The sequence below is a fragment of the Eulemur rufifrons genome, chromosome 1, assembly GCF_041146395.1.
Source record: "Eulemur rufifrons isolate Redbay chromosome 1, OSU_ERuf_1, whole genome shotgun sequence".
Lineage (NCBI taxonomy): Eukaryota > Metazoa > Chordata > Mammalia > Primates > Lemuridae > Eulemur > Eulemur rufifrons.
The window spans coordinates 103,356,930-103,428,348 of record NC_090983.1 but is presented as its reverse complement, the minus strand read 5'-3'; the positions used below and the strand labels follow the sequence as shown (position 1 = coordinate 103,428,348).

At 45.7% G+C, this 71,419-nt stretch overlaps 1 protein-coding gene and 1 pseudogene across 1 annotated transcript; both read left to right on the top strand.

The window, feature by feature from the left end:
• The first annotated feature begins 19,497 nt into the window (after positions 1 to 19,497).
• LOC138380672 (uncharacterized) lies at positions 19,498 to 53,014 on the top strand (annotated as a pseudogene).
• LOC138387596 (putative neuroblastoma breakpoint family member 5) lies at positions 50,938 to 61,638 on the top strand. The gene is made up of 10 exons (XM_069474705.1): positions 50,938 to 51,103; positions 52,938 to 53,040; positions 53,968 to 54,182; positions 55,096 to 55,147; positions 56,244 to 56,401; positions 57,316 to 57,367; positions 58,196 to 58,374; positions 58,789 to 59,028; positions 59,991 to 60,159; positions 61,546 to 61,638. The coding sequence occupies exons 1-10, from the start codon at positions 50,938 to 50,940 to the stop codon at positions 61,568 to 61,570; spliced, it is 1,359 nt and encodes a 452-aa protein (XP_069330806.1). The 3' UTR covers positions 61,571 to 61,638.
• The last annotated feature ends 9,781 nt before the right edge of the window (positions 61,639 to 71,419 follow it).

Below are 71,419 nucleotides of genomic sequence, written 5' to 3'. Positions count from 1 at the left end.
TCCATGACCTAAATCCATAGAGTTTAATAGTCATCTATCTTTAAACCTTCCCATCTTACTGGCTCCACCCCTTCAGCCAGCAAGTATGTTCAAGTTTTTTCCCACCGTCCCACAACATACACAAGTTGTTTTTCTGTTTCTCTTCACTTTCTCATCATTTAAACTTCCTCGGTCTCACCACAACTCAGCGTCTCTACCTCATCTCTTCTCTTGTATGCATTGTGATTTGAAATCATCCCCACTGCTCCACTGAGCTGCTCTGGGGGAATTCACTAGGATTTGTAGTCTCCTCGGGGATTGGCCCGTCTCTCCTTGAAATGTTCCGTCCCCTTGCCTTGACGCTGCTCCTCCTTTGAACTATTCCAAAATGACAAGTTGGAAATGGTGATGGAAATGAAGCCAAAACTAACACAGGACTCATTGCAGGTTCTTTGGAGAAGCAAGTGGGAGAAGGCCTTAAAAAGCACAGTTTATGTTTTATTCTTTCCCTGTTGTCATTATGAATAGGGAAAGAAGTAGGAAAGATTTTTAGAATGTAATGGGAATACTGTTAATATATAAAAAAAGAACATTCCAAGATAAAAATAATGTCGTATTATAACCTATCAAGTTATACAATTGCCACATTTTTGAGGACAAAACATGGTATTTTTTAAATGGAGGATATTTATAACTATAGAAATATGACATTGAACGCATACATACTTTTTTTTTGTTGAATACCCTTTTGTTTTTTTGTTTCCTTGGCTGAGTCTTCCTGTCTGCCCTCTAAATATTGGTATGTTTTCTAGGGCTCTGACCTCAGACTTCCCACTTTTTTCTTACTGCTCCTCTCTGAAAGATCTTAGTTTATCCAGGGTCAGTTGCTACTTATTTGTACATGACCCATACAGCTCCATTTTTTTCTTCTGCCTGTTTACTGAGCTCCAGAATTGTCCCTTTATTTCACTACTTGAGATCTACAATGGTTCATTCCACTGATAATTAAAATAAATTCTCCAATTTGGTAAATAACTGTATGAAATAATTAGTTTTTAGAATATTAGGTTATTCATTCAATGGTGAATTTCTTACAAGTAGTAATCCTTTTTTGTTGCTGTTCTTCCAGACGCATCAGAATTGTTTTTGAATGAACTGTTGAGTGAACATACAGATCAGGTGTCGCATTTTAGACAGAGGAATTACACCACTCTGTGTAGACTTTCCTGACTCCCAGCCCTCTCCAGGTAGAACTGGCTCCTCCTTTATTTATCCCACATTTCTATCATAAAGCCTACAATAGTGCTTGTTTATTCACATATCTGATGTCTGTGGAGATATATATGTGTGTGTGTGTATATATATATATATATATATATATTAAACTGTATTTAATACAACTGAGCGTCCTTATTGTACATTTCATTGGCTGGCACATAAGAGAAGCTTAATAAGTTTTGATGAATCAGTAAATCAATCAGTGTCCTTTTTTAATGTCAGATCTTTGGGCTGCATGAGTCCTTTCACTGTCAGATTGTAAGCAAACAGGAGAATTCTGTTTTAACTCTTAATGTAGTGTGGCTGTCAGATTTCTGCCTTAATCATCTGAATGGTTGTTATATTATTGAACAGGACAGGGAATATAAGAGGAAGAGCGGATTAGAGAAAGTTACAGAGATAGAAAATTAATTTGGGGACATTGTAATCTTTAGCAGCTTGTACAACATCCATGTGGAGAAACATAGAGGTAGGAAGGCAAGAAAGAAACACATATTTGCATGAAATGTACGCACAGTGAACAGGAAGTAAATAACTATGTATTATGTTTTTGAAGTAAGTGGGATTCATGTTTGTGGGATGATGAATAGTATGTGATATTCTTAAGTGCTTTTAACATGGCAAAGTGCTTTCATACCTGTTCTAAACAGTGGCTTGGTGTGAAGAACTGGTATGTTTCTAAAAGGCTTTGCTGAGAATCCCAAGATTATACATACTTTTACATTGCCACTTTAGGCATAAGCATATTTTGGGTTAATTTTTGACCAGTATTAATGAAATGTGGAGAATTTTCAACTGTCTCAAAAAAAGAGCAAAAAAAAAAAAAAAACACAAAACTTCACTCATAATTCCTGCTAGAATGGATTCTTTTTGGTATACCTTTTCAGTATTAGTATTTAAGTACTTTTATACAAAATTCATGCTATGTAAAAAGGGTTAAAAAAGAGAGGTGGAAGTAAATTAAGGAATAGGAAACAAGTCTTAAGAGTCAGTTTGGATTATAGACTTTAAGGAAAAATTAATGCATCTTCATTCTGCTTATAAGTTTATCTATGGAAGAACAAAATGTTTACACTCTATGTTATTTTACTAAGGATAAAACAAAACAGTTGTTATTGAATATAAAAGCATTCATTTGCTATAATAACAAAAACCTCAAAGTTGGCTAAACATGGAATTAAAGGATTTTTAAACATTTGTTAATTGAAAGAAAACAAACTAGAATGGAGTGAGAACTACTTGGAATTTAGTTTAAGTACAGTGTGGGGGGGTATTTAAATATTTTAGGAAGAACCACTGTGGCCTATACTGTTTTGATTCTTTTTTTTTTTAATTTATTTCATCTTATTATAGGGGATACAGAATTTGAGGTTACATACGTTGCCCATGTACCGCCTGTCTCCCCAAGTCAAAGCTCCAGGCGTGTCCGTTCCCCAGACAGTGCGCATTGCACCTATCATGTAGGTATATATCCCTCCCCTCCCCACCCCCGCTTCTCGAGTCAGCACCTTCAAGCGTGACCATTCCCCAAACGGTGCGCAATGCACTCATTGTGTAGGCATACACCCATCCCCTCCCCCACCCCCCACCTCAGTCTGATATCCAATTGGTATCGTTCCCAGATGTGTATTTAGGTGATGATCAGGGAAACCAATTTTCTGGTGAGTACATGTGATGCTTGTTTTTCCATTCTTGGGATACTTCACTTAATATAATGGACTCCAACTCTCTCCAGGAGGACCATAGAGATGTTGTATCTTCATTATTTCTTATAGCTGAGTAATATTCCATGGTATACATATACCACAGCTTACTGTTCCAATCATGTATTGATGGGCATTTGGGTTGTTTCCACATCTTTGCTATTGTGAATTGTGCTGCTATAAACATTCGGGTACATGTGTCTTTGTTATAGAATGACCTTTTTTCCTTTGGGTATATGCCCAATAATGGGATTGCTGGATCAAATGGCAGGTCTACTTGAATCTGTTTAAGGTATCTCCATAATGCTTTCCACAGGGGTTGCACTAGTTTGCAGTCCGACCAGCAGTGTATGAGTGTTCCTGTCTCTCCACATCCACGCCAACATGTGTTGTTTTGGGTTTTTTTGATAAAGGCCATTCTCACTGGGGTTAAGTGATATCTCATTGTGGTTTTGATTTGCATTTCCCTGATGATTAGGGATGTTGAGCACTTTTTCATATGTTTGTTAGCCATTCTTATATGTTCTTTTGAGAAATTTCTATTCATGTCATTTGCCCACTTTTGGATAGGGTTGTTTGATTTTTTCTTGCTGATTTTCCTGAGTTCTAAATAGATTCTTGTTATCAGTCCTTTATCTCATGTGTAGTATGCAAATATTTTTTCCCATTCTGTAGGTGGTCTGTTTATTCTCTGGACTGTTTCTTTGGCTGTGCAAAAGCTTTTTAATTTAATCATGTCCCATTCATTTATTTTTATTGTTGCTGTGATTGCCTTAGGGGTCTTCTTCATAAATTCTTTGCCTAGGCCAATGTCTGTAAGAGTCTTTCCTACATTTTCTTCTAGAATTCTAATCGTTTCACACCTAAGGTTTAAGTCTGTTGTCCACCGTGATTTGATTTTTGTGAGAGGTGAAAGCTGTGGGTCCTGTTTCAGTCTTCTACATGTGGCTAACCAATTCTCCCAACACCATTTATTGAATAGGGATTCTTGTCCCCAGAGTATGTTCTTTCCTGCTTTGTCAAAAATTAGGTGTCTATATAAGGATGGTTCTATATTTGGATTTTCTGTTGTGTTCCACTGGTCTGTGTCCCTGCACTTGTGCCAGTACCAGGCTGTTTTAAGAACCACAGCCTTGTAGTATAGTTTGAAGTCTGGCAAATTAATACCTCCCATTTTGTTTTTATTGCTTAAAATTGCTTTTGCTATACAGGGTCTTCTCTGATTCCATACAAAGTGTATAATTATTTTCTCTACGTCTGTGAAGAATGATGTTGGTAATTTAATAGGGATTGCATTGAATCTGTAAATCACTTTGGGTAGTATAGACATTTTAACAATGTTGATTCTTCCGATCCACGAGCATGGTATAGTTTTCCATCTATTTGCAAGTTCTGCTATTTCTTTTCTCAGTGTTTCATAGTTTTCCTTATAGAGGTCCTTTACCTCTTTAGTTAGGTATATACCTAGATATTTTATTTTCTTTGTTGCTATTTTGAAGGGTATTGAGTCTTTAATTTGGTTTTCCGATTGACTGTTATTGGCATATATAAATGCCTCTGATTTGTGTATATTAATTTTGTAGCCTGAGACTTTGCTATATTCGTTAATCAATTCCAGGAGTCTCATGGTTGAATCCTGGGGGTTTTCAAGATATAACATCATATCATCAGCAAAAAGTGAGAGTTTGATCTCTTTCTTCCCTATTTGGATTCCCTTGATTCTGCTCTCTTGCCTGATAGCTCTCGCAAGGACTTCCAATACTATGTTGAAAAGTAATGGGGACAGTGGGCAGCCCTGTCTGGTTCCAGTTCTAAGTGGGAGTGCTTTCAGTTTTTCCCCATTCAGAATGATGTTGGCTGTGGGTTTGTCATATATGGCTCGTATCATTTTTAGGTAGGTTCCATCTATGCCTATTTTGTTAAGCGTTCTTATCCTAAAAGGGTGTTTAATTTTATCAAATGCTTTTTCTGCATCTATTGAGAGTATCATATGGCTTTTGTTTTTGCTTCTATTTATGTGGTGAATTACATTTATAGATTTACGTATGTTGAACCACCCCTGCATCTCTGGAATGAAGCCCACTTGGTCGTGGTGGATTATTTTTTTGATAAGCACTTGGATTTGATTTGCTACTATGTTATTGAGAATTTTTGCATCTATATTCTTGAGAGAAATTGGTCTGTAGTTCTATATTTTTGTTGCGTCCTTTCCTGGTTTTGGTATCAATGTTATACTGGCTTGGTAGAACGTGTTGGGGAGAATTCCATCCTTCTCAATATTGGAGAATAGTTTGTGTAGGATGGGCACCAGTTCTTCTTTGTATGTATGGTAAAATTCGGGTGTGAACCCATCTGGACCAGGGCTTTTCTTTTTGGGAAGGTTTTTTATTGCTGTTTCGATTTCAGTTCTTGATATTGGTCTGTTCAGGTACTCTATTTCCTGCTGGTTGAGCCTGGGAAGACTATGTGTTTCTAAAAATTTGTCCATTTCCTCCGCATTCTCCAGTTTGTGTGTATAAAGATTTTTGTAGAATTCATAGATGATATCTTGTATCTCTGTGGCATCGGTTATGATTTCTCCTTTCATGTTCCTAATGGAGGTTATTAGAGATTTTAGTTTTGTGCTCTTGGTTAGTCTAGCCAGGGGTGTGTCTATTTTGTTTATTTTTTCAAAGAACCAGCTTTTTGTTTTATTAATATCCCTTATAGTTTCTTTGTTGTCCTTTTCATTTAATTCTGATTTGATCTTAGTAATTTCTCGCCTTCTGCTGGGTTTGGGGTCATTCTGTTCTTCTTTCTCCAGCTCTTTGAGTCTATTCATTAGGTTGTCTATTTGCAAGTTTTCTGTCTTTTTAATATAGGCCATTTATGGATATGAATTTTCCTCTCAGGACTGCTTTAGCTCTGTCCCATAGATTTTGATAAGTTGTATCTCCATTGTCATTTAATTCAAAGAAACTTTTGATTTCCGTCTTGATTTCTTCCTTTATAGAATAATTGTTCATTAGAAAGTTGTTTAGCTTCCATGACTTTGAGTAGGAATGAGGGTTTCTGTTTGGGTTCATTGTTACTTTTATTCCGCTGTGATCTGAGAAGATGCATGGTATAATTTCTATTTTTTTGAATTTTTTAAGACACGCTTTATGTCCTAGGATATGGTCAATCTTAGAGAATGTCCCGTGAGCTGATGAGAAGAATGTATATTCTGTGGACTTTGGGTAGAATGTCCTGTAGATGTCAGCCATGCCCATTTGTTTTAGCATTTTATTTAAGTCCATTATGTCTTTGTTTATTTTCTGTTTAGAGGATCTGTCCTGTACTGTCAGTGGGGTGTTAAAGTCTCCAGCTATTATAGTATTGTTATCTATCATTTGGTTCAGATCAAGTAGGGTTTGCTTTATAAATCTGGGTGCACCTAGGTTGGGTGCATGCATATTGAGTATAGTCATGTCTTCTTGTTGAATTGTGCCTTTAACCAGTATGTAGTAACCATCTTTGTCTTTTATTACTTTTGTTGGTTTGAAAGCTAAGTTATTGGAAATTAAGACTGCCACACCAGCTTTCTTTTGGCTACTGTTTGCTTGAAATATCGATTTCCATCCTTTTATTTTCAGTCTAAATGCATCTTTGCAGGTTAGGTGAGTTTCTTGAAGACAGCAGATACTTGGTTTGTGTTTTTTTATCCATTGGGCCAGTCTATGTCTCTTGAGTGGGGAATTCAAGCCATTGACATTTATTGAGCAAACTGATAAGTGGGACAGTTTTCTGTTCAGCTTGTTGGGTAGAACTTCATTGCTATGTTTTCTCTCTTGAGCCATTGTGGTATCTGGGATTTGATCTTCAGCTCTTGAGTAGTTTTACATTCATGGGTCTTTCTTGTGCTGATCCGTGTGTAACTCTCTTTTGAGTACTTCTTGGAGGGCTGGTCTTGTCTTGGTGAATTCCCTCAACCTTTGTTTATCTGAGAATGTCTTAATTTCTCCTTTGTATAGAAAACTTAGCTTAGCTGGGTACAAGATTTTAGGCTGGGCATTATTCTGTTTCAGAAGAGTGAAAATGGGGCCCCAACCTCTTCTTGCTTGTAAGGTTTCAGCTGAGAAATCTGGCGTAATTCTGATGGGCTTTCCTTTTGTATGTTACTTGTTTCTTTCTCCTTACAGCTTGAAGAAGGGACTCTTTAGTGGATATTTTGGTCAGCCTGATGACTATGTGGCGTGGTGTTTTCCTATTTGCTATGAATATCCCAGGGATCCTTTGAGCTTCTTGAATCTGTATGTCTAGAGTTTTATCAAGGCCTGGAAAATTTTCCTCAATTATGTCTTCAAATAGCTTGTCCAACCCTTGCTTATTATCTTATTCACCCTCAGGAATGCCAATAACTCTCAAGTTAGGTTTCTTCACATAATCTCACATTTCTTGAAGACTCTGATCATTTCTCTTATTTCTTTGATCTGTCTCTGTGACTGACTTATTTAGTTGGAAAGAGTTATCTTCAATCTCTGAGATTCTTTCCTCTATTTGATCTACCCTGCTCTTGAGACTTTCCACAGTGTTTTGTAGCTCTCTGAGTGAATTCTTCATTTCTAGGAGTTCAGTTTGATTTTTCTTCAATATTTCAATTTCTTTAGTGAATTTTTCCTCCAAATCCTTTATTTATTTTTTTTGTGGTTTCTTTTTGTTGGTTATCCATTGTTTCTTGTATATTATTCAGCTTGTTTATAATCCATAATTGAAATTCTTCCTGTAACATGTTGGTATTTTGAGTCTGGTTTGTGTCAAATGGTTGAGAGCTGGTATTTCTCTTTGGGGGTGAGATTTCCGTTTGATTCTTTGTGCTCCCCATGTTTTTTCGCTGGGCCCTTCCCATCTAGATTTATCATTGGATCTTTTCTTACAGATTTAGTCTGGCTAACAGCACTCTTTGTACTCTGTTCTTAGGCTGTGAAGCAGTCTAGGTATGTTGCTTCATTTGTCAAGAGGGGGAGACTGTTGTGTATTGTTTAGAGTTTTTTCTATTTCAGTTGGGGGCTGCTTCTGTTGGGTCCAACCTTAGAAGATTGGAGTGATCCAAGACCGCTTTGGCGAGTTAGGGCACTGTGTTGTGGTCTTTCAGTAGGAAGGCAGGGTCCACACTAGTAGCAGACCGAAATTCTCCTTGTTTGTTTGTTTGTTTGTTTCCCTTTGGTTCTTCCTCTATAGGGGTGGTTTCTGTCTCTTTCCGCAGGAAAGATACTAGCTATGGGGAGTGGACGGTGCCCTCGCTCGCTCAGCGCCCCAGCTGCTGCAGCTCCCACGGGCAAAAGTCTGCCCTGGTCCAATGTCCCCAGGGACCAGGCTCCACACTCTCACGTCTGGAGAAGTACTCAGTGTTTACACAAGGGTGAGGCCCCTATAGAAGGTCCGCAGACCAGGGGAGGGAGCCGCCCACGGAGCCTGTTGGCACCCTATGGCTCTGCAGTGACTTGACTGTGGGCCCCAAGATGGCGATTGCATGCCCGCAGATCTCTGACACTGGGGGTGACTGCTCAGGTTCCAGTAGGTACCAGAGCCAGGGGCCTGGCAACTTCCGAAGCCCACTATGGCTCCCCAGCTAGAAGGCAAAAAGAGAGAAGAAAGAAAGAAAGAAAGGAAAAAAAAAAAAAAAAAGGGCAGGTCAGGGCAGGGCAAGGCAAAAAAGAAAAAAATAATAAAAATAAATAAATAAATAAAATAAAATAAAAATAAAAATAAAATCTGTAGTTCAGCGATCCATTGTTTTTTTACACCTTAGCTCAGCTCCGCCCCTCCATGCCGAGCGCGGCCCTGGCTGAGATTCCCCTAGGGTCCAAGCTGTTTTCCCAGTAGTGCCTCTTGCCCACCGAGTTTATGTATATCCCGCGCTCTTGGCGTGGGTTCAGAGAATAGCGGAGGGCGCCGTGCAGAGAGCCGCTTGGCACCTTGTGGCTCCCCAGCGGTTTCACTTTGGATTTCAAGATGGCGCCCATGCGCCCGCAGAACTCCGGGGCTGGAGGGGATTAACGTTCCAGGTTCGGCAACCACCGGAGCCGGGGGCCTGGCGGGCAAAGATGCCCGCTGAGGCTGTCCGGCTAGTGAACCGCCAAAAAAAAAAACAGAAAGATACACAGAAATAAAATATATAGTTCGGCGACCCTATGTTTTTTTTTTACGCCTTAGTGCAGCTCTGCCCCTCCCTGCCGAGCGCGGCCCGGCTAAAATTCCCCCAGGGTCCAAGCTGTTTTCTCGGTAATGTCTCTTGCCCACCGTGTTTATGTATATCCCCCGCTCTTGGCGTGGGTACAGAGAATAGCGGAGGGCGCCACGCAGAGAGCCGCTCAGCACCTTGTGGCTCCCGAGCGGTTTCGCTTTGGATTTCAAGATGGCACCCATGCGCCCGCAGAGCTCCTGGGCTGGAGGGGATTGGCGTTTTGCCTTCGGCAGACACCAGAGCCGGGGGTCTGTTGGGCAAAGACGCTCACCAGGGGCCACTGGCTGGAAAACCACCGAAAAAAGAAGCAAGGAGATACAAAGAAATCCGTTGTTCGGGGACCCTTTGCAGTTTTCCGCCTTGGCACAGTTCCGTCCCTCCTTGCTAAGCGCGGTCTCAGCTGAGACTCCCCAGGGTCTAAGCTGTTTTCCCGAAAAAGCCTCCTGTCTGCAAAGCCCCACGTCTCCCTCGGTGATTCTGCACCGGCTTGAGGCAGGTCTCTAAACAAGTGGGTGTGGAGGTCAGTGGGGAGAACAAGCCGCTTTCCTAGGAGGCTGCCCCTGCCCCACTTGATGGTGGGGCGGGTGTAGCCGACCCGTGCTCCGCTGTCTATTGTCCTCCCGCACTCTCCAGAATTTCGTAATCTTATTTCCCGTTCACCTCAGACTTTTCTCACTCTGTTTGTCCCACGTTGATTCTCTGTGGATTCACACCACTGTTCTTGTGGGGGAGCGGTCCCCTAGCGTTGTGGTAGGTCCGGATCCATGCCTTCCTCTCCAGGAGCACGAATCCAGGCAGTCACCACCACTCCGCCATCATGCCTCCTCCATGAGTTCTTGATTCAAAACTCCCTCTTAAATGAATCCTGGTTTATGCACTTTGTAGGCTAAATAAATTAGGTTCTAAACTTTCATTCAAATCCATGGAACTTGGATATAAACTGAAAAGATCACAGCTATGGGGAGAAGACCTATACCGCAAAGGCCTTTCTGCATAGATTATGAACATCGTAACTCAATCATTTTTTCAAAACTATGGTTATAATTGGACTCAATGGGGGTCTGTTTCTTTGATCAGATCACAGTAACTGTGACTTTACACTGGAAAATGTCACTACTGTGAAGGTCTATCACCTGTAGAGCTGGTCTTTCCTCTGATGCTGTGTTCATTTCTCATTAGCATTATTCAAAGTTTAGTTGTTAATTAGGTTGACACTTCAATTACAATTATCATCTATATGAGTAGTCAGGACTACTTGCATAAAGAAAGAACAATACTCCTTCCCAGGCATGTATATATATGGAGAAATGACATTATCTTGCTCCCTGCTAGTTTCATAAGGATAAGAATATGGTGGAGGGAGCAATTCAGCCAGAATTTGTCTCATCACTTTTCCTCCCCTTAAAAAAATAACTATTACACAATTTCACATGTTTGCATTTTAAGCATTGATGAGGAATATATGAGAATCAATATTTTTAAGTGTACAGACTGTAGTTTTCTATTTTGTGTGAAAGGAATTGATGAAATGAATTTGTAGGAACATTTTATATCTCCCTCCCCTTAAAAAAATAAGAGTTTGCATCAGGAGGATAATCTCACTTAAAAATCTAAGTAAGGGCTATTCATAAATAATATGCATTCTCTAAAATTGCTGTCCCCAATCCCCGGACCCTGCCCCGTGCTGGTCGGCCTCCTGTGAGGAGCCAGGCTGCAGAGCGAGGTGCACGTGCCCCCGACTACCGCCCCCTCCTGCCCCCCGAAAAATTGTCTCCCCTGACACTTAGGAGCTGGGTGGGGGACACAGCAGGAGGTGAGCAGGTGAGCCCCAGGCGATCCCGCCATCAAAGCGTCCTCCATATTTATTCACAGCTGCTCCCCGTTGCCTGCAATCACCGCCTGAGCACCCCCCCTCCCTGCCCCCCCGTGCCCTCCTCTGCCCCATCCCTGGAAAAATTGTCTTGCGTGAAACCGGTCTCTGGTGCCAGGAAGGCTGGGAACTGCTGCTCTAAGACATAGCACTTGAAATTAAAAGATAGAAAATGTATAAAAAATTATAACATTTAAGTGTCTTTTAAATTATGCAAATCCCTGGATAAGTTTTTCTTTGATTTAAAAACAGGAGTGTTTTAATCTGATTACTGGTGCATGAGGCAATGACATTGAACCCAAAGCCAGCATGTGGTAGTAGAAAAAACAGGACAGAACTGCGTTTAAATCACAGCTTTGTCAGTTTTTAGCTACATAGTAAGGGCAAATTAATTCACATCTTTGTGCCCTGTATTTTCATTCATAAATGGGAATAGGAATGCTTTCATTAAAAGACTGCTGTGAAAATTAAATGAGACAATGTATAACATTTGCATACAATTCTCCACTCATGATCTGATCCCAATCACTGTATCTCGTCTCCCCTTTTTTATCTAATAATGACAAACACTATTCAACATATGACTGGAAAATTACATATGCAAATGAGGCTTCCAAAAATAAAATTAAACAATAAGTGATCCTGAAGGACCTGTAAGAAATAACCTTACATAGCAAAAATGAACAACACCCAGCCAGCTTTATCTCAAAACAAGTAAACACATGTAATCACTAAAAGTCTGCAGAAAAGTGGCTCACAAGCAGTTTACTGTAAAATAATTAAAGCTTATTTATGTCAAGAGGCCTTGGGAGGAAAAAGAGAGCATAAACCAATTTGCATTAGCACTTTACCATCCTCTCCTGCTTTCTTTTCAATTAACAGACCAGGAGGTGCTCTCTGCAGTTAAAAAGATAAGCTATCAGGGAGGAGGATGAATTTTTGGCTGACCTGCAGACACTGTGGTTTGTCTGCTGATTGGGTTCCTACCTGGTACCTGGCTGTACCAATTTCTGAGGTGTTAATTTAACTGTTCCTCTCTGTCATGCAGGTCTGGGCCTTGAAAAATAAACTGAAGAAGCAGTGTACAGCTGCAGGTGATGGAGTAGCTAGGGCCTTTCTTAGGGCACAGGCTGCTTTGTTTGGATCCTACAGAGATGCATTTAGATACAAACCTGTAAGCTTCCTATTTCATCACTATTTTAATTTTCTTTTTTTATGGTTCTTTGGAATAAGGCAGAAAAAAGAGACATCATTTTAATATCACACCTTAAAAAAAGTATCATGATGGTCTTTTAAAATCCAAAATAATATGCTTTAAAACACATTTCATATCCAATTCCTCAACTTGTTTTTAGTTTTTCGTAACCTTCAGTTAATATTTCCCACATTCCTTTATGTATCATATTAATGTTCCAAAAATGGAATATTTATCTCTTAACTAATGAATGAATTGTGTTAATGTATTTTAAAACTTTCCTGATCTTGTTAAGATAATTAAGAAATTCACTGGACAATTGGATTTATTAGATGAGTGAATTTTGAAATGACAAGTACAAAATAAAAAAATTACACTGTGAAGATTTAAAAATATTTGGAAGTTCTCTTCCCAATTCATAACAAAGTAGGCTTATCTATTTATAATAGTATATCCTTAGCCCATTTTCTCATTTTTTTTTTTGTTTATTAAACTAAAAATGGTTACTGTGTACATTTATAGCCCAGTTTTTAGGTGGTCCAAAGAGACATAAGTCAAAATATATTTGTCTCTCTCTCTCTGAATTGTTGGTTAAAGTATGTCAGGCTGATTTCCTAAAATTATTACACTATTCTTCCATGACCAGGTGAATAAGTTGTAAGAGATAAAAACATTGAATTAGTAACAAGAACCGCCATCTAATAGGAATTCAGTTACTAAGCCCTGTAACCCTGACCCACTTCCTTTGTCTCTCTAGACTTTGATCTTCTTATTTGTAAAATAAGGTGTAAGAATTCTTATACCTTCCCTGTCATTTAGGGTTGATGTGCAAACCTTACTGTAAATTATGAAGCATTAGACAAATGCGAACGGGTTATATGCTTTCTAAACTGACTTCTGAATCAGTGATTCCCTCCCACTGGTTCTTATGCCTCTGAAGGGTTATTGAGTTATTGGAAGGAATCCCTAAATGCTTGGGCAGATCAGCTGCTGTTTCTAGATAAGTACATGTATCTAGTTTACATGCTAATCTTTTTGAACTATGTGTGTATTTTTAAAGCATTATAGAATTCATAGTATTGTACATAGTATACACATCTCATATGGGAGAGTCTTGAAAAATTGTTTATAGTGATAAGGGTCTCTTTCTATAAATGACTGGAAACCAATCATCCACACTACAGTAGGGCATGTTCATATTCAAATTATTCAGCATTAATTAAAACATAAAAATGAGTTCGAAAAACAAAATTAGTGATTAATTTTAGTTAAGTCAGATTTTTAAAATAAGAATTGATTTCAAGTTTACAGTACAGGAGGGAAAGTTAAAAATATCATTTTGCTTGAATTTTGACATATTTAAATACTTATTCATCTATATAAACTAATTTTTTTCTTTTCATTTTCCTTTAAACATTTGTGAAAGACTTCAGATTTGAAGAAAGGCGCGAATTAAAGAGAGGATTTTCTTAAATAATTTGAAATTATCAGTGTTAGATACTGGGTGAAATTATTAAAATATCTCATCTTTCACATTAATTACTATAGATTTTATAGTTTAATTTTCTCCCCGTTTGAGCTTCATTGAACAGATTGAGGCAGAAAATTTCAATGACTTTAATTTAAAAAAAAAAAAAAAATCTTGAAAGCCGGATTCCTAGTATCTATGAAAAATTTTCTCATAGAGTATCTTTCCTGTTTATTGATCATACAATATTATAAATTTATTTGCTTATTTGTACACATTTTTTCTTTTTATATTTGATGTCTTCTCCTTTTCTACTGCTAGTTCTAGGATAATATTTTCTTTTTATGTGCCTTTATATTTCTTCTGACTGAATCTTTGAAAGCTTCCTTTTTAAAGTATACTGAACGCATTGAGATGATTTTTTTCTATGCATTTATTTTCAGGAAAAATAGTTTTTAAGGAAGGAAAATGATTTATTTCTTATTGTATATAAAATACGGTTTTTTCATCTGTGATCTTTACAAATTACCCCCCCCCCGTATCATAGTTTATTAAAAGTATATTTATTTATTTTATTTTAGAACTATTTTTGGTCATTTGTATAACAGGCCTATGTCTTTGGTATGTTTTTTGATTGATGTAAAAAAAAGGACTAAGTGTAGAAGTTGCAATTATTTCATGGTTTTGTCTTTTTTCAAAAATCTACTTCAGTAGTATTTTCTAGTTATAGTATAATTAGAACCCTTTCTAATTAAAATTGCTAAATAATTTTAATGTGTGGCATATGAGTGTTTGTATGAGTGTGCTGTGTGGTGTGTGTAATGTGTGGTGTATGAGTGTGCGTATGAGTGTGGTGTGTGGTGTGTGCAATGTGTGGTGTATGTGTCATGACTATGGTGTGTGTTGTGTGTAATGTGTGGTGTAATGTGTGGTGTATGAGTGTGTGATGAGTGTGATGTGTGCTGTGTGTGGTGTGTGGTGTGTGTAATGTGTAGTGTATGAGTGTGTGTATGAGTGTGGTGTGTGTAATCTGTGGTACATGAGTGTGTTTATGAGTGTGATGTGTGTAATGTGTGGTATATGAGTGTGTGTATCAGCGTGGAGTGTGTTGTGTGTAATGTGTGGTATATCACTGGGTGTGTATGAGTGTGGTGTGTGGTGTATGTGGTGTATAAGTGTGTGTATAAATGTGGTGTGTGTAATGTGTGGTGTATGAGGATGTGTGATGAGTGTGGTGTGTATAATATGTGGTATATTAGTTTGTGTATGAGCGGGGTGTATGTGGTGTATGAGTGTTTATAAGTGTGGTGTGTGCAATGTCTGCTGTATAGGGTGAGTAATGAGTGTGGTGGGTGCTGTGTGTGGTGTATGAGTGTGTGTATGAGTCTGCTGTGTGGTGTGTGTAATGTGTGGTGTATGAGTGTGTGTGATTAGTGTGTGTGGTGTGTTTAATGTATGGTATATGAGTGTTTGTATGAGTGTGATGTGTGTAATGTGTGGTATATGGGTGTGTGTAATGAGTGTGATGTGTGGTGTGTGTAATGTGTGGTGTATGAGTGTGGTGTGTGTAATGTGTGGTGCATGAGTCTGTGTGTATAAGTGGTGTGTGGTGTGTGTCATGTGTTATATGAGTGTGTGTGATGGGTGTGGAGTGTGGTGTGTGTAATGTGTGCTCTATGAGTGTGCGTGATGAGTGTGGTGTATGGTGTGTGTAATGTGTCCTGTATGAGTCTGTGTATGAGTGTGCTGTGTGTGATGTGTCATCTATAAGTCTGTGTATGAGTGCTGTGGTGTGTGAAATGTGTGGTGTATGAGTGTGTGTGATGAGTGTGGTGTGTAGTGTTTGTAATGTGTATCAGTGTGTGTGATTCTGTGGTGTGTGGTGTGTGTACTGTGTGGTATATGAGTGTGTGTATGACTGTGGTGTGTGGTATGTGTAATGTGTTGTGTATTTGTGTATGTATGATTATGGTGTGTGGTGTGTGTAATGTGTGGATGAGTGTGTATGGGTGTGGTGTGTGTAATGTCTGGTGTATGAGTGTGTGAGTGTGGTGTGTGTAATGTGTAGTAACAGTGTGTGTGATCAGTGTTCTGCGTGGTGTCTGTAATGTGTGATATATGAGTGTGTATGATTAGTATGGTGTGTGATGTTTGTAATCTGTGGTATATGAGTGTGTGTATGAGTGTGATGTGTGTAATCTTTGGAGTATAAGTGTGTGATGCCTGGTGTCTGTGGTGTGTGGTGTATGTGTGTGTGGTGTGTGGTGTAATTTGTGGTACATGAGTGTGTGTATGAGTGGGATGTGTGTAATGTGCAGTATATGAGTGTTTGTATGAGTGTGGTGTGTGGTGTGTGTAATGTGTGGTATATGAGTGTGTGTGATGACTGTAGTGTGTGTAATGTGTGTTGCATGAGTGGTTGTTTGCGTGTGGTGTGAGGTGTGTGTAATGTGTGGTGCACGTGTGTGTATAAGTGGTGTGTGTAATGTGTGATGTATGAGTGTGTGTGTATGCGTGTGGTCTATGATGTGTGTAATGTGTGCTGTGTGAGGGTGTGTTATGAGTGTGGTGTATGGTGTTTGTAATGTGTGGTGTATGAGTGTGTGTGATGAGTGTGGTGTGTGGTATGTGTAATGTGTCTTGTTTAAGTGAGTATACAAGTCTGGTGTGTGGTGTGTGTAATGTGTCATATATGAGTGTGTGTATGAGTGTGGTTGTGGTGTGTGTAATGTGTGGTGTATGAGTGTGTGTGTGATGAATGTGCTGCGTGGTGTGTGTAATGCGTTGTGCATCAGTGTGTGTGATTTGTATGGTGTGTGGTGTGTGTAATGAGTGGCACATGAGTGTATGTATAAGTGTGATGTGTGTAATGTGTGCTATATGGGTGTGTGTGATGAGCGTGGTGCGTGGTGTGTGTAATGTGTGGTGTATGAGTGTGTGTATGACTGTGGTGTGTGGTATATGAGTGTGTGTGTATGAGTGTGGTGTGTGGTGTGTCTAATGTGTGCTGCATGAGTGTGTGTGTACAAGTGGTATGTGGTGTGTGTCGTGTGGTATATGAGTGTGTGTGATGTGTGGAGTGTGGTGTGTGTAATGTGTGCTCTATGAGTGTGTGTGATGAGTGTGGTGTGTGGTGTGTGTAATGTGTCCTGTATGCATCTGTGTGTGGGTGTGGTGTGTGTAATGTGTCATATATGAGTCTGTGTATGTGTGTTGTGTGTGTAATGTGTCGTGTATGAGTGTGTGTGATGAGTGTGGTGTGTGGTGTCTCTAATGTGTGGTTTATGAGTGTGGTGTGTGGTGTGTGGAATGTGTGGTATATGAGTGTGTGTATCAGTGTGATTTGTGTAATTTGTTGTATATGAGTGTGAGTATTAGTATGGTATGTGGTATGTGTAATGTGTGGTATGAGTGTGTTTGATGAATGTGCTGTGTGGTGTGTGTAATGTGTGGTGCATCAGTGTGTGTGATTAGTATGGTGTGTGATGTGTGCAATGTGTGGTATATGAGTGTATGAGTGTGATGCGTGGTGTGTGTGATGTGTGGTGTATGAGTATGAGTGTGGTGTGTGGTGTATGAGTGTGTGTATGACTGTGGTATGTGGTATGTCCAATGTGTGGTGCATGAGTGTGTGTGTACAAGTGGTGTGTGTCACGTGTGGTATATGAGTGTGTATGATGAGTGTGGAGTGTGTTGTGTGTAATGTGTGCTCTATGAATGTGTGTGATGAGTGTGGTGTGTGGTGTGTGTAAAGTGCTGTGTATGAGTGTGCGTGATGAGTGTGGTGTGTGGTGTGTGTAATGTGTCCTGTATGAGTCTGTGTATGAGTGTGGTGTGTGGTGTGTGTGATGTGTCATATATGAGTCTGTGCATGAGTGTTGTGGTGTGTGTAATGTGTAGTGTAAGACTGTGTGTGATGAGTGTGTTGTGTGGTGTGTGAAATGTGTGGTGTATGCTTGAGTGTGATGAGTGTGGTGTGTGATATGTGTAATGTGTCCAATATGTCTGTGTGTATGAGTGTGGTGTGTGGTGTGTGTAATGTGTGGTATACGACAAGTGTGTATATGAGTGTGGTACATGGTGTGTGTAATGTGTGGTATATGAGTGTGTGTGATGAGTGTGGTGTGGTGTGTGTAATGTGTGTTGTATGAGGGTGTGTGATGAATGTGGTGTGTGGTGTGTTTACTTTGTAGTATATGAGTGTATGAGTTTGGTATGTGGTGTGGGTAATGTGTGGTTTATGAGTGTGTGTGATGAGTGCGGTGTTGGTGTGTGTAATGTGTGGGGGATGAGGGTTTGTGATGAGTGTGGTGTGTGGAGTGTGTAATTTGTGGTATATGAGTGTGTGTATGAGTGTGGTGTGTGGTTTATGTAATGTATCACATATGAGTTGTGTGTAAGTGTGGTGTGTGGTGTTTGGAATGTGCGGTCTATGAGTGTGTGTGATTAGTGTGGTGTGTGTTGTGTGTGATGTATGAGTGTGTATATGAGTGTAGTGTGTGGTGTATGTGGTGTATGAGTGTGTGTATAAGCGTTGCGTGTGTAATGTCGGGTATATGAAGGTATGTGATCAGCGTGGTGTATGTGGTGTATGAGTGTGTGTGTAAGTGTGCTGTGTGTAATGTGTGGTCTGTGAGGGTGTGTGATGAGTGTGGTGTGTGTAATGTGTGGTGTATAAGTGTGTGGTGAGTGTGGTATGTGGTGTGTGTAATGCGTGGTATGACTGTGTATGAGTGTGTGTATGAGTGTGGTGTGTTCAATGTCTGGTGTATAAGTGTGTGATGTGTGTGGTGTGTTTAATGTGTGTTTTATGAGAGTGTGTGATGAATGTGGTGTGTGATGTGTGTAATCTGTGGTATATGGGTGTGTGTGATAAGTGTGGTGTGTGTAATTTCTGGTTTATGAGTGTGTGTGATGAGTGTGGTGTGTGGTGTGTGTAATGTGTGGTGTATGCAGGTATGTATGTTTATGGTGTGTGGTGTGTGTAATGTGTGGTGTATGAGTGTGTGTATGACTGTGGTGTGTGGTATGTGTAATGTGTGGTGTATGCAGGTATGTATGTTTATGGTGTGTGGTGTGTGTAATGTGTGGTGTATGACGATGTGTATTAGTGTGGTGTGTGGTGTTTGTAATGTGTGCTCTGTGTGTGTATGAGTGTGGTGTGTGATGTGTGTAATCTGTGGTACATGAGTATGAGTGTGATGTGTGTAATGTGTGGTGTATGAGAGTGTGATGTGTGGTGTCTGGTGTGTGGTGTATGTGTATGAGTGTGGTGTTTGGTTTGTGTAATCTGTGGTACATGAGTGTGTATGGGAAGGATGTGTGTAATGTGCGGTATATGAGTGTGCGTATGAGTCTGGTTTGTGGTGTGTGTAATGTGTGGTGTATGAGTGTGGTGTGAAGTGTGTGTAATGTGTGGTGCATGTGTGTGTATAAGTGGTGTGTGGTTTGTATAATGTGTGTTATATGAGTGTGTGTGTTGAGTGTGATGTGTGGTGTGTGTAGTGTGTGGTGTATGTGTGTGATGAATGTGATGAGTGTTTTGTGTGGTATGTGTAATGTGTGGTATATGAGTGTGTGCGATCAGTGTGGTGTGTGGTGTGTGTAATGTGTCCTGTTTGAGTGTGTGTATGAGTGTGGTGTGTGTAACGTGTCGTATTTGAGCAGGTGTATGAGTGTGGTTGTGGTGTGTGTAATGTGTGGTGTATGAGTGTGTGATGTGTGTGGTGTCTGCAATGTGTGGTGTATGGTGTGTGTAATGTATCACGTATGAATTGTGTATGAGTGTGGTGTGTGGTGTGTGTAATGTGTATGATGAATGTTCTGTGTGGTGTGTGTAATGTGTGAGGTATGAGTGTGGTGTGGCGTGTATGTGATGTGTGTGTGTATAAGTGTTGTGTGTGTAATGTCGGGTATATGAGGGTGTGTGATGAGTGCGGTGTATGTGATGTATGAGTGTGTGTATGAGTGTGGTGTGTGTAATGTCTGGTGTATGAGTGTGTGATGAGTGTGGTGTGTGGTGTGAGTAATGTGTGGTGTGAGTGTGTATGTGTGTGTATGAGTGTGGTGTGTGTAATGTCTGGTGTATGAGTGTGTATGAGTGTGATGTGTGGTGTGTCTAATGTGTGTTGTATGAGAGTGTGACCTGCCGCCCGCCCTCCTCACTGGGCCCTGGATATCCTGGCTTGGCCAGCCGCGCCCTGTAGCTCTCTGCTGCGCACCCCCGCCCCGGCTTCCCGTGCGCATGCGCGGCCACCAGGGCACCGTCTCCGCCTCCCAGCCCGCCGGACACGAGGCGGAGGACCCTGCGCCTGCGCAGAGCTGGAGTCTGGCCGGGCCGCAGCCCCGTTGGCCGGCGGTTGCGCTGGGGACCGGCTGGATCCCTCCTTCCTCTGGTCCCCAGCCCCACGCCTTTCCACACGGAGACTTGGCTCACGGTGCCGGGCCGAGCTGCAGCCGGTGCCCGGCGAGAGGCGGCCGCTCCAAAGATGTCACAGGTGGCCATGTCCGAAACCTAGAGTAGGGGCCCAGCGGGCGGCAGTCGCGAGGGTGTCGGGGACGAGGGCCGGGGTGGGGGGTCGCGGGGTCCCGGGACTGGACCCGGAGTCCACTTTTGCAAGTTTCCTCCTGCTTTTTGTCCACGCTTCCCTTCTTGGCGTTTTTCTTTTCTGAGTTTAATTTAAGTAGCTCAAGGTGGGGAAGCCAGAGTGATGCTCAGTTTCAGCTGTGGTATTTTCCCTCCCAGGCGATGTGAAGGGCTTAGGGCGAGGCCTGTATTTCAGTGTGTTCCGCAAATATTCGGGCTTGACCTTTACTGGTTTGGAATTCCTTTCTTTGCACTGGGATTACAATAAGGAGTTATTGACAGTCTAATGCGTGTCTTCCTCGGAGGCCACTTGCTTCCTTTATTTCTCTTTCAGGGGTGTTTAGCCTTAACTAGGTTGCATTGTGGCTCCTTATAACATTGTCTTGTGTCGTTGGAAGACCTTAAACACCTTGAAAGCAGAGTCCGGTCTGTTTAATCTTTGTTTCCCTGAGTAGTGTTTCCCTTACAGCACTCAGACCTGGAGGGGCTGAACAAATATTTTTTGAATAAATGAAAGCTTTTCCACCCAATTCATATACGGTGTTGCTTTTTTTTTTTTTTTTTACCTGCGTGGTAAAAATAAACAACTTGTACTTTGTTATTTGTTATCAGGGTTGAGTAGATGTTTGCGTACCAGCCGTAATCACTCTTTGGAATCTGATTTGGAGTTTTATAGACCCAGAGAGAGGCTCAAGTTCAAAAATATATAGCTCCAGCCAAATCAGTCTTGTCTCCATCTGTCCTGGCATGCAGCTTCCTTCCCTTCAACAAACACAGTGGCATGGCATTAGGAGAGCAGGCACCGTGCTTACTGCAGGAACACAACAGCTGTGTCTCTGGTCTCCAGTGGGGAATACAGGATTAACCCAATTATGACACGAATGCATAAAGACCAGGCAAGAGTTCTGAAGGAATGTGGTCCGTGAAAGTATGTAGAAAGAAAGTTGATTGGGTGCTTAGGGAGGCACTAACAAGGCAGCATGCGAACAGCTCAGGCCTGTGGAAAAGGCAGTTCAAGAAAGGAGTGTGGTCGAGCACAGGCCGGGGAGAGAGGTGAGAGGGAGGCAGGGAGGAGAGGGCCTTCAGGAGGGTTTCAGTGTGTCTCCTGAGAAAAATGGGAGCTCTTGGAAGGGTTGGCCCGTGTTCGGCGACTCCTGTGACTGGTACTGCCCTGTTCTTGGTGACCCTGGGCATGTCTGTTCCTAGAAGGCTTAGGAAACCCTCCAGTAAGTCACTAGCTTTGTCAGGACAAGTGTTGCAAATGCTCCTGTGAAATGCTAATGCTCTGGTTCCATTTCTGTCAACTTGATGTTGGAATGTATTGATTATCTTTTTTCTTTCATTTTGAGATCTTCCTAGTTCTTGGTATGATAAGGAATTTTCAACTGAAACCTGGACGTTTTTGTATCACATTATAAGACTTGGATCTTTTTTAGCTCTTTCAATTGGCTTCCTTTCTTGGGTACTACCTCATCACCAGCAGGTGGGGGTAGAAGTCCAGATTCCTCCCTCGGCCTCCACTGACACATGAGAGGGATTCTTGTTACTGCTGGGTGGGGATGAAAATGTCTAGTGCCCCTTCCCCCTGATCTCCCCTGACACAGCAGCAGGGGCAGGAGAAGAGCTCATTACCCGTCAGCAGAAAGCCCCAGCGCCCTACTTGGTCTTCTCTGACACCACCTCTGTGGGGGTGTTGGTGTGCCTTGGTAAAGCCTTGCCAGGGTGGAAGTTTAGGCTGCCCATTTGGCCTTTACTGGTGTGGGCCATGGTTTTTGCTGTGGTGCTTGGGTAGAGGAGAGTGGTTATTGTGTAAGAGTTTGCTTTCTTGTTCAGCTGCCCCTTAACTGGTCCTGTAGCTTCCAGAGAGAGCAGGCTTTTGTTGGGACTTTTTTCATCTGTACCCATTGGCATTTCTCAGTTACCAGCTTGTTCTCCTTCAAGTCTGAGATATATAAGGCAAAAGGAAAACCCAGGGAACTCAGCACCATAGCATCCCTCAGGCTGAGAAGTCCCCGGCCCGTCTGCCTTTTTCTCTCTCCCGTGCAGCGTCGTCTTTTTATGTATATGTGCAATCCGCCACGTCTCTTATGCTTTCTTTCACATATTCTGTCTTCAACTCTCTATAATATATAAACACACACACATATATAGTGTCTAGGGTTTCTAGTTGTACTTAATGAGCGAAACAGGGAAAAGTACTTCTCCATCGTCCTGGAAGCAGAGTCCACCTTGGCTTTAAGGGTAGTTTTTGTACATCAAATGCTACATTAGGTTGTTTTCGTGTCCCCCATCCCCCAGCCTGTGCATATAGGACCCCATTGCTTCTGACCTTTGGAGTCTAGACACCGAGTTTCTTTGTGGGGAATTTTTCCTTTCTTTTTAATTGCTTTTACAGCCTTTGTCTTTGGTCTGCAGTTTCACAATTACGTATTTATGTATGGATTCTTATTTATTCACATGGTTCAAAGTTATTTTTTATTCTAATAATCCTTTAATTTTCATTCTATAAAATTCTCAGCCATTAATTCTTTTAATGTTGTCTCTCTACCCACATTCTCCTATTTTTTTTTTTTAATTCCAAAATGCGTTTTAGACCCTTTCCTTCAATCCTCCCCATCTCTTAAGTTCTCTTTCATATGTTCTATCTTCAACTCTCTATACTGCTGCCTGGTAATTTCCTCCAGTTTCTATTCTAATTCACTAATTCTCTCCTCAGTCTTGCCCACTTTGCTTTCTAACCTATCCATTGAGTAATTTTAATTCCTATAATTTTTATTTCTAGATATTCTAGATTCTATTAATAGAAATCTATTAATTCTTTCAAGACATCCTATTCTTTCTCTTTAGGATTCACTTCCTTTTTTATGGTATTGATCATATTGAAGATACTTTATCAGGTTGTTCTTTTTTGTGTGTTTTGCTTTGTTTTGAGACAAGGTCTCTGTCACCCAGGCTGAAGTGTGGTGCCACTATCGTAGCTCACTGCAGCCCCAAATGCCTGGTCTCGAGCAGTCCTCCTGCCTCAGCCTCCCCAGTAGCTGGGTCTACAGGTGCGAGTCTACAGGTGTGCACCACCATGCCTAGCTAATTTTTTTTTTTATTTTTTGTAGAACAAGGTCTTGCTATGTTGCCCAGGCTGGTCTCAAACTCCTGGCCTCAAGCGACCCTCCTGCCTCAGCCTCCCAAATTGCTGGCATTACAGGTGTGAACCAGCACACCCAGCCTATCGATTTGTTCTTTTATTGAAACCTTGAAGGACTAAAGTACAGTCTGGCTGATTCACTCCTGGTGGCTTGTTTCCTTGAGTGTTTTGTGATCTTACGTTTATTTTTGAAGCAGCTGTGCGTGGGGGGATTGTGTGTGTGCTGGGTGAGGATGTGTCCTTCCAGAGTGATCTGCGTTTGCGTCTTCTGGGCATCTCAGTGATGCTCCTTTCTAGAGCCGCCTTTATTTTTGCTAATTTCCTAACTTGGGGGTTCGTTGTCCACATGGTTATTTAAATTTGAATCCCAAGCCTACTTGCGGTGCCAGCCCATAATTAATTTTCAAAGGGGAATGTTTATCCCATTCTGCTGAGAGAGCAGGCAGAGTCAGGGAAGATTCCGTGCCTGCCTGAGCTAGTGAGTGTGCTTTTGTTTTTCATCTTACCCTTTCACTTGGGCCTAGCCCTGATTCCGTGCTCTCTCTGTCACGTGGACACCAGCTCTTGTCCCAGACACTAAAGCCAATCCCAGACTAGCAGCCCCCACCCAAGGCCCTCATTGCTTTTTTCAGTTTCTTCTCTGTTCTAAGCATCTGAAGATTTCCTAAAAGCTCAGCTATGCATTTTTAAAGTATGATATGCTTTATCTAGCATTTTTATGTATTAATATTTGATCCCAAAGGGTTTTCAAACAAAAAGATTTAATATTTACTCTAAATAGTTATCTTTTTGTTTGCTTATTAGTTTTTATTTTTAAATATTATGGAATATAATAAGCAGTTGCACATATTTATGGGATACATGTGATGTTTTGATACAAACATATAATGTGTAACATTTGAGCTACAACTGCAGTCCCCATCCCCTGGGCCATGGACTGGCGCTGGAATGTGGCCTGTCACTAACCAGGCTACACAGCAGGAGGTGATGGGCCGGAGGGTGAGCGAGCAAAGCTCCCTCTGTATTTGCAGCAGCAAACCATCACTCCCCAGTGCCCGCATCACCGCCTGAGCTCCGCCTCCTGTCAGATCACTGGGACGTTAGAGTCTTCCAGGAGCACAAACTCTACTGTAAACTGCGCGTGCGAGGGATCTGGGTTGCATACTCCTTGTGAGAATCTGATGCCTGGTGATCTGAGGTGGAGCTGAGGCGGCGATGCTGGCACTGGGGAGTGGCTGCGAATACAGATTATCATTAGCAGAGAGAGGTTGCATTGTGGTGAGTTGTGTAATTGTTATATATTACAGTGTAATACTAATAGAAATATAGTACACAATGAATGTAATGCTCTTGAATCATCTGAAACCATACCCACCCCATTCATGGAAAAATTGTTTTCCATGAAACTGGTCCTTGCTAACAAAAAGGTTGGGGACCACTGAGCTACAAGATTCAGAATATGAAATATTTGTTGGAGTCATGACATATTTGTAAATATGGAAATTATATATCTTTTGTCCAGCAAGGTACGGTTCAATAGATATATTACCCTTTGGCTAGTTGAGACTATGATGCAATCTGGATAGTAATAATAATAGAGTATATTTAAGCAAAATTACCGTAGCAGAAAATGATGATTTTTTTTTTTTTTTATGAGACAGATTCTTCCTCTGTCACCCAGGCTAGAGTGCTGTAGCATCAGCCTAACCCACAGCAACTTCAAACTCCTGGGCTTAAGCAATCTCCTGCCTCAGCCTCCCAGGTAGCTGGGACTACAGGCTTGCACCATGACACTTGGCTTATTTTTTCTATTTTTAGTAGAGGTGGGGTCTCACTCTTGCTCAGGCTGGTCTCCAACTCCTGAGCTCAAGTGATCCTCCCACCTCAGCCTCCCAAAGTGCTAGGATTACAGGCATGAGCCACCACACCTGGCCTGGAACAAATTTTTCTTAAAGTCCATGCTTAGCTATATGAATAGTTTAAGTTCCAGGGTTACACGGATTTGTGAAATTCGTTTTTCTATGTGCCTATGTACAGAAACATTTGAATCTTTAAACTGTGTTATACATTGTTCTTTTTCTGTCTTAAGACTTACTATTGCCTACATATTACCAGCTTCTTTACCTGGTTTTCTTCTTCTCTTTACAACTTATACAATGTATTGGGCTTTATTTCTTAAATAGAAGAGGATATTGAACAAGACTCAGAAATTCCAATATTCGGGCTGGGTGCGGTGGCTCATGCCTGTAATCCTAGCACTCTGGGAGGCCGAGGCGGGAGGATCGCTTGAGGTGAGGAGTTCGAGACCAGCCTGAGCAAGAGTGAGACCCCATCTCTACTAAAAATAGAAAGAAATTATCTGGACAGCTAAAAATACATATAGAGAAAAAAATTAGCCAGGCATAGTGGCACATGCCTGTAGTCCCAGCTACTCAGGAGGCTGAGGCAGAAGGATCGCTTAAGCCCAGGAGTTTGAGGTTGCTGTGAGCTAGGCTGACACCACGGCACTCTAGCCTGGGCAACAGAGCGAGACTCTGTCTCAAAAAAAAAAGAAATTCCAATATTCTTGTCAGCCTGGCGAGCTTGACCATTTTCCCTTCAATTTCTTGGGTTGTAAAAGTATTCAATGAAAATGATTAAGCCTGGCATGCATTATTTATTTGTTTATTTTTATTATGGCAAAATATAGGTAACATAAAATATACATTTTATGTGTACAGTTCATTGCCATTAAGTACATTCACATCGTTGTACAGACGTCACCACCATCCACCTCTAGAGCTTTTTCATCTGCCAAACTGCTGCTCATCCCCATTAGGCAACAGTTTTCCACTCTCCCTCCTCCTGCTCCTGGCAACCACAATTCTTCTTCGTGTCTCTATGAATTTGACTCTCATTTAAGTATTTGTCCTTTTGTGACTGGCTTATTTCACTTAGCACAGTGTCTTCAGGGTTCATCCATGTTGTAGCATGTGTCAGAATTTCTTTCCTGTTTAAGGCTGAATAATACTCTGTGGTGTGCATGTACCACATTTTGTTTATCCGTTCATCCCTCGGTGGACCTTCTGCCTGTTGTGAATAATGCTGCTATGAATACCGGTGTGGCATGCAGTGAGAAACATAAAACTATTGACATTTTTAACTGCCGACATAATCCTAATAGTGCTATTCTTTGAGGTCAATTGCCTATAACCATCTGAATATCATGAGACGTTGAATAGGCTTCACCTCTGAGTGATGATGAGTATAGTTCTTAAGAAACAGGCAGGGCACAGTGGCTTATGCCTGAAATCTCAGCACTTTGGGAGGCCAAGGCAGGAGGATTGCTTGAGGTCAGGAGTTCAAGAACAGCCTGAACATCATAGCAAGACCCCACCCCCATCCCCTACAAAAAATAAAAAATTAGCCAGGTGTAATGGCATGCACCTGTAATCCCAGCTTCTTAGGAGGCTGAGGCAGGAGGATCACTTGAGTCCAGGAATTTGAGGTTGCAGTGAACCACTGCATTCTAGCCTGGGCAGCAGAGCCAGACACTGTCCCAGAGTGACAGAGCTAGGCCAAATGTCAGGAAAGAAACAGACTATTGGAGCTTAATGTGGGGAGGGAAGGTAGCCAAGGTTAGGGAGTGTTTGATCTGGAAAAGGAGGCGCGAACAAGGGAGCCAGGACTACGGAGCAGGATGTTCCAGGCCACACGATGAGCTGGGCAGCAGTGGGGCTTGGTGGTGGTGAGTCAGGACCGTGGGTGAGGGGTGGGCTCGGCAGTGGAGTGAAAGGGAGAGGGAGTTGGTGTCCTCCTAAACTCTTAGGTTGCTGTGCTAAGCAGAACTCAAGTTCTTTGCTAACCAGAAAAAGAGAAGTGACTCACCAAGGGCAGTATGGGGCCACTGATGCTACATCGTGCTAATTAACAAATTCCATGTTGGAAATCCTTTAAGTCCACTTCATAGAAAATAATACCCCAAATTAAATATATTACTCTGTGTAATGAAGAAATGAAGAGCACTCTCTACATTGAACCAGACAGATTTTACCCTTGAAATACTGACCGAAATGTGGGTTAAGCTGTCCTTCTAATGGGCCACAATTTACAGGTGAAGAAATAGAAGCAAGACCATGTAAATCTGCAAGTGCAGGTGAAACTTATACCTATTAGTTTTTTTAAGAGACAGGATCTCGCTCTGTCACCCAAGGTTAGAAATACCCATTTGTAAAAAGAAAGAAGTGGACTCCTCTGATTCTATCAGGCTTATTGTTTTGTACAAATAAAACTCTTAAAATTTTCTAGACGAATTTTCTTACAACTGAGTATGCATATTTCTTTGAATAGTGGCTAGCAAAGGAACAAGTTTCATTCATTACAAGAGTTTTTAAACTTCCAACTTCAAAAGAAATTGTCCAGAAAGCAGAGTTTGGAAACCCACTGAAGTAGCATGTAAGCCAAATATCAAAATGCTCAAGTGTAAAAAATTAAAAAGGTAAGTCAAGATTTTATTGTCATTTCACAAGATACTTAGTTACCTCTTCTTTTGTTATATTCACAGCTAAGATGTCATTAAATTTTATGATCATAGCCTAAGAATAAATTCACAGTACCCATTTTGAAGTTATTTGTCATAGTATCTTTTTGTCTTGCAGATTTTTTGTTTAAGTTCTTGGTGATTGGAAATGCAGGAACTGGCAAATCTTGCTTACTTCATCAGTTTATTGAAAAAAATGTAAGTGACATCAGTCATTCTTTTCTGCATGTCTTCTGAGAGTGCTCTCTTGCTCAGATTCCTTTACAGCTAGAAACTCTGATTTTGTTTTCCAGAGGAAATAAACCATAATTTAAAAGTACTTTAAGAGATTGTATTATTAAACTTTTAGTAATGTGACTTTTTGTTGTGAGCATTTCTATTTAGTAATGGTTCAGTGTACAGTTACTCACACTGTAAGTTTTCCTGATGCCAACAGATAACATGGTGACGGGGAAAGAAGCAGAGAGATTCTCTGGCAGGGACCCCGTTCCTGACGGAGTGGCTAGAGGCGCCCTGGGCGTACACTGTAGATAAAATACTAGCATTGGGTCCTCACTGTGGCCAGCAGTGAAGGGAGTGACTGTCATCAGCACTGCTTTGCAGGCCAGGAAACAGGTTCAGAGAGGCTGGTGTGTGCTCTGGGGCAGTCACCTTGTGACCCCAGGCTCTTGACCACACCGCTGTCCTTTGCCATCGACTCTCACTGCTTTGCTGAGGGAAGTTGAATTTTTTATTCCAAACTCTGTGAGGCCTTGGAAGATTGTAGAAGACTGAAGGTTTGAAAGGCCCTTAAAATAAATAGTGCTTTTATAATAATGGAAAGAATTGTGGAGAAAGACCTGTTTATTTAATGGCAGTCTGGTGAAGGTTCAAAAATAGAAGTAATTTAATGAAGTGCATCTTAAGCAAATATGCACGAGCTACTATAAGTGGAGGGTGAAGAGGGGAGAGAGCCGGTATGAGATGTCTTGGCGGAGAGCTTTGAAGAAGAATAAAATTCTAAGAACTTACTCTGCTACTTCCTTTTCACCAATCTAGAGCTTGTTGGAGCCTGTGTTTAGTGACATGGATGCAGCGTGGGTTAGTCACAGAACCTGTCCTTACTGAATCTAACAAGTATTCATTCACTGGGTGGTCCAGGTTTCTGTGCAAGTTGCCAAGATTTTGCATTGTACGGCCTTAGAAAAGAATATCCCAGAAGATATTGGGCCAGGTACCAAGTTTATGTAATCATTCTCTCCTGGGAGGAGAGCTCCCCCGAAGGGTCCTCCCCAGCTCCTCACACAGAGTGATTCCGGGAAGGTCTGATACTATTTCTCTCATGGCCGTGTTGGAATCAGGGTGCTCCTGGCCTTTATTTGTGGCCTTCTGAAGGCTCCTGCCCGGTGTCGTGCCTGGGAGCTTACTCCTGGTGGGATGCCCACGCTCGCTCTGTGCCGTGTGGGCGTGAGACAGGCTGGCAGCGTGCGGCCAGCCACCCCCTCCTCCAGGAAACAGCACGTCCAATTGCCAAGTGGCGTCCCTGATTTCTGGAACAATTAGATTTTGTTCTATAGTTAAAAAATATAAATTAGTCAATGGACTGTATAGCCCTGATATTTGATTGTAGTTTATCCTTTCATCATCACCGAAATCTTCTTTTACAGGCAGTGTATTCCAGTTGGGTTTAGCGAAATACTTATTTTGCCTGTCTCCTGCCCATTCAAACAGTTAGTATTGATTTCTCCAGCAAATACTTTCCAAATTATTGCCCTGTAACAGTAAAATTAATGAAAATTCTAACATCTGTAATATGCATAGAGTTTTGGTTTTTAGGTTTGGTCAAGGGATTTTTTTGGTTCAACTTTTTCCTCTTTTTTCTTTAATCTTTGGTGTCTTCTCACATTTCCTTTGTGGGCTACAGTGCTTTTCCTTCCTTTGACTTTTATTTTTTTAGAATATCTGTCTATTCAAATACAGTAGTTGAAACTATCACCACCTCATTACCAACTGAGTTCCAGACCTGACCCTGGGCAGAGCACCCTCCTGAACGGCATGCTGGTGTTCAGACAGGCACCGTCTGTGAGCACCTTGATGGTGCCCAGCTGGGTATGGTTCTGATACGGCATGGCCACCTCTAAGCCTAAGCTTGCAAATGTGTGAAATGTGTTTAGGGATTTCCAGAAAAAGCTTTATCATCTCTTTGAGAGTAGGGACTGTATGTATTGTATGTAAAACAGTGAATGCTTCTTATCAGTGACCTATCTGAGGAATGAATGGCTAAAGTAATTTCCATTTTCCATTGACTGTTGACTTTAGTGTTACTTGTTTTAATCTATAAGCCTATTACCTTAATGTTCTAAAATTAAATATCTTGTTCTTGTTTTTCTTTTTTAGTCAAAGATGACTCAAATCATACAATAGGAGTGGAATTTGGTTCAAAGATAATAAATGTTGGTGGTAAATATGTAAAGTTACAAATATGGGATACAGCAGGACAAGAACGATTCAGGTAGTTTTTTCTTTAACTTAAAAAATATTTGAATATTGGATTTGAAATAATTATATTTTCTCAATATATAAGGTTAAGACCCTCTCCTAACCCCCCACCTTCCTTGTGCTGATTTCAGAAATGTCACCTCTGGAAACTGATTGATGAGACAGCTAAAATTCAGTTTAGCTCCATACACCATTGATTCACTAAAGAACATAGTAGAGTCTCGGTGCATCGTAGTTTAGAACATCATTCTCAGGAGGATGTGGCGCTGTGTGTTCCTCAGTATGCTTTTAGGTTAAAATCAAGGCAAACTAATGGTGCAATTTTTTTCTATATTTCACTTTTAAAGGAGAATTTTTAAAAGCCTCTTGTGAGGGTTTTGTTTTGTTTTATATTAACTAGAGCACGTTCTCGTAGTTGATATACAACCCACAAAATATTCTTTCCTCCACCCTTTTATTACAATACAATCACAACTGATGCTCACAATGATGACTTCGGATCACTGCAAATGAGGTTATATGTTTAGTATTTTAATTGTTTTTTGCACAGATGCACAAAGTCAGAACAGATATCCACCATTTCAAAATTCAGTGAAATAAAACTCAGCCTACTGTAAACATTTTACTTAATTAAAGTTCAGCATATATTATATACTAAATGCTCAATAATTGCTTATAAAATATTTTAACCATCTTTAATTACAGTCATTCTTCTGGAAGCACTGATTAAACATGGTGGATTCAATCAGACATTTATGTCTTTCCCTCTCTGAACTCCACTGAAATGACTATAAAGCAACTGAAATAGCATGTACTCAAAAAGGCCAAAATGGGGAGAGTACACAACTATGATTGACAGGTTTCTAACAAAACATTAAAGATAGGAAGTGGCTGGTGCACAGCAAGGTGGAGGGAGCTCCGTCTTAACCACTGGGAGGGAGGAAACCATTTCTCCCTGCTGAGTCCCAGAAAAGGTCAGGATTTGGAAGCATCAAGTTCTGGGGTGGGGGTGGGGGTAAAAGTGCTCATGCACACGCAGAATAAAAGGTTCAGTCTCTAAGTTGAAATGCGGTCTAGACTCAAGGTCATAAGATACAGCGCAGGGTAGGGGCGGGGTGAGATCTGAAAAGAGGGAAGTTAAGCGAAAGTGTCTGAACCCTAACCCTCTTCTCCTACCTCTCCCCTAGTTGCTGGTAGCCAGGTGTATCCATCCCAGGCAGGAGACAGGATTCTTATCTGTAGAACAATGAATAGCCCAAAAGGAAAGGAGGCTTGAAGATACTGACATTTTGGTTTCCCAGTGAAACAGTCTCCATCCAATCATCTGACAGTGAAGTCCTCCAAGCCCACCAGCTCCACCCAGACATAAAGAGTTTCTTTTAGGCTTTTTCATTCCTTGCTCTTAATATAAATGATCAGATGGAAATTTGAAGGAAAGTTTCTATAACAAAGAGAAAGCCCAAAGTAAAAAAAGCTGGAACGTGTAGAAAACAGGAAAAAATACACTTAAAAAACTACAATATTCTCAGAAATAAGAGCAGAGATTGCATTCAAGTACATAATAAGAACAAAATGATATTTTAAAAGATCAACCAGAATAATAGTGTAAGCAGGGTAGCGATCTCCCAGAAAGTAAAACAAGAAACTCGAGGTGACAAGTGAAAGAGATAACACAAAGAATCCCACAGAATTAATCCAGGAGCTGTAAAGCCTGCATGTTAGGAGTTCCAGAAGAGAGAAGAGCAGAGGAAAACTATTCCCTGAAGGAATGAGATTCCAGATGGATTGGCAAATACAAATGAGTGGGAAGGTCCAGACCAGGGCATGTCATGTGAAATTTCAGAATGCCAGGGATGAAGTAAAGATCCAAAAAGGCTCCAGGAGGGAAAGCAGTCACATATAAAGTACTGGAAATTGGGATTGCGTTGGCAATTCCATTGAGCAGCAATGTTGGAAGCTGATACAAATTGGCACATTGCCTTCAAAACTCAGTGCAAAAAATTTTTTTCAACCTAAAATTCTAATCTTAGCTAAACTATAAGTGTGAGAATAAAATCTGAATACCTTCAAATATGCAAGAATGGGGAGGAAACAAAGGTTATCTTTCTTAGAAGTGTACTTTCTTAGAAAGTTCAGAAGGGTATGCTTCACGGGTGTGAGTGCAGATATGGGACCGTGAGGCCAGCAGGGGCCCAGCCCAGGAGGACAGCACAGGTCTGGGGACAGTGGAGGCAGAGCGAGAGGGCACTCAGGGTGTGGCAGTGCTGCCTTCCTGGGAGACGAGAGTGACAGGAGGGAAGGCTGGTTGGCTGTAAGTGGGCTAACCCTCCTAGCGAAGCAGAGAAGCAATAAGCTCTAATATTAAAAACTCCAATAGTTTCCGAAGCATTCTGTAGAAATAAGGACGCAAATACCAGAAGGAAGAAAACTGTAAGAGAGTAGAAGTTTTTGTTCATTTGTTTTTTCTATGCTCAAAGTAGTGTCTAGCATATTACGGGCTCAATATGTTTTCTTTAAATGACTTAGTCAATTGAAGAGGAAAAATCACACACCTGAAGGAGGTGCTCACCTCGGGAGAGGCCTCCGGGAGGAACGAAGCAGGAATTGGCTGTGCTTTGTTTCAAGACTTTTAGTAACATTTTACTTTAAAACTATCTACATGTGTTACACTGGTTGAAATTACTTTTGCAAAAAATTTTAACTCCTCAGGGAAGTATTTTTAAATCCTTAAATTTATATACGTGAATAACTTATACAAGAATCCTTATGTTAAGACAGTTGTGAAGACATTGGTACTTTAAGACAGGAGTCTGACATCATCCTCATTTGCCAGCAAATTAATAAATTTCTACTTTTTCTCCTCAAAAAAAAAAAAAAGGTAGTGTTGTAAAATAAATTCTAGAATAAATTTTCAAGAAGGAGATGTAATATAGCTCACCTGGGTGCCTGCTGAGCTGGAAGAGAAGAGCTGCTTCTTCCCATGTGTGGGAAGCGCGGCCTCCCCCTGCCCTCGCGGCCACGGCCGGGCTGCGGTTCCTGAGACGGGCGCCCCGGGCAGCAGTCGCGAGGTGGGAAGGGCAAGCTCCGCGCCGCCACCTACCTTGGGGTCTAAGGGTGGTGCCCTTTGCAAGTAGCAAAGGAAGGATGAGCAGTTTTGTTTGTTTTCTGCAAGCCCACAGTTTTCTTTATTGCCCGAGGGTAGGCACTGTTCCTTTCTGTCTTTGGCGGTGTCTTTTCCTGCCACCAAGCGTGAGGGGCTTTCTTCACACCAGCCACTCTGACTCTCTGATGCCAGCTGGGTGTCCAAGCACTAAACTCAATTCTGATGCCACCAGAGTTAACAAAGACCCTACAGGGTAAGGACGCAGTCCCACAAAACTGTCCCCTGCTACAGATGCTGGTCACAAATGGGGAGCCCGGATACCTGCGCTTCTGCCCGGCCATCTCCAAACTGGGCGGTTCCCACAGCCCCGCCACACCCCCTCTTCAGGTTTGAGGGTTCACTGTGACGACTCTCAGACCTCAGGGAGACACTTCCACTGCCCAGTGTGTTACGTGGGAGTCAGTGCAGGGACAGCCATGGAAGAGATGCACGGGGCAGGGGGCGGGGGGGCATCCACAGAGCTGCCGTGCCCTCTCGGGACACTGCCTTCCAGGACCCCCCTGTGTTCACCAACCCAGAGGCTCTCTGAACCACCTCCTTGTGGGTTTTGTGGAGGCCTCATGACGCAGGCCTGGTTGTCAACTCAGCCTCCAGCTCCTCGTCTTTCCCCAGAGGTCTAGGAGGGGGCTGGAGGGACTGGGGGGGCTGGGGGGGCTGGAAGTTCTACCCTCTGGTCACGGGTTGGTTCCCTGGACATCATCCCCCAGTCAACTCATTAGCTACAAAAAACATTCTTATCTCTGAGAAAATCACCGAAGTTCTAGGAGCTCTGTGCCCAGAACCTGGGACAAAGACCCCAAATGTGTTTCTTTTTTATGATTATTATGCTGCAGTTACTTTTTATTCTGCCAACATTGTGGGGTGTTTACTGGTTACCTAGTGGTGCCCTGGGCCCTGCACCAGCACCAGGATACTCCGGTGAGCGGCCGCGGAGCCTGCCTGCTGGAAGGGCAGACGGCTGGCGCGGAAACACGCAAAACCACGTGTTACCAAGTGGGACGGGTGCAGCAGAGGGGACAGCACAGGAGTTGGAGGGTGGGATCCTGCTCGGATGACCTCACTGAGGATATGGTGTTTGGTGGGACCCAAAGGACAAGGAAAACCAGCCTTGTGACAAGGCCAGACGGGTGGAGGGACTGGGAGCAGGGAAGAGTGGGACCGGGGGCCTGGTACAGTGGGTGGGGGGACGGCCTGAGCACAGGGCTGGCTTTGAGGACTTGGGCTGCCCTGGAGAAGGACTGAGGCCCGCGTGGCAGCGGGGTGGCTGCCAGGTGACCGCAGCGTGGGGGCAGAGGCCTGGCGGTGGTCGGGTGCGGAGGGTGCAGGTGACAGGGGAAGGCGTGCCTGGAGCAGGACGTGTGCGGTGTGAGGGACGGGACTTGGCCGGCGGATCGAACGTGGAGGTGGATGAAAAGGAGTCGAGGATACACGTGGGGGCGATTTGCTTTGGAGCCTGGGTGGGGAGTGATGCCCCTTCCTAGGCCAGCGTGGGCCTGGGGGAGGGACCAAAAGGAATTCTGTCTTGTAACTGTGAAGTTTGCCGTGGTTATGAGGCAGTCTCATGGCCCTGTGGGGGCATCAATGGGGTCTTAGTGAAGCAGTCTGAGCTGGAGATGAAATCTGAGTCGAATGTCACCAGGAAAGAGAGCCCAGGACCCATGCGATGGAGCTGCAGTCCCAGCAGGGCAGATTGAAGAGGGTCCGGCGCTGGGGCGGCAGTGGCCGGCAACAGGAGCGAGACCCAAGACAGCGGGCCGCAGAGGCAGGGGTGGACGAGGACAGAAGTGCCCACTAGTTTTGGGTGCACGGAGCTGGGGCCCTCGGCAGGCTGCTGCGGGAAGTGTCAGAGACACACGCCAGGGCGGGCGCAGCAGAGAAGGCGGCGAAGGCAGGCTGAGGACTCTGGGCGGCCCGAGGGAGAGTGGCCGACAGGACCGCCAGCATGTTTTTGGTTTGGTGTTTTAGGATGGGAGGTGCCAGGGCCACCTTTATTTTGCTACTAGAAAAAAGATATAGCAAAGGGGGAGAGGTTGGTAATGCGGGGGAGAAAGCGTGTTACTGAGAGAGAACAGTCCCTCGAATGTGTGCAGGGCGCGGGGCCGGGGCTCGGTCTCCTGTCTGGTGACGGGCAGCGGTGACTGTGGATCCCGGCCGGGAGACGAGACTGTTCCCATCTGGGGACATCCCTGTTCTCTAGAAGAGGCGGAGGAGACTTTGGGGAGCCGTCTGGGCTTGGCGGTGGCTCTCTTGTGCCTGCAGACCCTCACCCTCCTCAGGAGTCTCAAGGGTGACGTCCACTCAGAGCTGCTTCGGCCCTCAGAGAACGTCCTCCTGTCCCAGGCCGGCCTCCCCACCTCCCTGTCGTTCCTGTGACCTGGTTTCAGACAGCGTAACTCCCACACGTATGTTCAGTGTCTTTGAATCATTTCTGTTTTAGAATAATGTCTGCCCTGAGTTGTGGTTCACTAAACAAATGTGGGTGTTTTTGTGGGAAGATGGTATTTAGCAGTGAGGGTCTCAGCTGGTTGGAAGTAAAGCCAGTGTCACTCTTCCAGGTCTGTGACAAGAAGTTACTACGGAGGCGCAGCCGGGGCGCTCCTGGTCTACGACATCACCAGGTAATGCCAGCTGCCAGGGTGGAGGAGGCCGCCCGGCACTGGCAAGGCACCCTCTGTGCCGTGTGTGTCCAGGGCAGGCAGTGCGGCTGTCACCCAGGAAGCCCCTTGCCCTTCCATCTGGGTCTTACAGGTCTCGGAATGAGCCCCCACCACTATTTTACCACATAGAGAAACACGTTTGTAAGGGTTCAGGTAGATTAAGCAATTCTTCATGTTTCATTACATTTCTTAACATGATGCCTGGACACTTTCCTCAAGGTTCACGAAGCTTTCTGTGTGGTGAGTTCTTAGAAGTGAGTTACTCTGGGCTGAGATTGCCTGGATTCCAGTCCTGGTCCCGTTACTAGCTGGGTGGCCTCCCCAGGCAAGGTGCTTCAGCCGCCTGGACCTTGGTTCCCTGGTCCGTAGATGAAGGTGATAATAATCATGTCATCCTTGTGAGGTTATTGGAGGTTTAAATTAAGTTAACGTGAAACATTCATATTGTAGCTACTAGCTACATATGGCAATTTAAACGAAATTAAATAAAGTAAAAAATTTAGTTCTTCAGTTGCACTGGCCACATTTCAAGTGCTCGGTGGCCACATGTGGCTGGTGCCTATTGTGTTGGACAGTGCAGGTTAGGGAACATTCCTGCCCTGAAGAAATTCCATCAGATAACACTGATCTCAGTGTTGCTAGCACGGATCTAGAAAGGTGTCATCTAAACGGTATCCTCAGGGGTTCCTTCTAGGTGGGAACCAGTGCAGTGAGGGGACATCACCCGGCTGCTTCCCTGTTCCAGGCTGTGTCCTCAGAGCTGGGTGCTCTGGGAGAAGGCAGGCAGCTCCTGGCCCAGCCCGCACTGCGCTTGCCTGGTGAAAGGCGCAGCTTGCTAAAGTGTGAAGTCATCAATCAGGATATCAAAGTGTCATGGTCAGAACTTTGTCCTTAGCACATGAGAGCTGAAAACAGCAGGTCTGAGAGTCGGTCCTGGCTTTACCACTGGCTGCTGTATGACTTTAGGCAACTTAATTAATCTCTCTGGGCCTCAGGTTTCTCATGGAAAAAGGGGGGGTAATAGCAGTCCATCACAGAGTCCTTATAAAGCGTCAGTGCGATAAATTCCTACAAAACAAAGTGCCAGCATGTTGCAGGGTTGACTCGGTGGCAGCCATCAGCTGTCGTCTTGCTCACCAGTCATTGTCTGAACCGTGCCTGGCACATACTAAGAGCTCAACAGATATTCGTAAAACGAAGGAAGGAAATTCTGTTTCCTTTTGCTTGAGCAAACAAAAAACAACAAACTCTCTGGCTTATTGTCTGATTTTTCTGGAAACAAAACAAAACAGACCCTGGGGGTGTGTCATATACTTGGTGCATTCAGGTTATTTGAGTTACCTTAAAGGTGTTGTTGCCATTACCCCGAAATGTTGAAAAGCAGTGTGAGTAGTGAGAATGACTGGAAAGAGTTGCTAGTTTTATAAAATACATGTACTATGTTCACAATCTTATATTACGCAGCCGAGAAACCTACAATGCGCTTACTAATTGGTTAACAGATGCCAGAATGCTAGCGAGTCAGAACATTGTGATCATCCTCTGTGGAAACAAGAAGGACCTGGATGCAGATCGCAAAGTTACATTCTTAGAAGCCTCCAGATTTGCTCAAGAAAATGGCAAGTGACCTTTCATCTCTTATTGTTTTTCAAATGGCGAATTTGGGGGGTAACAACATTTCTTTGGGTTTAAAACATCTATTGGAGTTTCAAGGTTATATTTAGGAAATGTAGAATTTGAGATTGTTTTTACTATAAATTTAGACTTATTTAGTGTATTTTCAGTATATTGCATTCTGCCTACAAAAGTTACTATGATGACAAAAGCAAATCTATTGACATTCTGTAATGACTTTTTAGTATTAGATCTTTGAATATTAGAGATCTTGAGTTAAAGTGAAATTTATTTATTTATATATATGTGGGGAGGGGGCAGTGGAGAGAGAGAGAGAGACACACACACACACACAGGGTCTTGCTCTGTTTCCCAGGCTGGAGTGCAGTGGCGTAATCATAGCTCACTGCAACCTCATAACTCCTGGGCTCAAGCAATCTTTCTGTCTCAGCCTCCTGAGTAGCTGGGACTACAGGCATGCACCACCACACCCGGCTAATTTTTTGTTTCTATTTTTAGTTGTTCAGCTTAATTTCTTTCTATTTTTGGTAGAGACGGGGTCTCACTCTTGCTCAGGCTGGTTTCAAATTCCTGAGCTCAAGCTGTCCTCCTGCCTCCGCCTCCCAGAGTGCTAGGATTACAGGTGTGAGCCACCGTGCCGGGCCAAAATTCAGACATTTTAAGTAACTTTAAGTTTTAGAACCAATCAAGAACTACAATATCCTAATATCGGTGTTTGATGGGATTCTAGGACTACCGGATTACATTCTTGGAAACTGACTAGTTTCTTGATAAGAAAATAAACATGAGAGAAACACATAAGCCAGAATCATGACAGTTTTCAAAGATCTGTTTAGAAATACAGAAGCTAAGAATGTTAAAAGCACAAAAGGAATTTTCATGTGACCTAAATGTCCACATCTTTACAAGCGAGGGCACAAGAGGCTGGAGAGGTCATGGTTTGCCTGGAGAGCAGCGGAACAGGCCTGTCTGTGAGGACCGGCAGCCCCTCTGCTGGGTAAAAGGAGCGCTCATTCCTATAAGGCCTCTCCACGGGCGGAGTGACAAATTGCGACACAGTCCCCTAGAAAGTCCCCTACAAAGACGTGTAGATTGTACTTGTGGTAACATACAGATCGTTTGAAGAAGGAAATTGCTGCTTTTGGCAGAGCCGCGTGGCCGGCGCCTTCTCCCGCTGGGCAGTCGTGCCGGCTGCGGAAGCCTCGTTGCTCCTTCCGTCTCTCCAGTGGATTAAGTGCCGGCACAAGATGGCAGCTGCTTTTCAGAAAAAGTTCGAATGCTTCTAACATTTTAAAAAACGTAACTGACACATGTTGATTTTGTATTTACAGAATTATATAGTTTTCTGTCATATTTTGTCTGCTGTTCTAAGAATGCTAAATGGGCTTCTAGTAAGTGAAAATTATGATTCGTCTTCTAAGTGTGGTGGTGTATTTTGTTTGATATCAAGTTCAGAGCTGATGTTTTTGGAGACAAGTGCGCTAATGGGAGAATGTGGAAGAGGCTTTTGTACAGTGTGCAAGAAAAATACTTAACAAAATTGAATCAAGTAAAAGCCTTTCCATTAATAAACTTCTAGCTCAGTAATATCGCCTTTTAATATTTTCAGGAGCAATTTGGTCAAGGAATATTCTCTCTGCGCCTGCCAACCTAACACCGCCACTTACGGGTTTGCAGCTCAGGTCCCGTGGCTGCGGTGAACGCCGCCCTCTGGCCAAGATGGTTTCCGCAGCGATGAAAGGGACGAGAGACCAGCTCCACTGTGGGGGGGGCAGTCAAGGTTTCAGCCAGCGTTTGCTCTTAGAGCCACAGTCTCCGTGGGGTCCTTCGCTTAAAGGAGGAGGAATGGGCCTTTGTCCACTCTCTGTCAGCAGCATGCCGGGTCTGTTGGGCCCGTGGCCACATGCAACGGCGTGATCGGCGCATCGTGGAATGTTGGCGGTTGCAAATGGGGCATCATGGAGCTGTGTAGTCAGGAGTCATTTTATTTCTGAAGCTAACTGAGCATGCCTCAATTGTAACGTGCCTCGTTTTTATATTTGTTGCTTCGGTAAAAATAACTTGAAATAACTCTAATGTGGGCAACTGATGAAATACTATGTAGTTTTTTACTAGAGTTTTTTATTTAAATATTACCAAACATATGTGGGTATTCACTTTTTAATTAATTCATTCAAATATCTGAGTGCCTATTCTTTGCCAAGTGCTGGGATACAAAAATTAATCACAATTCTTGCCCTCAAGAAACCATCTTTCAAGGGAGACAATCAAAAGATAATGATAATCCTGTGAGGCTGATGCAGCGATTGAGAGATGCGCAGGCCCCTGGCGTAACGGAGAAGGGGAAACTGCCCCACCCAGAGGGTGGTGGTAGTGTGGGGGGGGAGGCCTCCAGGAGGAGGTGATGGCTGAGCTCAAACTTTCAACGTATAAGGAAGAGTGAGCCAGCAGGGGAGTGAGGGGGAGGGAGTGGCAGGAGGGAAGCTTGAAGAAAGGCAGGCGCCAGCCAGTGGCCCTCATCAAGGATCTAGAACTTTTTCCTGTAGGTTATGGGTTCTCAGTGCTGGCTGGGTGCTAGAGTCGCTGGGATGCGTGGGAAACTGTAATCCCAGGCCCCACCTGTAGGGACGCCAACTTCACTGGGCTGAAGTATGGTTTAAGCATCAGCATTTTTACATGTTCTCTCGTGTGATTCTAATGCTCAGCCAAGACTGAGAATCACTTCAGTGGCGGGGTGGGGTCAGCTGGCGAGTGACGTGGTCAGGGTGTGACTTGACATCCGTCATGTAGTAGGTGGTTATGTTGAGGACAGATTGAAGGGAGGACAGGGCTAGAGGCCAGGATATCAGTTAAGGCATTTTTGAGTAATGTGAGTAAAAAATGACTGATTAAAGCTCAACAGGGGCCGGGCACGGTGGCTCATGCCTATAATCCCAGCACTCTGGGAGGCTGAGGCGGGAGGATCGTTTGAGCTCAGAAGTTCGAGACCAGCCTGAGGAAGAGCGAGACCCCATCTCTACCAAAAAAAAAAAAAAAAAAAAAAAAAATAGAAATTAGCTGAACAACTAAAAACATAGAGAAAAAAAGATTAGCCGGGCATTGGTGGCGCATGCCTGTATTCCCAGCTACTCAGGAGGCTGAGGCAGGAGGATGACTTGAGCCCAGGAGTTTGAGGTTGCAGTGAGCTAGGCTGATGCCCCGGCACTCTAGCCCGGGCAACAGAGCGAGACTCTGCCTAAAAAAAAAAAAAAAAAAAAAAAAAAAATCAGGGAAGCAGGCATCCTTGCCTTCTTCATTGCGGGCCCAGCCTACTGGCAGGTTCTCCACAGGAAGAAACGTAACTGGACGAAAGAAAATTCATGTCAAGAAGGCACAGCAACTGGGCACACAATGCCCCAGATATGAATCTACCTTTGCAGACATTTCAGAAAAACCGCTGCACAATCAGCAAACGTGCAGGATCCATTGAAGAGCTGCCTGGGGCTGTGGGGTGACCCAGGGTTATGGGTCCCTGTGTGCTGTGTGTCCTGCCTGCACCTGACAGGGCATCTGGGAGGGTCTCTTTCTCCTTAGCTCCTCACTTGTCAGTGCACTTTGCACTGCCCTGTGGCCTCTGTCTCTCTCTGTCTCTCTCTGTCACCCCAATGCGCAAGGCAGCCAAGCTGTGCCCAAGGCAGAGGTGGAGGTGTCCTGCATCCTTTGCAAAGGGAAGCCACACGCCATTGGACCCCCCCTTCCCGTCAGGCCTGGCAGGGTGCTGAGGGGTCTCATCCGTCCTGCCTTCATCTTTGCTTCTTCCTCTCCGTAGTGTGCCCAGGGAGCTGCAGGAGGACGCAGGGACTGAAGGACTGTCACAGGCGCTGATGGAACAGGATTTCCTTCCTGGTGGTGCTGACCTGTCTGACTGCCAAGAGCCAATCAGAAGCGCGGCCTCCCTGTCTGCCGAGCATGAGGTCGGCTCTGTTCGGGATGGAGCGGGTGAGTCCTCCCGTGATAAAGCGGGTCAGTCTCATTGGCGTCCCAGGTGGCCTGGCTGTGCTCAGTCCTCTGCCTGGGCTGAGCGATGTCCCTGCAGGCCGACTCAGGAGACCCTGTTGGTTCCCGTCAGGTGCTTGGGCACCGTTTCCTGCACAGAGGGGAGGTGGGTCTGGGAGCTTTGCCGTCTGCCCAGCGCCTGGCCGTGTCCTGCCAGCCCAGCCCCCACTGCCCTGTGCAGGCCGCAGATGCACAGGCAGGTCCCAGCTCCTGCAGCATGTGCACAGCAGGGTCGAGTCTCTCCTGAGGGTGGCATCTCGTGTCCCCTGCGTGTCCTGGGTGGGGCCTCCACTCTGCACGTGGAGCTGCAGCTCCATGAGGCCCAGGGGCAATCAATCAGGGGCTCAAAAGTCCTTGTCTCTCCCGCCCTGTCCCCAGGGTCTCTGCTCTCACCTTGGCTGTCCTGGGGCCCTTGGAAAGCTCCAGGCTCAGTCTCACAGCCACCCTGCCAGGCCTGGGCTCCCGTGAGGAGGAAGGGAGATGCTCAGACTCACGTCTCAGAAGGGAGGTGAGTGTGAGAGGGGACGGCCCTGCCAGGCGTCACTAACCACGGGCCAGGGGAGGCCAGTTCTCCTCTGCAGTGGGGTCACAATCACAGAAGGCCACCTCCTGCGTGGCTTCCCTGCGATAGTGTGAACCGTGTGTGTGTGCAGTGCACAGCCGGGACCGGCAGCGGTGGCACAGGCGGTCTGCCCCGCCCACCCTCTCCCTGCAGGGAAAACCCCGGCAGACACAGCACGAATGTCGCCTGAATTACACATGGATGTTTTAGTGAGGATTTTCTCCACATAGCTGTGTAACACCATGCACAGAATTTGAGAGTGTGACAGACGCTGTCCCTCGCCCTGTGCACGGACAGTGTCTCCGCAGCGTGGGTTGCGCAGGCTCGGCCCAGAGGGAGGAGGCTCCGGCCAGCAGCAGGAATGTGCCACACGTCTAGCTGTGCTGTAACCGTCCCCTGAGGGGACCAGGCTGGGGAGACCTGGCTCTGTAGCCATTCAGGGGAGGGGCGGGAAGGGGGTCCACGCAGCTCAGGGGCCACCAGCGAGACCAGGCTGCGTGGACAGCCCCTCGGTCTGCGTCTGCAGTGGTGCAAATGGAAGGTCCCTGCGGGAGGACCAGACTCCCCAGGGCATGGTGGATTAGGGACACCTGTCTAACAGTCTGTGGAGGAGGGTCCAGAATCGGTGAGGGCCACACGTCTGGACACAGGAGAAACCTGACAATGATCAACCTTGCCATTTGACACCATAGTGCGGTGTCGCCCAGCTCAAATATTTGAATGACCTAAGGGAGCTGAGGGGAGATGAAGTTTGTGACAATCATGAGGCTAAATAAGTAAAACCGTGAAGGAGGCTTCGGGGCGTCAGGAGTTGGCCATGTTCCCAGGAAGGTTCCAGACCACTACGACTGTGCAGGGAGGGAAAGGCAGGTGGGGAGGGAGGGAGCTCACCTCCCGGGATAGTAGAGAAGGGACCAGGTGACGTGCTGAGTCCTGGAGGAGGTTCCTGCCTCAGTGCCCTTCAGTCCTGCCGAGTGTGCGACCCTCGTCTCTGGGCTTGACAGTTCCTTCCACAGACAGGCGTGTCGGGTGGAGATGTTTCCCCAGAGCCCAATAGGAGCTATCCCGAGCTCTTAGTGAGTGTCCCACTTGAGTGAGGGTTCACGGTGGCAAACTGTGCCTTCAGTCACTCTGGGGGCCGCCAGGCCGAGGGAGGAGCCTGTGCACAAAGACCTGGATGCTGGAAGGACCCTGGTGCAGGGCTGGGGTGGGGGCAGCCTGACCCCAGGGGACGATCTGCACAAGGACAATTTGGGGGGAAGTGAGGTTGGATGAGAAGGTGGGGCCACAGAGAGCAGGACCCAAGGCGGGGAGGTGACATGCGTCGTGTCGTGGGCTGCGGAGAGGAAGATCTCGGAGGCAGAGCAGGATGTGGTGAGAGCAGGACTGAGGGGGCTGAGCCCGGTGAGGGACTGACAGTGTGGAGGTGGCAGCGTCGGGGGGCCCAGTCGGGAGGACACTGGGGGATCCAGGTGGCGATGAGGAGAGTCTGAACAGTGTGAGCTCTCGGGAAGGTGACGCAGAGCACATGGGGGTATCTAAGTTTGAGTGTCCTCCCCTTTTGCCAACAGAACCAGGGAGCCCCTCGGCGTTCATGCCATTTTCTCATTCAGCCACCAGAGGGCAGTGTGGGACTGCTTATGACAATGACGTTCCATTTCAATACTTTTACAGGCTGGCATTCAGAATGACTTTTATTGTCTTAGAGATTTTTTAAAAAAACGTTTACTTGCTATTACGCTTTAAATCATTTGGAAATAACGAAAACTTCGTACAAGAAGCAAATATAAGTTTATCCCACTAACTGGAAGATCTCTTTACACGTGTAGACATGTAAAATTATCAATCAATGACTGAAGATGGATCTTACCTGAACAAAATATTAAAAATTAACTGAATATGGATAAAATAATTAAATTTAAGAACTAAAACTAAAGGTCTTAGAAGAAAATGTAGGGGCAAATCTGTATGACCTTGGATTTGACAGTTCTGTAAACATGTCACCAAAAGCTTTAGCAGTAAAAGAAGAAAGAAAAAAACAGATAAATGGGGCACCACCAAAATTAAAAACTTTCCTGTGTCAAAAGACACTCACAAGAGATTGTAAAGGCAGCTCATGGGATGGCAGAAAATACTGGCAAATGATAAACCTAGTAAGGATTTTATACCCAGAAAATATAATGAACTCTTATAACTCAAGTACAGAAATACAAACATCCAACTAAAATGGGCAAAGGAATCATATAGACATTTCTCCAAACAAGATACATGAATTGCAGTGAAGCACATGGTAGATGGTCAACAGCATTAGATATTGGGGAAATGTAGAAGAAAACAACAATGAGACCCCAGTCCACACCACTAGGACGGCTATGATTAAACAGCATCAATAGTTGTGTGAGTGCCTTGATTGAGGTCAAAGCCTGGATGAATCCTCTGTGACGTGGGCTTTGCCTCTGGGCTCTTGGCTCTGCACGTATTTTGTCTTCATTGGAATCATTACTTTTTTCTTTCTTCACACACTCATTGCTTCTTCCTCTTCATCCTCACGGCAGCACCTTCCCTTAATGGCTTGGGGCATGCTTCCCACCTGAATTAGTCTCACATTGACCATGGCATGGTTCCGACTGTCTCCTATGGGGGCTGCCCTCGTGGTCTCAGGCTCCTCTGGGTCCTCTGTACTGACCTGACTCCTGCCAGTCCCGATTGCTTTCAGCTCACCTGGGTGGTTTAGGAGAAAGTCCAGGACTGCAGAGAACCAGAACCCGTCTCTGCCCGGGCTATCTCCAAGGGGGAGAAAATCAGAGGGATGTTTCTAAAACAATGACCCACACAAGAGCTGCGATTCTCCAGCAATTAAATCAGAGGGAGAAACCTCAAGGAGAATGGAGGAGCTAAAAGCCAGGGTGGGGAAGCAGGGTTCCCTCTCTTGTCCCCTACCAGGTGGGACACCTTATGTGGACAAGGGGACAGTTCCCAAAGAAAGGCCACCACGGACATGGGACTTGGTCTGCTCTAGCTGAGTTGTTCCTGTGGCTCCCAGAGTTCTGGGGACCTTTTCCCAGGATGTACATTTAATGGTGGCCTTTTTTCCTACGTGAGAATCTCTAGGGACACTTCTCTGAAATAGATTCTGGGGCCTTATCTCCAGAGATGTTTTAACAAGTGTCCCAGTGACTCATATGCATGTCCTTTAGCTCTGTGTCTAGTAAAGTCTGGGTGCCTTTCAGCTTCATGTTATTGTATTTAACTGTCCCAAACCCTAGTGGTGAGTGCCGCCCTATTTTCCACATGAGGATTGTAGCCTTGAAGAGGGTAGAGAAATTCTCCTTTAAAGTATTCCTGGCCTGCGAGAAGCTGCATTTGAATCTCAGATCGCCTGTGCCGAGGCTGTGCTATTGTTGCTTCCGCACTGACCCAGGATGGAATTTGGCTGGGACGGTGGTTGGGATGAGAGGTCTTTGGCAAAAGTGAATTACTCCTAGTGACGGGGAATGATTCACTTGACTAGTATTGACTGTTTTCCGTAGCAGGTGCTCGTGGAGACACTGGGGACCTGTCGTCACCAGGGCGGACAGAGTCCACTAAAGATCATCTTCCTACTGAAGAGATTATAGATAATCACCTAATATACTTCTTTTGTGATTCTGTTACATATAATTTATCCTTTGTGTTCCTTTGTCACCTGAGACCAGTCATTGATTGAAAACTGAGTATAAATGATAGAACTGGATCAGGCATAGTGGATCCAGCCTGTAATTTCAGCACGTTGGGAGGTCTAGGAGATAGATCACTTGAGGCCAAGAGTTCAAGACCAGCCTGGGCAACATAGTACCACAGCATTTCTACAAATAATATTAACAATAATGATAAATGAGCTCTGGGTACTGGTGTGCACCCGTTGTCATAGCTACTCAGGAGGCTGACGCAGGAGGATCCCTTGAGCCCAGGAGTCTGGGGCTGCCGTGAGCTGTGTTCACGGCCCTGCACTCCAGCCTGCATGACAGAGCAAGACCCTCTTCTTAAAGAAGAAAACACAGGACTAAGAACTATAGAATTGTGATAAAAGATATGTCCCGGGACGGAGCCATCTGAGATGTTTTAACAGTGGAAATAGCCATGTTGGATCCCAAATCCCAGAAACTGAGATGCGAGTTCCTGGTGGGAGAGCTCGGTGCTTTGGACAGGGAAGCTGAGGCCCAGGCTTGTGAGGTGGCCCTGCTGCCACCAAGGGGTGAGGGAACTGGGGACAATCTCTTAGTCCTTCTGGGCCTCAGTTTCCCCATCAGGAAGTGAAGGTTCCTACTGCACCTCTCCCAGGGTCCTTTCTGCTGGGTTTGCTCTGAGTCTCTGGGGGCTGAGCTGTGTGATAAATGTGCCCTGGGACCCACAGCGGAGACCTGACCTTGGTTCCTACTGTGACTGTCCCCTGCAGGACCCTGGGCTGAGGCCACACCCTGAGAACTCAGAACGGAGGGAGCAGATGGAAGAAGGGGAGCTGGCAGGTTTGGGGGATGAGAATGACCAAAACAAGGACATGGGAACGATGGAGCAGGTGGACACACAGGGGGTGAGAATGAGGACAAATTGGCTTCAGAGATCAGGGGTCAATGAGAGACATCTGTCATCACCCAAACCCTCCTCCGCCTGGGCGGAGCAGGGGGGATGAGAGAGGAGCTCAGGGCACAGGGATCCTGGACACCTGGCCAAGGACACCCACAGGCTGGACTCAGAGCTGGTTCACACTGAGGGAAGCACCAACCCCAAGCGGAGGAGGAAGTGACCGTGAGGCCCTGCCCAGCTCCAGCAGCCTCATCCTCAGGGCTGTCCTGGCAGTGGACGTCCTCCAGGTGAGGGTGGGCTGAGCAGGAGAAGGGTGGACATGCTGCTCTAGGCCAGTGACCTAGGGACAGGGGACCATGCACATGAAGTAGTGACACTTGTCTATTCTCTGTCCCTTTCAGTTGAGAAAGGTCTGGTGGCAGCCCAGGGAACGGGAGGAGAGGTCACAGACACGTCGTCCCCATGACGCAGTGAACAGGAAGGGAATTCCTGAGAGCAGTCCCGGTGTCACCAGACCCCCACAGGGGACTGTCCCTGAGTTCGGATACTGTAGGGCAGGGGTCTCTCTACAGAAGGAGACACGCAGCTTCCTGGCAGGAAGCATCGTGTCCCTCACAGGACACTCGGGGAAGGAGTGTAGACGGGATGCTGGAGTCAGAAACCACTTTTATTCCGTCGCTGACAACCACTGCGGGGAGCCCCCTGGTGCCGGGCCTGAGTGGAAACTGTGAACACGGAGATGATGACACCGTGTCCCAGTGTCCGCGGAGCTCTCAGGCCGGTAGGCCATGCATCGGGGGAAGTGTGGTGACGGTGAGGGAAGGTCCCATGGGGTGTGGGGGTGACCTCAGTGGCTGTCCTGGTCCCCCTTCTGTTTGTTTCTAACAGCTGGGTGGAGCCTGTGGGACACAACAGTCCTGACCTCCCAGGACACGACCGGCATCTACCCTCCAGATCATGTCAAGGTCAACGCTGCCAAGGTCTCCAGGGAGAACTGCTGACTCCGTCATGGCCACCTGGAGACACCATGAGGCAAGTTTAATTGGACCCATAAGTCCATGTCTGCCAGAAAGGGTACGCTGGTCCCTGTTCTTGCGGATAATCAGATTTTTCCATACTTTCCTAACCTCCCGTCACATCAAAATTAATTAAACGATGACTCTATTTTTAGAATTTCAGTAGCTCATAATTTACTCTCGGATCTCACATTAAAGAACGAATGTGGAGGGAATAAAACAGTTTCCGTGTTCGCAGGGAACACGCAGGGACTGGGGCTGGACTGGCTTTCTGCATTCACGGGCTCGGGGAACATCGTGACTCTTGTGCTCAGAGACACAGAAACATCCCACACCCTTGTTTCACTCTCTGTCCACCCTGTCCCCATCTGTAAAATCCGACATCTGTGCTTACCTAGGGACATTGAGCTATGTCAGTTGAGCTCAGTGAGAGCAGTTCCTGATCCCTGTGGGTAGTGTCCTGTGCTCGTCACACTGGGGAGCAGAGGACAGGACCTCCGGTCCCCACTGAAAGGAGCTGAGAGCCGTCTGCTCCGAATTCAGCCAGGGGTCTGTGTAGGTGGGAATCAATAGCTCACCCCACTCGCTCCCCTGCCAATGAGGAAGAGGATGATGAGGAACAGTGACCACCCTGGGCTTTATGCACCTCGTCCTGATTCATGTCCACACCATGTGGAGAACGTCCTGCAGAGAGTGTCCCAGCTTCCTGTGTCACAGTCGAGTGCCACACATCCTCAGCATGGGTCCTCTGCATGTGTTTAGGTCACAGATCATATCTAGATTGTAGCAACAAGGAGAGAAACAGTGCAGTGACGGACTGGAAACCCTTGGACAATGTCTGGTCGGGCAACGGGTCTCTACAAAGGTCAAGAACCTGCTCAGAAAGTGACGCTTTGGGGAACACATGGATGAGCTGGGTCCAGTGTCCTGTGGTGGGAGACACCTGACTGCATCTGGCAGCACCTGGTGACTTCTGGAGCAAAAACACTCTCCACTCGCCCGAAATGCTGGCCCTGTACACCAGATCAGAAGGTCTTTAATGCAGCAAATCAGCTGGGAAAACGGCTCTGCCTCTATGGCCAAGGAATGACATGGATCCCCTTGGGGTGACACAGGAGGAAGGAGATGGAACTTAGGACAGTGGCCACAATACAGCACGTGAACTGGCTGCCTGCTGTGGAGCTGTGAGTGAGCTTGGAGAAACAGAAATGTTATCTTTTCAAAAAATGTGTTTGGTGAAAATGGGGACCCAGTGGCCACTGGGGCTTAACATACGTCTCATAACTGACGTCATTCCACAGCGTAGTGTGGGGGTGGTTTAGGGTGGAGGGACACACTGTCAAACGTGGCCGAGCAGTCCTCCCTCCTTGACTCTGACACGAACGCTCGGGGTCCACGATGACACGAGTTCCACCCTCAACTCAGGCAGGCCCAGCAGCTGAACTGCAGAGACCTGGGCCACAAGGCGTCTCCCCGGTGTCAGACTCACCACACCGGGGTGGGACTGGAAGCCAAGAACATGAGGAGATGTCTCGGGGGCCCCTCTCCCCTGCCTGCCTGTCCCTCTCAGCTCAGCCTCACCTGTTGTGTCCCTAAACCACATTGCACATGGGCACCGTGGAGCCTCATCACCCAGAGTCATGACCTTGACCTTCCCATGTTTGGTTAGTGGAACACAACCACAGCTCAACGGTTTCAGGTCAACACACAGATCTACGGAACAAGGTTTCGTAAAGGTGCTCTGGATCCCTGTCCTGTGCAGCATGTGAATGAAATGACCAAAAATGTAAAACCTGCCATGAGGTTGACAAGTCTTTTCAATAGAGATGGTCACGTCGTGTATTCAAGGACCTGAACATGGACTAGTTTAATCACTGTGACGGCTGGGAAAGGGAACACGAGGGAGTAGAAAGAAATCCATTAGCAGCCAGTATGAAGTTTAATGTTCAGTGACCGGAAGGAACAACCCAAAGCAGCCCGCACAGAGGGGAGGACGTAGGTGGTGGGAGGTCACACGTGACACAGGTACAAGCAGAGACACAGCCCCCTGGGAGAGGACTGAAGCCAACGAACCCTGGGATGCAGCAGGGACACTCAGGACAGAAACCACATGGAAAAACTAAGTATTTGTTCACTTAGTGTTACAAACTGCATTTTGTTCTATACTTTCTAATGGATTTGGAGGGACGGGAGAAGATACAGAGAAGAAAGTCATGAGAGATCTACATTTTTACATTGCAAAAGTTTGACATTATTTAATTTAGGAAAAATCCTAAGATGTGTTTTCATGGTGAAGAAATGGTGGGATGACTACTTCACAACCATGAAAAACAAAACTCGTCGGGAAACTGTTTCTGCCTAGATATTTCCATACAGACACAGAAATGGACAAGAGGGAACATGCTTAGATTTACTGAGAAATGAAGGAGTCTATGGCGTGAGTACATGTCTACACCACTATGGAGCATGGCCGATCGGGAGGTGTCCCCATGAGTGGTGTCCCCTTTAGGCCAGACCACCTGACTTATGCATCGGCATGGCCCAGGCACCTGGGGGGCAGGGCTCCTAACATTCCGTGCACCCGCACAGAATTCTGTTATGACGACCGAAGACCGTTACCTGGTTCGCTGAGCTCCACTGGCTCAGTTTCACTGGACTCTGAGCTCCTGGAGGTGACTTCAGCGCTGAGCTCTGGGATGCTGAGCCTGAGTGTCGAGTGCTGTTGGCGGATCACATTTTTCTGACAGTAAGTGAAGAAGTCCAGTGCTGGTCCTCCCTCAGTCCCGATGAAACCTATTGGATTTCATTTGTTCCTCACCCACCATGTGTTTGGGTTTCTTCTCCCCAGTCCCTGGCTGTGCCTCTCCTGCCACACTGGCCAGCATGGCAGGGTCCCTCTGCCCCCGGTCCAGGCAGAGGGCAGAGATGGACAGCCGGGAACTGCGCTCCCAGCTGGTGGACGCGAAGGAGAAGATTCTGGACCTCAGGGAGAAACTATGTATATCAGAATCAACCGCTTTCTCCCTGGCCAACCAGCTGCGGAAATATAGTAAGTTCTGTAGGTTCACATGCTCAGTGAGGAACGGTTGTGTGTGTTCTCTCTGAGAAAATAAAGTCTCTAGACTTGGTGCTTCTCTTCCCTTTATCAAAATAAATTCCATCCTGATTATATTCCCAGGAAGGGAAAAGGGGGTATTTTAACCCTATTTTTCTGAGGATGGACAAACTGAGGCACACAGAGTTTGGCCACGATTCCAGGTGAGGAGTAGGGTGGGGCATGAGGTAAAATGTCAGTTATTTATTCCTGCAGCTGCCAAGGAAGTGCCTGTGATTTGGGCACAGGCTACACGGGTTTGTCTCAGGAGCCTGTGCACTGTACCAAATCCTGCAGTCACATAACGTCACTGTGGTTGTAATTTCTGGGACTGATGAGCTTCCATTCAATTCAGGCTTGTGTTGAGGCCCAAGAGGAAAGCACTGAGCTGCCCCCTGGGGAAGGTTGGGATGGACACAGCCCCTGCTTCAGAGGAGCTTCCAGAGGAGTGTGCTCCTAACGGCAGTTGTGACATTCCTTAGTGACCCTGTCCAGGGGGCTGACTCTGGTGGGAGAGAAGCTTTCCCACCCCTGTGTGTCCCCTGAGCTGGGGAACCTTCAGGGACACAGGACAGCCAGCAGGTGCAGGTGGACCGTGACAGTCTGAGCTAGGAGACATTGGCCTGCGTGTGAACAAGGGACGAGGAGGACAGCAGCAGCCCCTATGACAAGCAAACCAGTGTGTGGGATGGACCCCACCCCCACCCCAGTGCGCCTGGCCACTGCCAGCCCTTGTCCTGCTCAGGAAGAGAAGCCCGAGCGACTGAGGGGTCCTGGGACAAGGACACGTGCACAGCAGGATTGGAAGGAATCTCGCAACTCTGAGGCTGAACTTGCATCCTTTTCCTCCAAATTATTTTCCAATAAATCAGAGGATTATTTTTAATCAAAAGGAATTAAAGAGAAGAATAAAAATTGAAGCCTGTTATGGAAGTGAAGAGATGAGTTCTGGGAAAGGACAAACTGTGTTTTATTAACACCTTTCCATGTAATCATAACATAAGCATATGAAATACTGTGAAGAGGAAGAAGATGGAAGAAGGCTGAAGGCCGTGTGTAGAGCAGGGACCCTGGGAATGTCTCCAGGTGCCAATGCAAGTTGTTTGTCTACGCTGTGCCTCAGTTTCCTCCTCTGTTTACACGGTGCTATTGTAGCACCTATTAATTGGAGTTGCAATGATACATTCATTAATTCCTGTGTCGCTTTTACAGCAGAGCCTGAGAAGAGGAGCCACTGTGAGCTCCCAGTTCTGTCACTTCCAGTGTGACCCGAGCCTCACTAGCGTGTGGGAATTTTCTCTCGGGTCCTCGTGGTCTAACGCCTGATGTTTCCCACAGGTGCATCCAGACGCAATATCTACCTGTGAGAGGCTGGTGCGCTCTTTGCATTCCCAGCACGAGGGCCCGACCAGTCCTGGGGTCCTGGGGGCCTTCCTAGCTGTGCAGGCGTCACTGCATCACGCCCCATGCAGTGATTTGCGTCACAGGCTGCACCTTGGTCACGTGGCCCCGATCAGAGTCAGACCTTGGGGGATGTGAACTCTGACTCTCCTAAATCCCAATTCGATTTATGCCAAGTACCTTTATGTGCCTTTCAGCTTCTCCTTCCTCATCTCGCAATAGGGATTCTCAAGGCCATGGAGATGGGAGGGTGAGAATTAAAGGTGTAGAAATCCCCACATAGGACCTGGGACTGGGGATATTTTGGTCCCTGGAAGGGACCCTGCTACCTCCCCTGTGGGCAGTGGCCACAGCTTCCCACTGAGGCCGGCGTGTGTGTCTTTCTCAGAGTGTGGCGAGTTCAGGGACGTCCTGGAGTCCATGCTGCGGGTGAGGCTGGACTTCTGGGAGGAGGAGCGGGCAGAGACGCCGACCCTGGAGGACGAGCTCAGGTAAGGGTGCTGTGTGCGGGGCAGGCAGGGGACATGTGAGTCCCTGACGTGGGCAGCTCAGCTGGGACATCTAAGAGCCCACCTGGGCCACGAGAATGGCAGGAATGGATGAGGCTGGCACGTTTTTCACAGATATTAATAAAACAAGATGAAAACAAAACTAAGGATGTATTCTGGCCCACAGCCGTGACTCAGAGCCATGTTTTCTCCTTTCAAACAAGAAATTGTTAAGGTGAAAGTCACGTAACATAAAGGTAACCAAGTACAGTGACAACTCAGCAGCACTGAGTGTAGTCACACTGCGCATTCAGGTGATGGAAACACTAAAAGCCCCGACTCCACACTGAGCGATACATCCCTGTGACAACACTGCACTTGGACCCCTCACAGTCATACAAGTAAAACTCTACAATGTTGTGCAGTCACCGTCCCATTTACTCTGAATCACACTCACCCTGACTGAATGTGGCTTCTGAGTCTGTTACCCAAAGAATGTTGTCCCCTTGGCCTGGTCATCCTGTGTCTTTCATGCTTTCGACTGGCCCCAGCCGGTCCTGCCACATTGCTTCGTGTGGCTGCGTGTCCAGTTGCTGCAGAACGTGCTGGGTGTGTCTTCACGTGGAAAAGGCCTTGGCCACAGTGAGGGACTGAGGGAGACCGTTGTGAAGCCAATTCAGGAAGACACCTGGCTCCTCTTATAGGAGAAACAGGAAGGGAGCGTCAAGGATCTCACAGGGGCAGTCTGTGACGCACGGGAGGCTTTCCCTGCACATTCTTCTCTCTCTTTGCCACAAGCAGGTCACCTAATACGTGCTAGAATTGCACTTGGAAGGCTTCCTGGGGACATCTTTCCAGAAATGTCTGCCACGACCCATATAATCTATTGTCAACTGTGCCTTTTCACATTTGCTTTTTCTCCCACCATAGGGAAGCCAACAGGGTCATTGAGCAGCAGGCCCGAGAGCTGACCCTATTGAGGCAGGTGTTGAGAGAGGGGAGAGATGGCTCGTTTCTCCTCCAGCAGCACGTGCAGGCCCTCCTCCTGCAGGACAATCTTGACAGCTGCCAGGGCCAGGGCCTCCGTGAGCACCTGGCGGAGGGGCGCAGGCTGGCAGAGCACCTCGTCCACACGCTCAGCCCAGGTGAGTGGCCGCGGGCCCTTGGGACTCTGAGGTGTTCCCAGGTGCCGGCTCACAAGACACTCCACTCACAATGTGGCTCTTTACCCGGCTGTCCTGGTTTGCACGTCACATTTATGGCCATGACAGGATCAGGGCTGGCCGGCGGGAGCAGAGGACAGAATGCTCAGGGTGGGGGTCCCAATGTCCCCACTCTGTCCTTCCTCCTGATGCATCATGGCCTTGAATTTATCAATTCTTTTATCATGGGTTTTGCTTTTGTGCGTTGTGTCCAAGGTCCCAAATCTAGGTGACCAAGCCCAAGGATTTGTTCTGTAAAATTGCACTCAGTGAAAAGGCCACACTCAGGGATCCAGAAGGACACATGTGGCCCCAAGGCCCAAGGTTCCCCACTCCACAGTGGACCTTACGCATATTTAATTAGCTTCATACTTCAGAATGTCTTTTTTGAGCTACCTTAAATGGCATTGTGTATTAATTTCAAATTCCAGCTCTTCATTGCTGATATTTAATTAATCAATTGATTGCATATATTAGCTCTGTATCCTGCAACCTTGCTACCAATGGCTTATTCATTCCAGAAGCATTTTGTTGGTGCCCTCATTGCTAATTCTTTGGGATTTTTTATATAGACATTAGCTTTTATTTCCTTTCCTCATCTTATTGAAACAATTAGACCTTCCACTGTGATGCTCAGTAGGAGTACACTTCTGACGGTTTGGGCACTTCTATGACTGCGACTGCCTATTGTTTTATTTCTCAAAGTTCTGCAGACTCATACTCCAGCAATTAGTCAATTATGCCTTAGATTTTCTTACCATAGAAATGGTCCACATGTAGAGATCTGTGCCGGTGTTCGTTGGGATGGTGTGGAGCTACTCAATATCTGACTGGACATTTCTGAAATTCTATGCAGAAAACCACGAAAAGCAGGAGGAGGAGAAGGAAGAAGAACCACCAGCCCCCAGGTAGCAATGAGCAAGCAGGGTCTGGAGGAGGGTGGGTAAAATAGGGGAGGCCCAGTTGCACTGGCCAAGATGTCAAAGTAGCCACAGATTTCACAGCAAAGGTGCATGAAAACTGTTTGTTCTTTGATGACATTCACGGAACCAGTGAAAAATTCCTTCCATTAACAAGGTTGTTCACTGTCTTCAAGGCACTTCCCAGTAACTAGAACAAGTCAGTCTTAGGGATTTCTACAATCATGGAATCTACCTGTTCTCCCTCCCATGGCTGAACTCAGTACGAGATACCATCTGCTTTCTGCGTGGTTGGCCTTCGCTTGTTGGAAGTGACCCCATAGCAGGGGATATGAGCAGACTGAAATATTTCCACCATGTCACTGCATTGCTAGACGGGGTCCTAGAAGACACAAGAGCTCCTGGACCTACACTCTCAGGAGCCTGTGCTCACTGTGCCGCTGTGGGAACAGTCAGCACGGTCCACGCAGGAGACTGAGCCACTTCGTGGTTCTCTGTGTGTGCTGTCTGCCAACACTGTACCAAAGGGGACAGTTGTGTCCCCTTCCTCAGCAGCTCCTTACGTGGCCAGTGCACAGAGCACTTGCTCCTCTCTCACTCCTGCCCTCGAGGCACCCACATTCTTCCTTTCTCATAAGAGGATAGTTTTCTTTCTTTTCTAAATGACAGCCCCTTGCACTCTGTGGCCGGTCCTTCATGGCTCTCATCAGCACCGTCTTGGTTCTGGTGTCCAGTCCCTCTTGGTTCGGTTCTATTCTTCATGCCACCAGGCTGAGCAGAGAGGAGCAGGAGAAGGAGAAGGCGAATGGAGTCCTTCAGGGCCAGTTGGGTGAAGGCCACCTGACTTCTGCCAGTCACCATGACCTGGCTGACACTGACCAGCCTGCCTGCACCGGTGCCATCCTGTTTGCTGAGCAGGGCAGCTCCAGTGTGCTGGATACAGGAGGGCTGTTTTCCTCTTCCTGTTTCAGGGGTGGCCTCACCGCCTCTGGGACCTCTGCCTGTGTCTCCTGATCAGGACCAGCCGGGGAAGCCGTGGTGCCTGATCTCTCTGAGCTTAACATTCTCTCCTGCGCACCCCCAGGCTCAGCGGGGAGGAGGAGGAGGTCAATCCCACCCAGCAGACCTCACTGCGGGAGCAGCATGTCACTGTCCGCAGTGGCCAGGACCTCTCTGAGTCCCGCCGCCCTTCCCACAGCGCTGCCCTGCTGCCTGATGCGGGAGACGTCTGCGCCTGCCCAGGTACAGCTAGTGAGTGTGTCCGGTATAAAGTAGATGAGTCCAAGTGTCCTCCCAGGGAGCCTCCATGTTCTCTGTGCCCCTCACCTGTCGCCAGGTAGAGAGATGCCAGCAGGCCCCGGAAACACACTGATTTGGATGAGGGTGGCCGCCTGAGCGTTAGGCACAGACATCAGGTGTGTCAGGCAGCCAGGCAACTCCCGAATCCCGGGCCAAACACTTACCCAGGGGACACCACGACAAGGTCACAGTGGGCACACCAGAGCTAAGCAAAGTGGGGGAATTGAAGGAACTGTAACCAACTCTCAGCCACCGCTGATGCCTGTGCACGGCAGGGGTCTGCACGAGCCCGTTCTTTCATGTTGGGACTTGTGATTTGTCCTGTAGGTCCTGATAATTGTTACAAAAGCACCAGTGACTGTCCCAGTAGGTTGGTGGTCTTGCCTGTGTCTGTGTAAATGTTACTGTAGTTCCTGGATTCCAGGCGCAATCTCTCTGTCCCCTCTAATTCAACTGATCCTTGCCAAGCCTGTGTCGGAATACCAGAGGAATTAAACCTGTCATGGCCACATCTGCCGTTGTCCTTGATATCAAGAGAGACGGGGCACGTAGCTAGAGAAATCCGGAAGAAACCGTGCAAGTGTCCTGTGACCTTGAGACCGAAATATGTTTTAACTTTTCCCAGTAAGTTCAGACCTCACCATGACAATCACCCACCATGTTGGGGGTGTTTTACAGGACGGATCAGCACGTGGTCCCTCCCCACTGCCTCAACGTCCGCAGACGAGATGGGCACAGCTCTCTAAGGGTGTCTGAGGTCACACGGGTCATCTGTCTCCAGGCCCAGATGGGCCCAGCGTGTGTCATGGTGGAAATGGCACTATTTAATGTCTGGACATTTCTCAATTTGTTTGCAGAGAACTATGCAGATGAGGAAGACAAAGAAGATCTAGAATCACTGGCCTCCAGGTGACAATGAATTATCAGGGGCTAGAAGCAAGGGTAGGACATGGCAGGGCAGGGTGGTGTCTAAGGACAGAACGTGAGGCCAAAGTCACCAAGATTTCACACTCGAGGCAAACCCAGCCCACTGGTTGTACTGACACATTCACTGCCTGGAGCTGGCAGGGCCCTGCAGCAAGGACATCACCTCCCCCGTGGTCCCTCTACTTCATGGCACTAGTAGCGTGAGTCTGACCAAGGGAACTGACCGGTCTCAGGGGCGTCTTGCCCTTGGATAGATCCCGGGTTCTCCTGCGTGAGGCTGTGACTGGCAGGGCGTGCATGTCTGCTGTCTACACAGTGGCCTTGGGTCATTGACAGGAATGTCCTCGGAAACAGTCTCCCATGGCACAAGTTTCAAACACGAGTCCTAGAACACACAAGATCTCAGAGAGTGTATACCACCTCAGGCCCCATGTTCCCTGCACTGCTGCATGTGAAATTCACAGCCATCTGTCCCCAGGGTTGACCCAGGGTTATGGGTCCCTGTGTGCTGTGTGTCCTGCCTGCACCTGACAGGGCGTCTGGGGTCTCTTCCTACTTAGATCCGCATCTTGTCAGTGCACTTTGCACTGCCGCGTGGTCTCTGTCTCTCTATCTGTCTCTCTCTGTCTCTGTCTGCCTGTCACCCCCATGCTGAAATCAGTCGAGCTGTGCCCAAGACAGAGGGGGAGGTATCCTGCCTCCTTTGCAAAGGGAGGCCACACGTCATTAGACTGCCACCTTCTGCTACCCATCAGGCCCCGCAGGGTGCTGAGGTGTCTGAACCGTCCTGCCTTCACCTTTGGTTCTTAGTCTCACCACTGTGCCCAGTGAGCTGCAGGAGGACACAGGGACTGAAGGTCGGTCACAGGCACTGACGGAGCAGGATTTCCCTCCTGGTGGTGCTGACCTGTCTGAATGCCAAGAGCCAATCAGAAGCGCCGCCTCCCTGTCTGCCGAGCATGAGGTCGGCTCTGTTCTGGATGGAGCGGGTGAGTCCTCCCGTGATAAAGCTGGTCAGTCTCACTGGCGTCCCAGGTGGCCTGGCTGTGCTCAGTCCTCTGCCCGGGCTGAGCGATGTCCCTGCAGGCCGACCCTGGAGACATGGTTGGTTCCCGTCAGGTGCTTGGGCAGAGTTTTCCGCACAGAGGGGAGGTGGGCCTGGGAGCTTTGCCGTCTGCCCAGCCCCTGACGGTTTCTCTGCCAGCCCGGGCACCTGGGATCTCTGCTTCCCCAGGCACACACCTGACAGGTGACATCTCCTTCATATACTCCATGTCTTTCTGTGTTGCCACGGTCACTGGGTGGTCTCACTGACCCTCAGGGACATGAGAGATGGGTGTTCTGGGAGGACGTTGCAAAGAGAGCACTGGGATTGCTCCCACTGAAGCCTCTTCTGCTTTCAGCCCCCACGCAGGAGGCCTGTCCCCAAGGGCCTTGGAGTGGAGACTTGAGCCCCTGCGTGTCACAGGTGCAAGCTGCAGACACACAGCTGCAGCCAAGCACCCTGGTGACCAACTGTCTGCGGCTGCCGCCGGACCAGCAGTGGGGTCGTGGCTGTGGCTTCGCCACATGGAGCCTCCCCTGCGAGCCCTGGATCCTCGCAGCCAGCGCTGACTCTGGGCACCAGTGGCTAATCCTCCCAGGTGGGCGGGACAGGGGAGCAGGAGGCTCTGATGTGGGGGTTGCTGTCACCATGCCGGGGGGCGGGGAAGGGATAGTGGGGCCCCTCCATGCTCACTCAGGGCCAGGTGGAAATCCACGGTGCTCTCCCATTGTGAGAAGAGCAAGGTCTTGGGTTTTGGCTCAGACCTGCCCTCAGGTCCTGGCATGACACTTCTTGGTTGTTCACCGTGGCTATGTCACCTGTCTTCTTAGGGCTTCACATTTCACTTCACACACCTGAGAGCCCTGAAACATCATGTCGATATTTAATTGTTTATGTGATCATTAACACAATTTCCAAAGTGGCTGATTCAGTACCAATTGTTCAACTAAAACTATGACCATGTCATATCTAATCCTTCTATCTTCCGGTGATTTGTCACTTACATAGCGATTTCACGTGGATTTTTGTTTTAACAATGTTGCTCCTGGGCCCGCCCACAGGACAGTCTCCCGACATATCCAGGTTTTATTCCAGTTCTTTAATCCTCTTTTGGAAATAAAGGACAACCTTTTTTGTGAACTGTCCAAATCAGTTTGCCCTGTGACCGTCCCACCTAGTTGGTCACCTGCAGGCATGGCAGGGCCGTGTCCTCAGTTTCCTTCTCAGAAGGACCCACTTCTGCTCAGACTGTCTTACCACAGAGCTCCCAGCCCCCACATCCTGTCCTGCACCTCCTTGCTCTCTGGCCCTCTGCATCTCCCCCCGGAGCCTGTGGGGCTGCCTGGGGCTCCTCTGTCGGGCGATGCCCTCATGTGAGAGGTGACAAGCCCCAGGTACCCGGGACTCCATGAGGGTCATGAGCGGTCAGGAGCCCCAGTCTGGCCCCTTGGGGAGGGCTCCTGTGAAGGGCTCAGTGCTCACACGTCGTGAATCCCAGACTCGTGTCCTGGTAACTTGGATCATCTAAGCCTCTGCTCTTCCCTCTGGTCTGTCTTCCAGTTCTTGGATTCCCAGGAGCCCAGCCAAGACTCCCCCGGCTGGCGCAGGCAGTCTGCCCCCTGCTCGCTGGCCCGAGTGGCCTCAAGCCGAGGATGAGTGAGAGAAAGTTGCTGTTGAGCAAGTGGAGAGTGGCGTGCAGTGTCCCAGGCCTGCGGCTGCGGGTGCAGAGGTAACCCCACCTGCGGTCTCACACGCACGCACTCCTGCTGCTCTCTGTGCGAGGTGACAGGTCGTCTCCGGCTGCTCTTTCTCTGCCACGTGTGTTCCCTCCAACAGCCGCTGTAACCTCCGTCTGGTCTCGATGGTCAAGTTGATCATTGACTTTGCAAGGCCAGCCAGGTGCCTGGAATGCACCTGCCAGAACTCAAGAATTTTCCTTCTTTTCCACCCTTGGGAACCCGTAGCTCCCTAGCAATGGTCCCCGCCGTGACTCACTGCAACCTCTGAATGAGAACCGTTCAAAGTGAGCACATCTTTGGCTCCTGACCAAAAGGAATGTAGAACCTGGTCCCAGGCAGGAGACCTGCACTGGCCTTGTGAGATTTGTGTCCAGCCCCAGAGGTGCAGGGCTGGGTGACGGGGGTGCAGTATCCAGGGACTCCGTGTCCAGGCACTGTGGACTCATTGGAGCTGACATTAGCTGAAGAACACTGAAGGTGCCCTCAAGTGACGTCAGTGCAGAAATAGTTGCACAGGGCAGGACATCAATCCTCGTAGACCATGGGGTGCTGAGGCATCTGCTCTCTCTGCATTTCATTCCCGTTTCTACCTCTGCAAGTCCAGGCAAGAGTCCCTGCTCTCTCCGTGCAATTCCATGTGGAATCTCTCCTTCTTCCTTTCTTTGCCGACCCTCTCTAGGAAAATACTTTCACTGTTTCTAAATCCTGATCCCTGTCCCAGCCAGGGTGCCCCACGGCCTCCAGTGGCTTATTGATTTCTCCATTGGACCCTTTCTCTCCTCCTTCCAAACAGTGTGGAAAGGGCCAGAGGCCTGGGTTTTCGTTGCGGGGTTGTCAGTAACAGGTCATGTTGCTTTAGTGGACTCTCAGCCCTTGGGCACCACGCTCTCCTCGTCAGACCAAGGGGGACTGGACGTGGATGAGCCTGAGGTCCGTGCTGGGTCTCGCAGCCAGGGCTCTTCCCACGGCCGCCCACCCCTTCCTGAACGTCTGGGACGTGGGGTTATAAGAACACCTGTTTCTCTGTAAAGTGCCTCTCCCCCTGCAGGTGTCTGTCTCTAAGTGTGGTGGTTGCCACTAAGCATGTCCCTCTCCAGCAGGTGTGAAAAGCCATCACTTTTCTGCAAAGAAAGGAGGAAAGTGGCTGCTAGAATCAGGTCTTTGTTGGCCCGGGACAGAGTCCCTATATCATGTCCCTGAGGATGACCTTAAGTTCAGGGAGGTTTTCTTTTACCTTGTGGCTCTCACTGTCCACTTCAGCCCAGCCTCTAACAGGAGCCTAGTGTGATCCTGGGTCCGTCCCTCTCAGCCGCCCCTCCCAACTCAGCCACCAGCAGGACTGTAAGACTCTCATTGGATTTTTTTTCTTTTTTCAGATACCAAGTTCTGCTGGAACCATGAAAAAGCTAAATGTTCTTCACAGAAAGTAGCATTTCTACTTGAAAGAAAACTTTAACAGTTGACATGGTTATAATTCGGAATAAATATTTTTATTTCCCTATTTATTTCTATACAATACCCTTTCCTGGGGTATATTTATTATAAAGAGAAAGCATAATATTTTATGTTAAAACATTTTCTCTGGCTTAAAATAAAGTTATTTAAAATAAATTAAAATGTGCCTGTGAGCCTTCCGTTCCCATCCCTGTGGCCCCATCCTAGCTCATTCTGGCTCCTGCGACAAAATACCGTGAACCGGGGGCTCACGATCAATGGAAATTCGTTCTCTCCCAGGTCGGAGGCTGACAGGTCCAAGAGGGACCAGCAGGCTCGCTGTCTGGCGAGAACCCCTTTCCTGATTCGTCCATGGCCCTTTCTCTCTGTGTCCCCACGTGCTAGAAGGCAGCTCTCTGGGGTCTTCTATGCAGGCACTCGTCCCATTCAAGAGGGTTCTGCCCTTAGGAACGAATCATTTCCCAAAAGTCCCACCTTCTATTAATATTATCATCACCCTGGGGGTTAGGATTTCAACATAAGGAATGGGGGGACCTGGGCATTCGGACCATAGTTCCCCGTGTGGCATCCTGAGATGGAGGGGGAGCCAGAGGGGGATGGACAGGGAGGGTTTGGGCATAGGAGGGGGAGAGGAGGAGGAGGAGGGGGAATGTGAGCTGAACAACAGGTGACTCTCTTCCCTGGCCCCAGCATGGCAGCCCCTCTCTCTAGGTCACCCCTAGATCCCACTCTCTGCTCACAGCTCACCCTGGCCCCTCCCCCTGCAGCCTCTGTCTTCCCACAAGAGCAGCATCTCACCCCTCCTCCTTTCCCTGATTCTGGGGACTGGTCCATGGGGACTCCCCAGGCTTAGGGCACTTTCTACTTTATGCACGGAGCTGTCCCCTTTGCCACCCACCTCGCCAGTACCCCACTGGCCACACTCTCACCTTGTGGTTCTGCAGAGTCCCAAGCACAAGAATCTCCCCCATGAAAGGGACGAGCAGCCTGGACCCCATGAGGTCGCACCGTCCCACCGCTGAGCCTGACTCCAGCCGCCCCGGGTCAGGGTGTGCAGCGTGAATGGAGTGGGGGAAACACAGTGCTCAGGACTGTGACCCGTAGCCCTGAATCGAAACGTCCAGTGCTTTATGCACATTGATTTTTGTTTCGTTATCTTCATGTGAGTTCTGTCATCTGCATGGTTGGCTTTTCAATTTTTTTAACCTCCAAAAGCCTTGTATTGGCATAACACAGGACTCTGGAATCCCACTCCTTCTTGTGTCACCAGAGGCAGGTGGGCTCCTGTGCCCCAAGACACCTGCACAGGAGTGACCATAGCCTCACTGTACCTAAGGACCACAAACTGGGGACAGCCCAACGCAGTCATTTCATATTCTCAATTAGCCACCAGATGGCAGTGTGTGACTGCTTATGACTAGAGCATTACTCTCAAAGGTTTACAAATTTAATTAGGAAGCTAATGAAAATCCCACACAATAAATGACTATAAGGCAACCCACTAACTGGAGGATGCACCTTGCGGCACATACAGACTTGTAAAATTATGTGTCCAACCCGACCACCCTTCCCCCCACCTCCATCCATCCATCTATAAACATCTGTCTATACAATATTACTTCTTTGTGATAAGAATCTTTTGGTCGCAAGTGGTCTGCAGGTGAGACAGAAAGTAACTGAAACAAGGGAGGGACGTACTGCAGGTGATTGGCAGGTCTCAGTGCAAGTCTGAAAGTGGGAGGTCTCCTGATTAGCATAGCCAAGGTCAGGTACACAGTCTCTTCTATCCCCAAAGCACTGGGTGGTTTTTTCCCTCTGGGGAACTTTGCTAAAATCCTGTATATCCTAATAGAGCATCAAGTCAGAATAACGGCAGGCGGTTCTAACAATACTGAGGGAGAGATTAGGTTATCATTACAATTACATAGTAGTCTGCTTACTACATACTCTGTTATAATCCTTAGTCCCCCACGTAAGACAGTCAGTGAGCCGAGAGGAGAGTCTACCCTTGGTTCTGACTGTGTCACAGGCCCCAGCCCAGCACCTGGCACAGCAGAGGCGCCAAATACTGCTCAGTGAATGCACCCGGGACGAGAGAGGGGGCGGTGCTGAACACTACATGAAGTTGGGACTCTCTTCGAACAGCCCAGACATGAGGTTACCATAAGCACGCTGCTTGTTAACTTGTCAGGCTGTTCATTTTTAAAACATTTTAATCTTTTTATTTATTTTTTTAGAGACAGGGCCTTGCTCTGTCGCCCAGGCTGCAGTGCAGTGGCAAGATCATAACTCACTGCAGCCTGGAACTCCCGGGCTCAAGCGATCCTCCTGCCTTAGCCTCCCCAGCAGTTAGGACTATAGGTGTGCACCACCACACCTGGCTAATTTTTCTTATTTTTTTGTAGAGATGAGGTCTCACTATGTTGCCTAGGCCGGTTATGAATTCCTGGCCTCAAGCGATTCTCTCACCTCAGCTTCCCGAGGTGCTGGGATCCCAGGTGGGAGCCACCGCACCTGTTGCTGGGCTCTTTAAACCTGATTGTCTTCCCATGGCGTCCCCCAGCCCAGGTGTACCTGGTCCCAGGTATTTCCCAGAATCTCCGCCCTGCTTTAACTTCTCGCTTACTTTGGCTTCTCTGGTCATGCACCTTTGTGTGTCTTCATGCTAAGGCTCAGGGGACACCTTTGAACCCCTTGGGCAGCCCACTGGGTCTCCCTGCTCTAGCCCACCTGCCATCACCCACTCCTGGTTCTGCACTTGACCTTGACCGCAGCGTCATCCCAACTCCAGTTAGGAGACACCCCCAGCATTCTACCCTGGGGGCCCACGCTAGCCAAGGTAACCCCTCTTTATCCATCTCTTCCAGCATCCTCACCTGGGGATAGGGGCTCTGATGTCTAAAAACGTGTAAGGAAGGAAAGTAATCTCATGGCGTTTTTGCTAGAAAATAATTTCCAATATCTGAAAAATTACTAGGAAATTGTGTGATTTAATTGCCCTGCTTCTTGGAATAAGAAAACTCAATGACAAAAGGCAGAGACTGCAATATTCTGATACCAATGGCAATAAAATAATTTAAACATTATGGCCATATATATGCCTTTCTTTTATGTTATGACACTATCATTTAAAAACATATGGAACTTAAGGTAAAACCTATTCTGCATTCTAAGGATGCCTAGAATAAGAAAATTCTGTAATTTATTTCCTTGTAAAACATCCCTTTTAACACAAATCAAAGTTTAGAATTGAACTGCTCAAATCTTTGCTTTTCCCAGGTGGGGCAGCCAGGGCCCAGAGACAGGGTGTGGTTCACCCAGTGTTGCCAACCCCTTCACCAACCGACCCTGAGAAAATAGACAAGCCCTTTTTCCACTTAGTGTCCTCAGATTCCCAGCCAGTGCTTTTTAAATAGTTGGTTCTCTGTGAATCTAATCAGAACTGAACTGAACTGGTCAGAATGGAGCAATTCCGTAAGGTTTGAGAGTTCCTTTCTCGTAGTAGGTTCAGCTTTGTTTCTGGTGAACCATGTCAAAATAAAATGTCTTGAGCACAGTAATTTGAAACCAACAAGTCTCCTTTTCTGACACTGAGCAGAGAGGAATTACGCTGACAGTTCTGATTAGCCTCCTGCTTCCTCTCTGAGAAGCAGAGCTCTAACACCACCTGGGCTGGGCTCAGAGCAGCCCACACTGTGATATTATTTGCCAATTACTGAAAGCCGGAAGCCAGCTCTGCTGCCCTGCCCAGACACCAGCAGGGACTTCAGAGGACCTTCATCCCCCGCCAGAATGGCTGGACCCAGACGGTCTCTGAAGCTCACTTCCCTCTTGGTCAATTGCGAGTATAAGACTTATGAATATTAAAGAGCTTCACCGTTAGAAGGTAGGCCTTTCAGAATATTAGATTCTACGGAACTAAAGCTTAATGACAGGATTTTATTCATAAAGCAATACTGGCATGGACAAATAAAGCTTGATATAGCTCTAAATTAGTAGTGGTGTTTTCACTTAACAATTAATTTTAAGGTGAGAGTGCCTAAAAAATATGTTTTTCTGGGAAATGAGCATGCCTGGTGAATTTTACCCTGTCTCTGATGATGATAAGAAGAGGAGTCTTCTAGATGAAGAACAGAAATAAATTATGTCAATGTATCATGAAATATAGAATTGCATGATAATTCTGTTGTATCTTTCCATTTATTTGTATCTTTAACTTTGTTGTTAATATTTTATAATATTCAGTGTACAGATATTTCACCTCCTTTGTAAAATTTATTCCTCAGTATTTTATTCTTTATGGTGCCATTGTAAATGAGATAGTTTTATTCATTTTTCAGATAGTTCATTGTTAGCGTATAGAAACTCAACTGATTTTTATATCTTGATTTTGTATCCTGCAAATTTACTATTTTTTTTTCATGATTTCTAATCATTCTTTGATGAATTCTTTAGGGTTTTCTTTTTTTTTTTTTATTTGCATTTTTTTCTTATTTAATCTAAATTCTTTTTCTTCTTTTTTATTTCAGCATATTATGGGGGTACAAATGTTTAGGCTACCTATATTGCCCTTGCCCCGCCCGAGTCAGAGCTTCAAGCGTGTCCATCCCCCAGATGGTGCACACCGCACCCATTAGGTGTGTATATGCCCCTCCACCCCTCCCCCCTCCCATTTGCCCAACACCTGATGAGTGCTATTACTGTATGTGTACTTATGTGTTGATCAGTTAAACCCAATTTGATGGTGAGTACATGTGGTGCTTGTTTTTCCATTCTTGGGATACTTCACTTAGTAGAATGGGTTCCAACTCTAACCAGGATACTACAAGAGGTGCTATATCACCATTGTTTTTGTGGCTGAGTAGAACTCCATGGTATATATATATATACCACATTTTATTAATCCACTTATGTATTGATGGGCACTTGGGTTGTTTTCACATGTTTGCAATTGTGAATTGTGCTGCTATAAACATTCTAGTGCAGATGTCTTTTTCATAGAATGTCTTTTGTTCTTTTGGGTAGATGCCTCTCTTTGAGGTATCTCCATATTGCTTTCCACAGAGGTTGTACTAGTTTATTTAAATAAGCCACAATGTTTGGATGTTAATGTTATTTCCAACTTGTCTATAGCATAATGATCTTTGATGGCTATCACTTCACATACATCTTTGAATAATTCTCTGATTTTCTTGGGATAAACTCCTAGAAATGAATTTGTGTAACAAATTACTCCAAAATTTAGGACTTAATACAATGGACATGTGTTATCTCACCGTTTCTGTGGGTCAGTGATCTGAATGAATGTTTGCCGGGTGCCGCTGGCTCAAGATCAATTATGAGGTTGCAGTCACGCTCTCAGCCTGGGCCATCATCTCATCTAAAGGCCTGATGAAACAGCTACATTAAACTGGATAGAGAGATGACATTGAACTGAGCATTATTTCTGAATCACAAATCAAAATTTGGCCTGTTAACTTTGGAAAGCTGTTACATTTACTGGGTCTTTGTTCCTTCATTCAAAATATGACAGATTTCTGTCCCATCTTTGTTTATGATTCTAATAATCTGTGATTTATTTAAAGAACTTTTATTTCCCAATTCTTGTAATTAGCTGGCCTTCTCCCTAACATCTAATTTTCTTTGTGTTGCCACCTCTCTTTTTCTTCTTTAGACTACTTTTTTTCATATCTTTTGTCTTTCATTTAAATACTGCTTTTTTATATCTTACACATCTAATTGTTTTCCTTTTATTTTTAATTGGCACATAATAAGTGTACATATTTGTAGGACAGAGAGTGATATTTTGATACATGCATACATCTGTAGTGATCAAATCAGGGAAATTGGGATAGCCATCACCCCAAACACTTGTCATTACTTTGTGCTATGAACATTCAAAATCCTCTCTTCTGGTTTTTTGAAAATATACACTAAATTATAATTAGCCGTGCTCACCCTACATTGCTGCAGAACACTGGAACCCATTCCTTCTAACTGGCTGTAATTTTGTGTCTGTTAACCAACCTCTCCCTATCCTCCCCTCTCCCTACGCTTTCCAGCCTCTAATACCCACAATTCTATTCTCTATGTCTATAAGATCAATTTTTTTAGCTCTTACATATAAATAAGAATGTGTGATATTTATCTTTCTGTGCCTGACTTATTTCGCTTAACATAATGTCCTCCAATCTCATCCATGTTGCCATGAATGACAGGATTTCTTTTTTTTTTTTAAAGGTGTTTTTTATTTATTATAGAGACAAGGTCTCGCTATGTGGTCCAGTCAAGTGTCTACCTCTTGACCTCAAGCAATTCTCCCCCCTCTGCCTCCTAATACACTAGGATTACAGGCATGAGCCACCATGCCTGGCCTCATTCTTTTTTGTGGCTGAATAATAGTTCATTGTACATGTACCAATTTTTTTCTTTATTCATTCATCTGTTAATGTATATTTAGGTTCATTCCATACCTAAGCTATTGTGAATAGTGCTGCAATAAACATGAGGGTGTGGAGGTTTCACTTTGATATACTGATTTTCTTTTTTTTTTTTTGGATAAATATCCAGTAGTGGGATTCTTGAATCACATGGTAGTTCTATTTTTAATTTTTTGAGAAACCTGCACACTGTTTTCCATAATGGCTATACAAATTTACATTCCCATTAACAGTGTATAAGAATTCCTTTTTCTCTGCATCCTCACCAGCATTTGTTATCTTTTGTCTTTTTGATGATAGTCATTTTAACTAGGGTGAGATGATACCTCATTGTGGTTTTGATTTGCATTTCCCTGATTATTAGTGATGTGGAGCATTTTTTCACATATTTGTTGGTCATCTGAATGTCTTCTTTGGAAAAATGTCTATTCAGGTCCTTTGCTCTTTTTAATGGGATTATTTGGATTTTTTTACTGTTGAGTTGTTTGAGTTCCTTGTATATTCTGGCTACTAGTCCCTTATCAGATGAATTGTTTGCAAATATTTTCTTCCATTCTATAGGTTGTCTGTTCACTCTGTTGATTATTTCCTTTGCTGTGCAGAAGCTTTTTCTTTAATATAGTCCCATTTGTCTAGTTTTGTTTTTCTTGCTGTGCTTTGAAGTATTAGCCTAATTTTTTAGGAAGTTTCTGGGAAAGATAAAATTAAGCAAAATATTCAAGGCTGCTCTTCATAGTCACTCTACACAAAATTCCTAATTTCTGAATGTTGTCAACTAATATAAAACCAAAGTTTTCAAAGCTCCAACAGTCTGTCGGCCAAATAACACATTTCTACAGGCTGGATTTGTCTGAGATCTGAAGGCTTCTAGGTTTTTACTTGGCACTAAACAGTGCTGCAAAATAAATTGTGTGTGTGTGTGTGTATGTGTGTGTGATCCCATTTTTATGGTATCATCACATTAAATTTTTAAACCAGATTTGAAAACTGAAAGTATTAAAGGGTCAGTTAATGGCAACATGGCTCAGGAGATGGGCTGCATATAATGACTCTGTGGTTAGAAGTCCAGCCCTAGGACTGATTTATTCAGTGACCTTGAAGAAGGTCATTAACCATGAGTTTTGCTTCAGCATCTGCGTCTGTAACACAAAGACAGCAACTGCTAAGCTCCTGTGAGGAGAGCTAGCTGAAGGGACTTCAAACACTTAGCTCGCTCTCAAAAAATGCATGCAAGAATTCACATAATCTGTCTGTCATTTTAAAGTTTGTTTCATTTGAACAATTTTCACAAAATTTGCCAATGTTATCAGCACACTAGAATGCCAGAAAATGACACTTATACTCTTATCAACTGAGTGTAAGCTTTCACATCTGTTGTAAAACAAACAACTTCAGATGCTTGTTTATAAGTTACAACATACATTTTCCAACAAAGAATACCTCTGCGGGCCGGGCGCGGTGGCTCACGCCTGTAATCCTAGCACTCTGGGAGGCCGAGGTGGGCGGATCGTTTGAGCTCAGGAGTTCGAGACCAGCCTGAGCAAGAGCGAGACCCCATCTCTACTAAAAATAGAAAGAAATTATATGTACAGCTAAAAATATATATAGAAAAAATTAGCCGGGCATGGTGGCGCATGCCTGTAGTCCCAGCTACTTGGGAGGCAGAGGCAGGAGGATCGCTTGAGCCCTAGAGTTTGAGGTTGCTGTGAGCTAGGCTGACGCCACGGCACTCACTCTAGCCTGGGCAACAGAGTGAGACTCTGTCTCAAAAAAAAAAAAAAAAAAAAAAGAATACCTCTGCGGCCAGTAAATATTGGTTTTTCAATCCCTAGGATCTTAAACTAACTTCCTTATAAAGCACGGTAGAAAAATGCAAACATATTCAATAGTTTCAGTCTCATTCTGCTTAGGCAAATAAATTGAGGGAAGAAACTAATATTTACTTCTCTGCTTATCCACTCAGGTAGCTGGATTTGAAATTTTGAATATGAGTTATCTGCATGTGATCCTTCAGTGAAGGCTATGAAGGATGCTCGGTTGCGCTGCTGCGATTTATAGGACACATTCAGTCACCTCTAGCAGGCTCTTTTATGTTTTGATGCCAAAATATATGTAATATTCCTCTACTAAATTCTTTAAAACCTAAATGTGTGCTGCACAGATATGCAAAATAATTATAATTGTAATAGTTTTGGTTTAATATATTTTATATACTCTAAAATTACTACATAGCATGTGGTACCTTGTTTCTTCTATTCAGCTGTACAAAACTCTTTTTCTTTCTTGATGTTCTTTATTTTCAAATGTTAGTAATTCCCTCCATCTCTTCCAACCCATCAATGACATTAAAAGATAATGCTTGTGATTATCATTTGCAAACTTTGTGATTTTTCTTCCGCATTATAAATCAGTTGACTGCTCCTCTTGCACCCCTATAGCTACTTTCTCTAAAGAATATACAGCGTTTATCTTATAAAAGCAATGTGCGCATTTCATTTGTCAGGCATTGCAAGTACTGTGACATATTCCCCACTTCATTCTCACGGTTCACCTCTACCTCTTCCTCTTTAGCCAGAGATCACCTCCTCCAAAAATTTCACCGGTTTTGGGGCTACCTTTTTATTTGCATTCTTTTCTTGGCATCCTGCTGCTTTCTATAGATCTGATTCAGTTGGCATCTGGGTACATTTCTGACCCTCCACCCGCCTACACACAGCTCTCTGGCTACTCCGCCCAAGCCCATCTTCTGACTGCACCCTTTGTCTCCCTCGCCCACTCCCAAACTCCATCCCTTGTTTTTTATTGATCTTTATGCTCGGAACTGCCTCCCACGAACATTCATGAACCTCCTTACTGCACTCCCTCGAATCATTTCCCCAGAAGAGCTTTCTAGTCTGTAAGTGTTCCTGTTTTCTGTCTGCATGTTACACTCGGGGCTGTTCCAGCCTGGGGATGGCAATTCACTTTTCTTCCCTGAAAGGTTTTATTTAGTCCTTTAATTTTTCCTGGCTACTTTTTTTTAAAATAGGAATAATCAGGAAATCTGCATCAATATATGTTAAATAAACATGCATAACTTTTTAGTAAATAAAGCAAACATACGAGCAGAAATGATACTATTGCCTTATAGTCACATGGAACAGTGACGATAGAATTAAAATTATTCTTCACACACGGGAAACTTACATCTTTGCTATAGTATTTTAGTAACCACTGCTATCAGGAATTTTGAAATTTTTAATAAAAGTGCCAGGTTGACACAATAAAAGGTTTTTGAAAACTGTCTTTATGCTAGACATAAGAATATCTCATTGTTGGAATCCTTGAGCACTTTCACTCCGTACAGTATATGACT

Coding starts and splice junctions, on each gene's coding strand:
- LOC138387596 (XM_069474705.1), top strand. CDS start 50,938: ATGGCAGGGTCCCTCTGCCCCCGGTCCAGGCAGAGGGCAGAGATGGAC. Junction 55,148..56,243: donor GAAGAACCACCAGCCCCCAG/GTAGCAATGAGC, acceptor GCGCACCCCCAG/GCTCAGCGGGGAGGAGGAGG. Junction 56,402..57,315: donor AGACGTCTGCGCCTGCCCAG/GTACAGCTAGTG, acceptor ATTTGTTTGCAG/AGAACTATGCAGATGAGGAA.